At 37.2% G+C, this 72,089-nt stretch overlaps 1 protein-coding gene across 3 annotated transcripts; it reads left to right on the plus strand.

Annotated features, from left to right (window-relative positions):
• The first annotated feature begins 6,714 nt into the window (after positions 1-6,714).
• GABRA1 (gamma-aminobutyric acid type A receptor subunit alpha1) lies at positions 6,715-47,084 on the plus strand. Of its 3 annotated transcripts, none has more exons than XM_054842123.1 (10): positions 6,715-7,091; positions 9,317-9,404; positions 13,227-13,339; positions 23,319-23,386; positions 27,824-28,044; positions 29,701-29,783; positions 34,371-34,514; positions 40,124-40,276; positions 42,900-43,102; positions 46,611-47,084. In XM_054842123.1, exons 2-10 carry the CDS (start codon positions 9,331-9,333, stop codon positions 46,917-46,919), a joined length of 1,368 nt encoding a protein of 455 aa, XP_054698098.1. In that variant the 5' UTR covers positions 6,715-7,091; positions 9,317-9,330; the 3' UTR covers positions 46,920-47,084. The 3 variants fall into 3 exon arrangements, with proteins under 3 accessions (XP_054698098.1, XP_054698100.1, XP_054698099.1); XM_054842125.1 differs by having other exon boundaries at positions 9,323-9,404; XM_054842124.1 differs by lacking the exon at positions 6,715-7,091 and adding an exon at positions 7,115-7,228.
• The last annotated feature ends 25,005 nt before the right edge of the window (positions 47,085-72,089 follow it).

Genomic DNA, 72,089 nt, shown 5'->3' on the forward strand with positions numbered 1-72,089 from the left:
ATGTAAATCAGCCTTTAATCTACAGCAGTAAAACCAAACCACATAAACTGCAAAAGAAAACAGGAAGAACCTACCTTAGGAGCCAAATACATAGAAAGAAGGAGACTTGGGCCAGAGGAAAGCTTGTGTGTGTCCTGCCCTGCTCTTACATTGCCTGCAAATGCCTGCCACTGACACCTGGAGCTTCAATTGTCCCAGCACAGCAGGGCTGGGGAAATCACACAGGTTTTGTCTGTCTGTGTAATTTTCAGTAGAGATAAAACCAAACATAAATAATTTTAAAATGGAAGGAAAATGCAGAAGAGTTGTGTTAGTATCTTTTGGATAAAGACCTTAAAAGAGAGGAGTGCAAAAGCTAAGCGTAAAATCATACCATTACAGCATCACTCTGTCGATGACTGTCCCAGTGTATTCCTCATCTATATTTGCTATGCCTGACTACACTTGGGATTTTAGCACTAAGCAGGTCACGCAAAAATTAAATTTGAAAATCTGAGTATCACTTAAATGTTTACTCTGCTGTTTCTACAGCAGATTTCAAACTCTAGAAGAGGACGGTACATGCAAAAGTGCTTTGACAGTGTACTGCAGTCAGGCAAGTACATCCCCGTGCAATAACATCAGCAGTCGGGAAGCATACGGTGTGTCCAACTGGAGGATAAAATCATCTGAAAAGCCTCCTTGTCGCCATCTCTAAGAAGTGAGGAAGGCAGTGGAGTGGAGGAATGGGTGAATCAAACACTGGGTGCTTCTAAATGACGGTGGGAACCAGCACCGCACAAGCTAATGTGTGCGTTACCTTTGCGTTGCAAACTCTTCATTGGTTTCTAAACAGTATTTGCAAGAAAGTTCCAGCTTAGCACTGCACTCACAGAAATCTCCAGGAATTTTGGCTAATTGAACTTCACAGGTTGCAATGTACTCCTTCCATATAAAGGCACCAAGACAGGGAGAGAAATTAAATGTATCTAAGGACACCTAGGAAGTCAGCAGAGTATTTGGCTTGCAAAGCAGCAAAGCAGCAAAATTCAGCCTAGTATGACACGTTTAAGTTTCAGAATATTTATGACCCATGGCATTAGGTGGATTCTTAACTATTTGGTTGAACAGGGATGGATTTAAACACATTTTAAGCATCTCTCTGGATTCAGGCTGAGATATTCTGACTCTACATCTTTTAGTTCGATCAAAGGCAAATATTTATAGTAGGACAATGGTGAACTGAACTTTTCCCTACTGATTTCTTTTTCTTAATTGTTTAAAATGTATTTTATCATTTCTTATCTCTGTAAATATTTATTTTACTTTGCTCACTTCCTTTTCATAGTCACCTATTTTCTTTATCCACAAATAATAAGTAACAAGGGCTTAATAATGCACTAATGATGCACATGATATTGTCAGACAAATTTTTTAAAGGAAAAAAGTATAAATCTTCAGGAACTTGGAATATTCTAGAACTTCTGCTTACATTGATTTTTATCCTATCTGATTTTAGGAAAAAATCATCATTATGGATCAATACTATTGCTTAAGAAAATATGAAATTACAGGTTAGCTCATTGGTCCGTAGGAACATGAACTGTCATTAAGGATATCAAAGCACAAGTCATAATTCTAAGGTCTGAGTCCCAAACAAGTCTTTCCTTCCAAATGCAGAGCAGGAAGGACAGTGAGCCACAAAACTTACTTTCTTATTTCTGAAGGATAACTGAACGACACCCACACAAGGATGACAAGAGTGCACTCCCTTTTTGTGAGGAGAGCTTCCTAGTTGTAGGTGGTGTGCTGAATTTATACTAAAGGTGCTATGAAAGCTCCAGGAGGTTGTAGCTTTCTAGTCAAGGCTTTGCCTCAACAGCATGGGACATAAACACATATGGTGTTTGTATCGCACTATAGATAAATCCAGCTGTTGCAGGAAAAGCCTCCTGAAAAAGATCTCGTCAATGATCACCACTGGATTTACCAGGCTCTTGTAATCCCCAAAGCTCCTGATGGTGACCTTTGTTCTTTTTGGTGGCTTTCATTAATTCCACAGTGGTTTTTTGTTGTTTTTTTGGTTTTTTTAGAAAACGGATTATTTTCCCATTCTTCCTTTCTGACATCAGGCAAGAAATCCTATTATTATTATCTAGGAAAGAATTCTCCATTTCTGGCTTGGCTTTACAGATTGAATTTCATGGTGATGTTTGGCAACACCATGGCAAGGCATAATAAATTGTTGTCTCTGTGGATTAGAAAGTCTGAGAAACTTGTAAGTAATTGGATTTTCTGTTTTAAATATTGTATTTTGCGACTTTAAAATTCAAGAGACAATCATAATCTTTAAGTTTCTGGGCATCAGCTATCTTACATCTTTATTCCATTTTTAATATATAATGAGTTCAAAGAAATGCCACTTTCCGTTTTCAACACAGATCTAGAAAGAACATTCACATGTCTTTAATGGGCATTGTATCTCAGACTGATTCTTTGAAAATAGTGCAACTTGTTTTCATGAAGGTTCTCATTTGTATTTCTCTGGAAGTTCTCTTTCTACTAATTTTTGAAGAGGAAAGAGGCAATGGAAAATAAAAGAGGCATAATAAGAGTGAACTTTTTTTTACATGCCATCACTTGCGTTATATAAAAACACTAGCTGACAATTATATGTCCTGTTTTCTGAATGCGGCTCTAATTAAAGGGGAAAAAAAAAGTTAAGCAAATGGATTCCGTTATGTCTACCACAGGGTCAATAGCTATTCTTCAATATATTTTTGAAACACATTAACTTAGAAATCAAATTCGAATCATATATTTAACAAAATATTTCCACTTAGTCACACAAGCAGGACTTGTAAATAACAGAGTTCAAAGCTTTGGAGCAGATGGTCTTTCTGTTTTAATTCTTTATCTGATCTGCTGTATGCCAGTAAATCTCTGAGTTTCATTTGCCGTATTCAAATCCCTCGGCTATTCAGGACACATTGTGTCAAAGCATTCTGCTGTGGAATTTCAGTTGGTTTATATATGCTCCTAAACTAAAAGAAAACATTTGTATATTTTGTACACACAAAGAACAACATGATAAAAATAAACACTGAACAAAAAAATTCTTCCCTGGTGACTTGTATAAGTACTCTGTATGTATGTTATATATGTATATACAGAGAGAGGATGCAGGCACTTAAGGAGCCGGCCAGATTTCAAAAAGTGTTTACTAGAAATTCAAAAGCAAAAATAGTTCTAACTACTTTAAAAATCTTTATGTCAATTTTAATCCATCATTAAATAAATTTATTTTACCAAAATAGGATTCAATTGGTTTAACTTCACTGCTACTAATCACTTGCACTAACATCAAGGTTCAAAGCATTGCGTATAGTAGTTGTGCCAAGTTCATTTTGGCTGACTGTTTAGATTTAATAATATTCATTTTAAAGGATTTAGCTCTACGCTACCTTGTAACATGAATGACATTGCCTCTTTTTGAAAACTATGGAGTCATAGAGATGGCTTGAAAAAACCGTAGGTCCTCTTGACATCTTCATTTTCCAATGAAATGGAAACCATGCAGTGAGATGCACACCACCTAATATCAAGTTACTTGGAGATACGAAGTTCAAATGCATCTTCCTTTCCTCATTTAAACCATTCCTTCAAGAATGAAATCATATGACCCTAAGCCTCACTGGTAATATACACATTCCTATATATAGCTTGAGATTTTTGAAGAGATCCTCTTAAGTTAGGTGCCTGAAACCCACAGATGGACTTACTTGATAAACGCATTACCCTTAGCGGTGTTTGGATTAGGTCAGTGAAATTTGGACGAGAAAGGGAAAAAGTAAGAATTGCAAGACATGTATCTCCCACTTAGCACTTGTTCTTCAAAAGAGCAGTCCTATTGGTAACAACAAATCATATTTGTCTTTAAAAGACTAGATGTTTTCTTTTATAGTTGTGTTGGTGTTTTTTTTTTTCTTCAAAAGACAGTTATTTTCTACCACAATCCATCATAAACCAGCCTATTTGTTTGACTACATCCAAACATTTTTAGCGTTTACTATGGAAAGTTATGATAACTGTGATAACAGCCCTTGAAAAGAAAAGGGAAAATCTGGGTTACGTGTGAGCACTGATGGACAGGAATCTCAGCCATGGAGGAAAAATAGTTTTGTCCTACTTTCTGAGCAGATGAGAATTAGAGAGAGAATGAACAACTTCCAATTTTAGGTCAATATTTTCACCCAGGGAGAACTCAGAAAAACAGATCATCCCTTGGCACGCGGCAATTGTGTCCATGGAGGCAAAGACCATCCTGTGTAACCCTTGACACTTTACTAAAGTAGAAACAGTTGCCATTGTTTATATACTAATTAAAATAAGTCAAGAAGAAAAAAATAGGATGCAAGGTTATGTCTCATTGGCTCTGAAACTACTTCAGCTGCCCATTTGCTCGGATTTTAGTGCACGGAGGTACATGAACTTCTAGCCATTCAATCATTCACTTTTCAGCCCATCTGTCTGTCTAGCTACCTATCACAGACGCACACATACAAAACGTACTTATAATTTCTTTGTTCATGAGAAATTAAGGGGGAAAAATACTGGAGCTATGTTGAACATTGATTTATTTATGCAAACTTATATTATTCATCTAGAAAGAATAGTTTAAGGTCATTGTAGATAATATAATTAATTCCCTAGTGACAGGGCAAGGAATCTCAGTGGTTTTACAGCCACACGATGTCCATGTACTTTAATAAAAATCCCTTGTGCTGTTTTTGTAAACTCAGCTGAGAACTTCAGCATACTTGTTGCTTAACCAAAACTCTCTCATGCTTCCGTGCAAGAATAAAAACATAGCAAATTATGTTAGCTAAGAGTAAATGAAGGTGGAAACATTGCATATTTGGAAAATCCCTCTAGCTACTAAGAGTGTGTCTATGTGCTAGTGAGTTGACTTAGGAAGTCAGTAGGGTTTTTTTCCCCCCACTTTTCTGTGCACTGCTAACAACCTTGAATCAAAATGAGATGAACTACATTGGAAATGTCAGGAAACTAAGCAAAAAGTCCATTGCAAGTCTTTAAAATAACCTGTGGCTATTTAATGCCTATCATAATGACTGAGTGAACTTGATGCACTAGGGGACTCTGATAAACAAAATTTCTATTTTCCTTGTGCTTAGGGAAATCATTTCAGCGTTTAGACTGTTATAAGTCAGGCACTTATCCAAAATGACCGCCACCTTGGAAGATATTGCCAGCCTTAGCTATGAATGTCATTGGTTTGTTGGGTCACATTAAATCCTTCTCATGCTGTTACAAAGACAAACAAATCAGGTATATCGTGAGGATGTATAGAATGTACAATATTTCATTTAAAAATCTGGATAAAGCTTGCAACAGATAGTTTAATGTTAACATAGGATACGAATTCAGGTTATCTCTGGCAAAATATATGGATTTTGACCTCCCTTGGAACAGCATCATAGGAGGGAACAGAAATTGGATCGGCAGTGGCACTGAGAGGGGAAAAGGCAAAGTAGACACTATTTGAAATCCAGTAGGTGCATATGCTATAAGGATTTTTTCCACCCCATGGATGCTGGTAGTGCTTCATAAGTAACAGATACTGTTGACTGAGGAGTTCATTTTATCTTTGCACTAAACAGAGCTAAGACAGATGACCACGCTGTGTTTGTGGCAGTTAGCAGTGTCTGGCATTTCTGCAGAAGGCTTGGAGCTGATGAAAGGTGCCTTGAGCTAAAGCCACGATAACCTGTGGTGGGCAGGTGAGCGGCTGCGTGACGCTCTCCCGGCACACCCGACACCTCTCCGTACCTCAGGCACCCAACTTTCTCCTTGTTTCTCCGCAGAAGTACCGGCACCCGCAGAGCTCGCCCCGTTTGCTCACACCTGAGGAGAGGACGGTCGCTAGGGGTGGCTTTAAATTGACATTAACTTCAAGCAGAACTGTGCCCCTCGGTGACCACAGGTGGGCCAGAGCCGGGCCACCACGCGTGTCCCGGGGGGGGCGGGGGGGGGGCCACCGGGAGCGCCTCTCCCGCCGCGGGCACCGAGAGCCGGGCGCGGCCGCCGCGGGCTCCGGCGGGGCGTGGAGGCTGTCCCGGCTTTAGTCCCCTGCGGGGGCCCGGGGGGGGGCCGGGGGGCAGTGCCGCCCCGTGGGAGAGCGGCGCAGCGGGGACAGGGGGCTGCGAGCCCCCCAGCACAGCCCTCGGCAGAGCCCCGGGGCCGCTCGGGACAATCGTGGCGCCTACCGATAAAAGGCGTGTGAAAGTGTGGGAGAGCCACCAGGTCCCGGAGCTGATTTCCTACGGGTCTCGCCCAAAATGCATGTTACCTGGGTTTAATTAGGATTGCACAGCATCTCTGTCCCCGTCTGGCTACATCCATAGGCTACCGCCTGGTCTCTATAGGTATATACCGCCTATAGGCACACGCACGTAGCGCTGCATCCTCTACATTGCTAGCTAGCCTTCATTCATATTTATGCCGCGATTAAATATTTGATCAAAGGTTGAACGTTAACGCAGATCGGTTATATTTTTAATGTACGACCCTTAAAATAGCCTGTTTTGTAAACTGCAAGTGTCTAAAGATTCTCAGTGCAGCCTCCCCCGAGCCGTACAGCCTCCCCCCCAAATAATAATAATGCTGCAGATTGTAGAAGGATTTGAGTCTGCAGCCAGAGAGAAAGGGATTAGGGCGAGAGCACTGGAAGTTAAATTGTGCTGCATATAAAAAATGGGCGGATTGGTCTCTAGATGAGAGCTTGGTACCACCTTCCTTTCTAAAATAAAATCTCTCTGGCATGAAGTCACAGCCTATTTCACATCCGGTTTACCCTGGGACGTATTACTACTGTCTTGGTAAAGAGAAAGCTTTTGTTGTATAGCGGCGGTCGGAATATTGGGAAGAGAAATTTGGGTGCTAAACCCGGAGGAGCGGAGCAGCGGCGGCGATGGCCGAGGCGGAGTGAGCGGCGGAGCCGGAGCCGCGCAGCCTCCGCGCCGCGCGGGCGGGAGGGCATCCCCGGCAGAGCCGGGCAGCGGCGCCGCGGACCCGTGCCCGAGGGGCTGCCGGTAAGGGCGGCTGTTCGCTCGCACACACACCCGCGCACACGCACACACCCGCACGCACACCCGCACCCCTCCGGGCGCTCCCGGCTGCGGGCACCGCGTCCAGGCGCGCAGGCGGCTCCTCTGCCCTCCTTCCGCAGGTACCGCCGGGTCCGTGTGATTTTTTCCTATCCCTCCAGCTTGAAAATCCGCAGCGATCGATGGGCATTTTAATTTATCTTATTTATTTATTTTTTAGCGTGGACTGATTTCCACCGGGCACTTGGAAAAGGTTTTTTTGTTTTGGGGCTTTTTTTTTCTTCCGAGGGAGGCGGTGGGAGGGGTGGCTTTCTCAGGGTGAGGGGGAAATACAAAGTTGAAATGCCGGGAGGAAAACAAGTCCCGATTTGCTCCTCAGAGATGGGCAAATCTCTCACCGGGGGACAAAAATGCATCAAAATGCCCCCTTTCTCCCCCCCCCTTTTTTTTTCTAGTGGGAGCTGCTGAAATTCTCCCAGAAGCGTGGCTTTTCCTCCCATTTTGAATGGGAAAACCAGAGCTGGTTTCATAGGCGGTGCGGGCTGGGGGAGGCCAGGGTCTGGGGGCTGCTGGTGTTTAACGCTCCTTGAAAGTCTTTGTTAACATTTGCTTTTTCCAGCTGCGAGAAACTTTCCTTCTCCAGGATTTACAGTGCCCGTACGGGTTTATTGAAGCGGGGGGTGGTGTTGGGGGGGGGGGGGGGGGGCGGACGTGGAGCTCAACAGATCAAGATAGTTCAGAATAATTCACTTTCCGCTCTTTATCCCGAGGAACCTTTTGCAAAGGCAGAAGTTGGCTGGACTGGGAGAAGGCGATTTTTGAAGCCACAGATGCTGCCTTTCCCTTTGTAAGGGGGCCGATCACAGGGCAAGTTAAGATGCAGTCTCGTCCCTGAAGATCTTTATCCACGCTTTCCTGCCACATCCAGCTCCTTCCTATCCAGTTAGATTAGCTCAGCCCCACTCAATGCTTATCTGCCGATCATTTGCCTATAAACATATTAATTATATCTCATTGCTTACATACCACTTTGTAATGGTATTTTATTGATTTAAATTGTCCCTGAGAGTGTGCAGTGAATTGGGGTAGCTTTATTTAAAGGTACAACTACATTTCCATGTATAGTGCTTAATTTTCTCAGGCATTTAAACCCCCCCTCCAATTCACTATTGGGGGAAAATACAGGCTTCACATTTTGTTGCCCTTATTTAATGTAACGAATACTAAAAATCGACTGCATTCAAGCACACAGTGTATAGATATGTAAAGGGACCTGCAGTATCTCCTGGGCAATTCGTTGAATCTGGAATACTGATTCCACAAATATCAGCTAACTTTGTATTTTATGGTTTATTAGAAAGCAAAAAAACCCCTTCTGAGTTGTGTTACTTTTTACTGAAAGGTAAACTGAGAGTAACTCAGTGAAGTCTGGAGAGAGGACAGGAGACATTTGGAGAGGAGGAGAAGGCTGCTAATGCAAAAACATTTCCTAGCAGCAATCAGAGACTGGAGGAGATTTAGGAGATGGTGTGTAGGTTGTCAGCACATGGTTTGATTATGAATTGTGCCCTTTAGCCCAATAAAAACATTAGTGTGCATATGTAGCAGCAGATCACAGAGTCAGAATCTGATCATTTTACTCCTTCTCTGATGCTAATATTTCAGGGAAGAGAAGAATAGTAATATTCATAGAAGAAAGTTGCTTCCATCACATCAAAGCAAAGCAGTGGCTGTGGGGGAAGCACCGCTCTCTCCTCAAACTCAGTACCACACACTGACACCTTCCAAGAGGTTGGGAAGGACTCGGGCTGGTTCAAGTCAAACAAAAACGAGTTACACTTGCTTATCTGGAAATGTTATGGAGGAGCCTTGTCACATTTTCAACACAAGGATAAACTGAGTAAGAATTGCTACAGAGTTTGGGGACAGCAGCTTTAACTCATAATTGTTTTTGTTAAAGTTCAAGAACAATGCAAACAAGAATACACCCTTATGGTAAAATAAATTCCACCCTAAGCCTCTGTGATTAAAAGTAGAAGGTAAACAGGAGAACAGCCAAAGCCATGCTCCCTCGTTCCTAATGACAAGAGCTATGGTATTGCGAGGTCATTGCCTGACATCAAATTATTCTGCAAGTTTCCAAAATCAGACATTTTTTTCCACAGTACCTGTTTTAATGTAGAGGACGTTGTTGATTATTTTTCTTCTAGTTTCAGAGCCCACCATGAAGAGACTTCTGGTGCTTTGTGACTGCCTCTGGGCCTGGAGCCTCCTTCTGAATGCATTGACTGAAAGAAGGTGGGGAGATGTTTTTTTAATGCACCAACATGTTTTAGGATCCTTTAATTTAATATAGCAGCATAAAACAAATACTGCATGGGCTGCACTACTACTAAGTGTATTGGAGAAGTTAATCCCTGTTCAAATCCCAGCTAAATCTAACTAACGGAAGACTGAAAGAAAACTACAATTTGTTTGCATAACATTTTTTTTTTCCAATATTGTAAAGAAAAAAAAAAGCAAGCAAAAGCTTTCTGAAACAAATTGAAACTAAAGTACCTCTTAAACACCTGTGCAATCCTTTCTGCTCCTATATAATGATTGCTCAGAAATGTAAGTTTCTTTAGAGGGAAAAAAAAAGTGTAATTAAGTATTTTTAAATCTCATTTAAGTGCTATTTAGGAACTTTATTGTCTCTGCAAGCAGAGGTAAAACTTTCACTTCTTGGTTGGTCAGGATTGTGTCCTGATGTAGTAGCTGGTTTTGTAAATCCAAAGTAGACCTTCCTGGTGAAGGGAAACTGCTTGGGTGAAGGAGAATGTAAGCTCAAACCCCGTAACAGTTTATGTTTGAAAGACCATGCTGCGCTGAATGCTTATGGCATATATGTTCAAATCATAATCTAAAAATAGCATTAGTATTAAGAACAATTTGTAATTATGCAACACCTCATCTAACAACTAGGAGATTAACTAAAGACTATAAAGCTGTTTTGAGTATACTTGAAGTACTCCCTGCAATTCAAAATTCAGTAAAGGTGTTCAAGAAGACTCAAGGATATATTTCTGTATTTTAAAAATATTAATGCCCTGTCAATAATGCTACCTAATGACCAAAAAGCAGTAGAAATTTTGTGTTGTCAATAATGATCCCTAAAAGATGTATTTGTGCCTTGACCTCCATAGTGTCTCCTTATGCATTCGCAGCTCTAGATAAACTTATCTTTTGGCTACATTGAAGATTTTAAAGAGAGTGGAGTGGGCAAAGGGGCAAAGGTTCATCTGCACAAGTGTTTCCTCTAATAATAATAAGAAAAGAATAAAAGCAGGTGATTCATGTTACCACAGCTCTAGCGAATAAACATGACATTTTAGAAGAAATACCTTCATTTCGATAATATATTAAGAAGGGTGAGATTTGAAGTATTCGTGAAGTACTTCATCTGGCCTAGCTAGAGAATTTTATGAAAACATGTTTATTATATAGATATGTGTACATATATATGTGCACATATATTTATTATACCTATAACGTATGCATGTGCATTCTTAAAGTGAGAATTAAAAGGCATTGGACTAGTGTTTGAAAATTATATAGTGTGTCACTATTATAATGACCTGTAGATGGAGTTAGTGCACAGTTTTTTATTATACTGTGGTTTAATATGAAAACACAATCGCATACAGTCACTTTTTTCCTCAAAATGTACACACCTTACATGAAATATATCTGTTTCTAAAGCCATTTTGTCATAGTAACTTCCCTTGCCTTTTCTTCTGGAGTGCTGTTAATCCTTTATGATAAAAAACAGTTGATGAATTAGATAAAGCGTCTGTGACATAGAAAGGCACAGTCTTTCCATATCATTCTTCTTGTCATAAAAAAACAGCATTAGGACTATTTTAATATGTGTGTTTTGAATGAAAAATCACAGTCCCTCTGGAGTTACGGTATACTTTATATGTACACAAATGTTCGCATTCTTCCTGTTGTGACCATCTGTGAGTTAAAACAAGCCCTAACGGTGCTTTTTACCTCTGATAAAATGGTGGGAAGAACAGGTGAGGGTACTGACAGATGCGACACCCAGAATGGCAGCGGTATATCGTATCGCATCCTTTCTGACTGCGCTGCCACTAGTCCATCTTGCTGACGCTTCTTCTGCAAACGTACTCATTTATTTACCACTAAAATTTCTGAAGTGTTTTTATATCCTTCTGCCACCTTAATCCTGATGACCTTCTGCTATCCTTGAGATATGTATGTACAGCAGCTTGTTTACTGACAACGAGCGTTAATATAAAATTTCATCCAGTGAAAAGTCCTGGGTTGCAATTCTATGTAAGGCGTATGAGGACTGAGCCTTTGAAAGATAATGCTCACTGGAGACAGGAGGAGAACTTGTTATTTGGTAACATACAGGAAGCATAAAAGAAAAAAATATTAACATCTGTGGCTTAAAATGCAACTGTAGGTATGAAAAATAAATAGAAATCAACCTATTTTTTAGTAAGTGAAATTATACAATATGGCTAGATGAAATTCATAGTATTTTTTAAAACTGTTAGAGATTTTGTTTTCATCATTAGAAACAGTAATTTATATGCATTAAAAAACCCTGAAAATTGTTCACTACAAAGTCACATCTTATTGAAATAAAACAAAAGTTCATAAAACTTCTATGAGGGTCAGTTCTGAAACTCATTTAAATTTGTATTGTTACTTACTCAAACCTGTACTGCCAAATAACTTAGGAGCATTTCCTGAGTACCTATATTCAGGGTATCTTTCCTCTTTCTCTCTGTATTTGAAACAAGTGGAATATATGTGTGGGACACACAAAGGACATTTGCCTGATGCAGCTTACAGAAAACAGTTCCATAGGTATTTTCACAGAGGCAGATCATTTCCTGTAACAGTGTGTTCCTCAGAAGATGGTCTTGGACTGGTTAGAGCAGGGACGCTGGCAGAGCACTGAGACCCACATATCCCTGTAGCCGTTTGGATAACAAGCTGCCCAATGGACAAATCACTTTTGTGGCTAGACCTGATCCTAACAAAAGTTTTTGGCACTGTTTATCCAGTTTAGTGGCAATGTGTGCGACAAAAGGATGTTTCGAAAAGCAGTGTTTTTGCTTTTAGTCATGATGACTACACATGTTTATAATGGAAGTCTTCCCAGCAATGAATGAAAACACGGTACGGAGTTTGGCTTTAAGACAACTGTAATCTATGATTAAGGGAATCATCTGTGACAGGGTATTGGGTAAAGGTTTCCGATTTAAGAATAAGGTTGATTCTGATGTCACCTACAGCAGGCAGAAATCACTAAGCCCAAGGATTTCATTCTGATTTGTATTGATGGAAGTAAGATTTTGGTAGCCGAGGTCAAAGAGCTTAATTTTATCCTTGTTCAAGCAAAATTTCAGGACCTTTGGCTGAGTTAGAGATATACATTAGGGATCTATAAGTGAAGCTTTATAGACATGAGGGATTTCCATATCAACAGACGGTTTCGTTACACATTTGTAAGGAAAAGTTGAAGGTGTTCCTCCACATCTAATTGCTAAAGGAAAATGGGAAATAAAATCAAGCAAAATTATATATTGACGTATGAAAATGCACACTCACTTGATTTACTTCTATATTCATAAAGAAGACATCTCTATTTTTTTGATTTACCTTTCTTTTAGCATTTATTTTCTGTACTTAAGTGTCAGTGTTCTAAATTATTGTATTTTTTTTTGGTATGCAAACCCTTTATAACTATTATGAATTAAACACATTATCTTTTGCTGACAAATGAGCCTTTTACCAAGGAACACAAATTAGAATATTATAACCATTAATGAATAATGAGATAAACGTTAAGGAACTGATGTTCTATTTGCTCATCATTTATAGAGGCGCACTGGTTTTCTATGATTTAAAAAAAAAGTACAATTTAAGACAACAATGTTTAAGTTGAAAGAACCCTATAAAGCACTACAATCTTGTTTTATAGATGAGATTTTGTGACCCTAAACCAGTGTGAGGAAGATTAAACAGATTTTGGAGTTATTGTTTTGTAAGGTTATTAGTGGATTACTGTTTTTCAGTGTTAACTGTTCTGTATTTCAGCTATGGACAAACCTCATCGCAGGATGAACTTAAAGACAACACCACAGTATTTACCAGAATACTGGATCGTCTGCTGGACGGTTATGATAACCGCTTGAGACCAGGACTGGGAGGTGTGTTTTATTATAATTTTCAAGGTTACATATTAGATAAAAATTAGTTAAAACAATGTTATTTTTCCATTTTATACTTGTTTTAATTCTGTTCATATATACACAGAAAATAACGCTGATATGTAATATCCATTTTTTCAAAAATGCCATGCCTTCTCTGTCTTTCACATACTTGGTTTTCTCACACTTAAACCCAAAAGAAGAAGAAAATGGTTCACAATTCAAGAAGACCTCTGAATACGTAGTAGAACTTCAAATGTATGAAGAATAAAACGTAATAAAATATGACCTGTGACCTGACAAATGACAAGTTTATGAATCAGGCCTAAACAGCACATCTATCTATGACTATCTTCATAAGAGGATGTGGTTTTAAAAGTGAAAGCATCAATCAACCTTAGTCATAAAAGTCTCAGAGAAGTTTATAAGACTTTTTTCCTACTTAGGTATGTCAGGATTTGTTTCTGTAACATTTTGTCTTCACAGCTTGGTAAAATGTCTTTTTTCTTCTGCTCTTGGTGCTGAATCCATAAAAAGGAATAAAACCAAATAGCAATTACATCTTTATAAACATTTTTTTACAAAGCCTAGTCTTTATCAACATCCCTAAGTTCACTCTTTGATTTGCTATACTGTGACACGACCCCAAAATTGCATCTTAAAAGCTCGTTGTTCACAAATGTGAAAGTTCTAAACGTACAAGCAGAAATCTGCATGGAAAGGTTGGGTTTACTTCTTTCAGATTTTTTTTTTTTTTTTTAATCTTTTGGACTCTTCAGGTGAAATAAAACAAAGCAACCCACCCCACAAAGTATCGCTCAACCTGTTTTCATATAAAAGCTCTCAGAGGAACTGCATTATAGGAAGAACAGGTTATTACATTAAGAATTCTTATACTGTCTCCTGCAGATGAAATGGAAAGTAATTGAGTAAGCTCATTGTGTGGCTTGAGGCTACCATCTTGCAACAGTTCTTGAATTGTGAGCCAGCTTCTTCAATGGTTTGACTTCACTGACTTGAAGGAATGGCTAAAGATGAAATTCTATTTGTAAAGTATTAACTAACAGATTTAAAAATGGGTTGCTCTGTAAATTTTTGCGTGCAATTTCAGATAATACACAACAAAATATGAATCCCTTTTTACTTTTATCTACCAGTAGTTTTGCCTGCTAACTTGTAAACCAACCCTTGGACCAGTGTAGAAATAAACGGTCCTTAATCTTTGATTAATGCAACTGTACGATTCAGTCAGCTGCTAAAATAAACATAGCAGAGAAGGCAATAAATAAATGAAACTCTGTAAACGGTGTAGAGTCTGGCACATGTCTACAAGCAAAATCTGAGCACACGATGATTTCTTATATGAGTTTTTTAGCTATGACGATTTGTTTAACGGTTACTAGAAGAGCAAAGTGACACACAGGGAGAAGATTTTCTCTCATTCTCTGGATTGCAATTTAGAGAACTAAGCACATCAGCATCGAGTCTTATGTACGTGTGTGTATCCATATGCTTCTCAAACCAGACTTCAGGGGTGTACTGGGAGAACGGGTCTGTGTACCTCATGAAAGGATCATCCAGTCCAGTTCAAATTTACTCCTGACAGAAAGGTCGATTAATGCAACTGCTTCTGTAAGAGGAAATGAGTCTCTTCACAAACTTTAATAGCCATTTGCATCACTATCAGTTAAAAGCAAAAACGAGTGGAGAATGGGAACTATGGGGTGGAGGGAAGGCAGGATTGGAGTGGTTTCTCTAACCAAGGGCTAGACAAGTTTAAATAATCTTTGTATTCCTCTGTTTTTGAATTGTGTTGCTTGTTCCTGCCTGTAGCCAAGAACCTCGAATATCACAATTTCCCTGTTGCTCAGTACATTATAGTTTCACAGTGACATTTCAGCAGAGTAAATTTAATTTATCTGTTATATTTGTCACCTTTGAATACAAGAACTAAGAGTACCAGGACTTTTAAAAAATCCCACATCTAATGAAATTGTGAGCAGTAAATTAATGTTTAGAATCAAATGTAGTAAGAAGTAGCTTTACTCTTCTGACTGTTGAATAATGCTTTATTCAAAAGACATAAATTATACATTTCAAAAACTAGGGACAAACATCTAGGCCAATGTTTTCAATGGTTTCTAGTACCAATTTATAATAAAGAGTTTGCTCAGAAATTCTGAAATTCACCTCTGCAAAACCTTCTTGCTGAGGTATCTAAATATGAGCTAAGAACCTCAGGATGACTCAATTCTGACACATTTGATATAGACACTTTGTATAATGGGGAAATGTTTTCTGAAATGTTTCATACATCAAAATATCCAATGAGAAATCTAAATCAATGTGTCAAACATGGCACAGTTTTTGGAGTTGGAAGTTCAATAGCCTTCCATTATAGCATGATCTGTTGCTAGAAATTTTAAAATGCATATGGAAGAGCGGTTTAATTTTTCTTCCCAACATCAGCAATAGCTTATTAAATATTTCAATCAGAACATGATTTTTATATACTCTAAAGAGAAAGTTAAGAAAGCTACCAATATCACAGTATTTTTAGATATACAGAATTGGGTCTAAAACTCATTCATTCCACATTAGCTATCAGAGAATTTAGGAGGCCAAGACCCTCATACATATATGTTGTGTTGATAAACTTTATGCTCTTAGGCACCATGTAAATCTATGTACCACTGATTACACTATAGCACTTTTTCAATTGACTGTCCTGTCCTTTCTATGCCTTCTGAGAAACAGCGGATGAAGTAAAACACTGCGTGGTACAGTTACTTTCTTCTACAGAAAAGGGAATATTGCAGTAAACTCTGCTTATCCCTGAACGACCTCTCCTCCTGTAGTGCAGTTTTTCAAATATATACACCTACAGAAAAGAGAATTCTGTGCATGAACAGAAAGAGAAGAGAGAACCTTTTTCCCTCTTTCTCACCTATGGAAGAAAAGCTAGATGATAGAGTTTCTTCAGTCAGTGTATTTGTTTCTCCTTCCTTGTGTTTATGTGTATGCATAAAGAATGCAGTGACAAAAAGGTATGTTTACTGGAAAAATGCACTGAATTTTGAAAGGGGCTTTATCTTTGATCTTGCTCTACTCGTTTATAGGAGTAATTTCCTCCTTTTTGAACTAAACACCACGATATTTCTCTCTCCCAAGTTTGCAAACTTCCTATTAGTGTAGTTAGTTTGGTAGAAATATCCTGGTGAGGCAGATGAGGCACCATGAAGCCAGGAACAAGCTCCTGGAGAAACCTCAGTACAAAGATACATTGTGGGAGCTATACTATGTGTTAATTGGAAAGCCAGGTTAAAAGGTAGAGCATTAAAATAATGAAAAATTTAGAGGTGCTGAATTTGAAATCACTCTTTCAGCATGCATGGAGTCAGTGCTAGATTAGTATTAAGTCCTCCCTTTCCTTTTTTAAGATCCTCTTTTGAGGTATCACTTCAAAAAGAAAACTAAATGCTCCATAACAAGTATGGGAATGAAAATTATTATTCATCAGATAACCCAGTAAGGCCATATCTGAAATTAAGTGAGCAGCTCTGAGCATTCTGCTGTTAAACAAAGAAGGAATTATTTCTCATTAACAAGAATACAAAAAAAAAAAAAAAAAAAAAAAGGAGTAGGTGACCCACAGGGAAAAATTATAGTGATTGAATGTGCTCGGTATTTAAAAAATGGCATTGTGGCTAAAATTTATCTGATTTTTCCTTAAAACAAACGCACAGCACTATGTTATGCATTGGCGTATTTGCACCTCATCAATAATTATTGATATAAATTAAGTTATTTAGATGTTTGTCGCCTTCATATGTGGGCATAGTCACTTAGTCAGAAATTGCTAGGAAATAGCATCTGTTGTACCCATCCATAAACATGGACAAATAACTGCATTTACAGTTATTTATGCCTGGAAAATAGAACTTTCAAAATGAATGTAAAAACATTCTGAATCACACTAGAGGACACCTATTAACTCTATGAGAGGATAATAATTTACAAAAAGCAAGGAGGAGGAATTGCAGAGAGTAGTATATTGAAGCTGAAAAATAGGAAATGATGTTACACATTAAAGGAAAAAATAAACAGTGAAGTCATTTAGGTAATAGCATAATTTTCTGTGGGAACTATCTGGATCATAGAATGACAGATGATCAAAAATAGGCTAAATAATAAAGATGCTGTTCTCTCTTCAAATACACAATCCTGAACAAAATAAAGGATCAGATAGTGGTGGGAAGGAGCCAAATAAGGAGTAAAATTCACCTTAATGTTTGGTGACCTTTCATAGTAAACCACTGTATCTAGAGCAGGAGTTTAAAAGAATTGAAAAGCAACAAAAAATGATGGAAAAAATAAGTTCCTCAGATAAATGGATATGCCACTGTCTTTTGTTCTGGCTTGTCTTCATGTAGGGAATAGAGGTGAGCCCTGGGATGCCACCATGGCAGATCTGGAGTGCCACAGTGGAGAGAGGGCAGGCTTGCAAAGGGCAGGTTGGTTGTACCCGGTGCTGAGATTCATTAACATGAAGGCAGGTGCAGCTACAAATTTTTTAAGACTATCACCTTTGCAGTGCACACATCCCCTCTCTAAAACTAAAGGATGTCACGTGGTCAGTGACCTTTTAACTTAGAATAATTGTACATGTGGTTTATCCCTTTGAGAGGGGTTTTGTCGTAGAAAGGTTGTTTGATACAGAACTAAGAAGAACAAGAGTTGGTTTGATTAGGCAGACCAGAATCTTCCAAAATGAAATTTGCTTTTATAGTTGGGTCGAATGCCCATTAGATCATCTCAAGTAGATTATCAACATTACTTCAGTATTGAACAGAATTATACTTGTTTTATGCTATCAGTAAAAGCTATTTGTTGATCTCTCCTGTGTGATGTTTATCAAAATTGAGTGTGACTGTCCTTAAGTGGAACGTCGGTCCATCTCAGGCAATTCATTACTTCCACAGCGTGCTTATATTTAAAGTGATGGAAAATAAACCTGACAGTATTATGTTAATTAGGTTTTAAAATTCAGTTTTATGAGAACATTATCTATAAATATATGATAAACTTACCTCTTGGTGATTGAGGTCCCAGTGGAAATTGTTGGATTTGAACTCATATCCGAGCTAACTTAAAGTTTAGGGAAAATATGGTTTTGGTCCGTACGTGTAATAACAATTGAGTTAAATGTAAATGTTTCCACTCTAAATGAAAAGAGAGTCCTATACTGGACCCCCCCCTCATAATTCTGTAAGTGAAGAAGGACTAGATGCTATACCTAACTCTGTAAAAAATGAAAGGGCTGATTTTGGTCTTTTTTCCACTCTGTAGGCACCACATTGATGTAAAAGCAACTGCAAAAAGCCATAGAAGACCCTAGGAAAATTAATACAACAGTAGGGAGGATGTGAGCAGCTTTGAGCTGTTAATTGGCATGGGCAGAGCTGCCATGACACTGCGCAGCTCTCCGGGAACCCTTCACAGCAGCACGGACTATAGCTGGGTAATCACAGGACAGCTAGCTCACTGTTGTCCCTTTTGGTCTCTACTTTTACAAAAGCAGCAGCACAAAATTCTTAGGAATGTATTTGTTGTGGTTCTTCAATTAAAATACTTCATAGGATGTAGCCAGGGTCATTAGCCTACACGACTCTTTTTTTAGTAATAATAGTGTATGCTATACAGACATCTAAATTCCTTTCATTCAAAACCATAGGAAAAGTCTTCTCTATTTTAATAATTGTAGCACACACACAAGACATGCAGGAGGAACAAGTGCATTACCAAAAAAGGTGGAATTATTTTAAACCACCAAAATATGCAATTCAAATAAGCCTTGTGCTCAAATACCAGCAGGTCAGAAAGGGAAATAGTTAATATATAGCTTCCTATGATAAATAGGCTTATTTCCTGCTGTTTAAATAAATCCGTATTTCTTATTTTGTTCTCAATTTGTAATCCAATCACAATTCTAGCAATAATGAGCTCCCTGGGAGTTTAAATCAAAATATTTATTGTTATTAATTTTGAGAGTTTATGTTAGTCTAGCATCATTAGCAAAACGCAGTGGTTGTAAACAGTAAAATTACAGTAGTTCACATTGACTGGTGCTTTCACAGCTCTGTGTGGATCAATTGCCTGACGCTGTGTTCCAGGGTGTCTAGGCGTGGTACTCAGTTGCTATTTGGCTGATCAGTAATAACTTGGACCCTATGGTTGCCTTATAGTAAAACTAGTAAATCATTAATAATTTCTTTGGTTTTTTTTCTGTGTGTTTTGTTTTGTTTTTTAACTAGAATTGTTCCGTGTTCCTCAGATATCCCTATATTACTTAGCACTGGTTCATGAAATAGATGTTATAGTCGAGAGACATGGTTAACGTGTCTTTCAACTGATGGATTTATTCTCGGTAGTCCAATCAGCTCCTGACCTGAGCTTGTTTTGTTCAATGACTTTGAACTTTCTATGGTTCTTAGGAATATTGTGAAGGTTTTGAATATAGCTCAGGATTTTATGTCCCTGAAAAATGCATTCTGAGCATTTGAAACACAGTTTAAGCCTTCCCATGATAATCAAGCTGCAAACTGAACATGGTTAACCTTGATTCTAAATATGTATCCCAACAGTATGAGTAAACACATGCCCTGTGCAGGAGTGACTCACAACTTCTGAAGCTCTTAACAAAGCACAGTTGAATCATCTAATTAGTAAAACAGTAAACAAAAATTTCAAAACTTCCATATGGCTTTGGAAGTCACAGAGTCTTGTCCTTTGTGTTCATACACACTTTTTCATTGCTCTTGAAAATGAGGTAGGTATCAAAGAAAAAAGAAATCATTTGGTGGTGTGTACAGTGGTTTTATCTGGATTTGAAGAGACTTGGGATTAAATGCTCTGCGGAAGTGTAATCAGTATGAAGATAACACAATCTTTTGTGAGTTCGCAATCCAAATTTTCTATTCTTACTTATGACTTACATGCCACTTAAATGATCTGCAATGTTGTATAGAAATGAAAGGCATCGCTCATTTTTTCCACTGCCTTGGAAATCTTCCATCTTACTGCCAAAGCCTTTAGTTTCCATTTTGTGTCCTCAGAGTGATTTCCTCAAGCCTCAACCTCCCTACTATGACCATATATCTCCCAAAACTAGAATTCGGGATACCACTACATGATATGCCGCTGATTCAAAGAGCATATACTGCGTTTGTGCAAGGTGAATCAGCTAGCTATATTATATTAAATAGAGGCTCACTCAGAGCTGAGACTCGGAGTTTAGACCGCTAAGGGATGAACACATTGTGCCTGAAAAGCTTCTAGCATCTTCTGTCTCCTAATGACACCAAGTGGAAGTGCCTCAACGGAAAGGAGATGGAGAGATGGGGAGTCAGGATGAAGGATCTTTAAGAGTCAGTCATTTGAGTTGCCCTTTTCAATATGAAAAGGCTAATAGGTTTCATGATGATACTAGCTTTTCAGTCTTAAGAAAAGGTGATTCAGTAGCTGGAACTTAAAGAATCCATTCAGCAATGTTTTACTGCACCTTGTGAAATCTACACCATCTTTTTCGGCCAGCTGTTTCACACAAGGCCACAGCCTTTTGAACTTTTGTGAAGGAGAGAATGCTTTTTTCCAAGCCAAATGATTTCTGGATAACCATATGCTTCTCCCAGTAATGGAAAGTTTAATTCTCACTGTGAACTTCTTTAAGTCCAGAGCCAATTAGATGTCAAGAGAATACTTAAATTTCTTTAAGTGAGTTGAAAAGCTCATAAATGATGACAAGGTCACACATTAATTTCCCTGGATAGCCAAGGAGGAAATCTCACCTATCCAATGCTTTTGTCAATACTCACTCTAATTTGTACATGTCTCAGTCATAGACATAAAGAATGAAAAGAATATTATCAGGCAATTCAGCCACGTCATAATATTTTACTTTCTGTGCTTATAATACATTGGAAATTTCATCCTTTCACTTTTTTAATGAGTCCTGGAGATTGCTTTTGCTACCACCTAATTTTTGCATTAACTTCCTAACAGAATACAGGTGTCATTCAGTGCATTACTAAAACGACAGTAGAATCAGATCTAATATTACATCCTGATTGTTGCTGTCTCACAAAAGGAGCTATTTTATTGTATATATATTAAACATTTATATTAAAATGCTTACATTTATATATATTTAGAAGTTGTAGACTTTTTTGAATGAAAGTGAAGAACCTGTATGTGCATTGTAGAACACTGATTCTCATTAGAACTTTTGCATTAGATACAGAAATGTATACTGTTACTGGCCACTTAAACTTGATTCCTTATTTCTCTTCTGTCAGAACTTTCTTGACAAATGGAACAAATCATATTTAAACAGCTCAAAGTCTTTTGAAGTCAATGTTCTATTAAATTGGGGTTTTAATTTAATTTTTTTTTACAATATTTAAATAACATACAGATAACTACATATATATGTTTCTTAGTCTTATGAAAATTTTTGCCTGCTGCATGACTTTTGCTTACTATACATGTGCTTTTCTGTTAGCCTCTTTTCTTTAGGATTACTTTTAATATTCCAAATTTCTCAGTTTATTTCTTTTTTGACAGTTATTTGAGAAATGTATCACTCCTTCCACATTTGAAATTTCTACCAAAACCTCCACGCTGGCTTGTATAGCTCTGTAGTAAATGTCTTCAGACTTACATCACTGTGAATTCGGAAAGCTGATGGGGTCAGCCCCACTCAACACCGTTTGGGTTTATGCCTCCAGGTGGTGTTACTCCCTGCAGCTACATTTAAATCAACAGAGCTATTTTGATATATGCCATCCTGGGTGAATATTTGGTGATGTGTGGCCTAGAAAATACCAGTATGTTCAGAAGTGACTGATACTGGGGGTGTGTGTAGAGGAGGAGGAGGGGAAGGGAGGAGGTTAAGCTTGTGTGTTTCCCAAAGTGACTTTTATCAGGAGATATGCAGAAGCCAGATGTTTGGCTCTTTCGGGAGATCGGGCAATCACCATTTTAGGTGTCTCAGACTCAGCATTTGTGACCACTAAAATCAGTAGATTCTTCTGAAGTGGCCAAGGGTGCTGTGCCATGGAGCAAATGTACATCCTTGAAATCACAGAAAAGTCTAGCTTATGGTATAACATATACATATAATCTGTGTTAAGCACATGTTATAGATTTCAGCATTATTATATTTATTATTATTTATACTAATCTATCACTGAGGCCTATAAATCAAATTTGGTAGTTTAAGGGAAATCTGAAGTTAGTACCCATATCAATTTAAAAAGAAATCTAAAACATTTACAAACCATGACATTTATACATAAGTCCAAAATTGTAATAGAGAAGTTTAGCTGATACTTATTTGGAAAAGTTTTAACTCCTTTTTGTTTACTGCAGTTAAGGATAATGCAGCCATTTCTAACTCATGCCAATAAAATATCTTTATGGTTTTTTACACTGTAGCGTATTCTCTCTCTCTCTCTTTCTTCTATGTTCCTGTGTCTCAATACAAAATACATAATTCATAAGCCCAGGGTTAATTACTAGGGAGCTTCATTCAGCTTGCCCAGAAACACTGAGTGCCCAATGAGACTTCTGAGTACTGTGTAAAATATGTAGCACTGTTTACATTGTCAGACAAGAGGATTCATTAGTCAAAGAGTGAAAAGATTTACACAGCAGTGAAACTATGGCTGCTGTACTGTGGCATCACAAGCCATGTCTCAAAAAGTTCTGTGGAAACACCGTAATAAAAAAATTGTTGCTGACAATATTGACTGTGAAATTACGTCTAGAAGCAATAAATTATCAGGACTGTATTGTAGACCAATTTTAGAATGGCTAATCAAGGCCAATAATTTTTCTATTTATTGTGAGAATTGGTAGCGGTTAGATCTAATGAAGACTGTTGATAGACACTCACTGTCCTAATTTCCTGCTTCATCAGAGCGTGTAACTGAAGTGAAGACTGACATCTTCGTCACCAGTTTTGGGCCTGTTTCAGACCATGATATGGTAAGTGATGGGCTATACTTCTACAGCATTCATTTTCTCTTGTCTTTTAATTTGGAGGATGAAAGATCTATGCAATAACTTCAGCTTTTAAGGCTGGGCTTCTTTTAAACCCCTGGTTCCAAAATGCTGTCAGCTTTTATGTGCAACCATTCCCGCTAGCTGTGACTGCATTTAAGTGCCCTGAAATTAGCAGCTTAGTGACTTTAATAATGTGTTTTAACAGACCTTATATTTGCTACATGATATATTATGAAACGCATTAGGGTTTGGATACGTATTCTTCTGAGAATGATTGCTCAGGTCCTTGCTGGCACATCACTGATCCAATTTGCCAAGAAAGATCATAATCTTAAAACACAATTAACATTTATGCCTATGGTGTGACATCCATACAGTTTAACCTGTATTTTTATATTAAAAGCTACTGGTCAATGGGAAGTGACTTTCCTAGATCTTGGCTGCTGAAAGAAAAGAGAAGATTAATGAGAGAATTAGTGTCACCTCTTTATGGAATGAATATTAAAATCAAACTGCTAGATAACTGCAGAAAACTGAATGAAGAAGTGAGCACTGGTCTTAAGAGATATTAAAAATTGTGTAAAAATATGGTTAAGGTACTTTAAATTTTGCATATAAATGAGGTCTTCACAAGTAGGTTCTTATTGACAGGGAAAGCCTGGTCTGCAGCTACTAGTATCTGCTGGATCCTGTGTTAGGACGAATGCTGGAAGCATCCTCATTAATTTAAATGAAGAAAAGAAAACAGTTCAACCTTGTAGCTGGCTACATTTAGCTAAAGACATTCACCAAAAGAAATATGAAAAAAAAAAAAAGAGAAAAATGATCACAGGAAAGGAAACAAGTTCCATTTCTTACCACAAAGTTGTCAGCAGTTTAATTTGAACTAAAACTGTAGACATGCCTTAAATACCAGGTTATTACAAGGTTCTGACTACTCAAAAAATGTTAAAGGACAGAATAACAGAGAAAATAGCTTTTACAAGATATCCATACCACATTGGCTCCTGATTTTCACTTAAACAGGAGAACGAATTCATCAGTCTCTTAATTATGTGTGTGACGAAGAAACACACAGGCAGGTGTTCATATGTTTTGAAAACTAAGGAATTACAGAAAAGTATTCAGTGCAAAACTCCTACTCACCTCCCCTGAAAAGTAACGTGTGTGCAGCCTACTCATGCTAACTCTTTAGCTTAAGGAAGTAAGTGTGAAATCCGAAACAGAAAGATAAAATGAAGAGCTTACCAGAATATGAGGTTTATATTCATTTCAATGTATTTTAGTACAAAGTTCTCTATGCATACTAGGGTTGGTTGTAGACACCATCATTTGAGGGCTACCCCAGATTTGCTCCAGTGAGCAGATTTACAGTAAGTGAAGACTGGATTGTGGGATTTGGTCACAGGGAGGCCTCTCGAGCAGCTGTGCTGGCACTCTGAGGGAATGATGCACTGCTGTCTGCGCCCAGGACTGATGGCTGGGAACTGGCAATGAGCTGTTCCAGCTGACGCCATATGTTATGAAACTACAGCCACAGTGAGACATCAGCACACATAGACCATCTGTTTGCAGGAATCCAATGAGGCAGTTATATAGATAGCAGGTTGATATATCAGGGAGTACATGGTGTTCCTACCCACTCTCAATACACTCTTTTAAGAGTGGCATAGACATAACCTGTTATTCTATAAAGAGAATGTCTTGGTTTGTTCTGAAACTTGTGAATAAAGTTAAACAGGAGAAAAGCACTTTTTAAAATAAAAACATCTTTTCTTGGAAGAACTTTGCAGGTTTTCAGGCATGCTCTCTCAGATGGTGGATTGAACTAATCAACAGATAACTGGCTAGTCTCACATGACTCATTTTTGTGAAATTTTTGATGCATATTATCTGGAATAAGCATTTTAAAATTTACTTTTTTTCATAAAGACAGAATTATTTTTTTCTAGTAAACCTTCATTCCCAGTGCATCTGTATTGTAAGCTCTTCAGGAATGAACTTCTGTCTTAGTACCCTCTTGTACAGCACCTCGTCTGATGTAGACCTCGGTGTGGTCTACCCTGTGAATAAAGAATCTCTGGGGAGCGATATCAGATGAGTAAATTAGAGAACGTTTGAGCCAAAATGGTATAAATATTCAATACCGTACAACTTATTGCCAAGGTACAGATAGGAATCTTCTTTCTTTACCTACACACTAAGGAATGAAGAGTCTCCACCATGGAGAATTTATTCTGAATTTCAGCTCGTACGTTTGCACATATAGCACTGCTATAGTACATGGTTTGGAGGAAATAGTTGTTCCTTTGTTCTGCATGGCACCCTCCTGTAGAAGACAGCCCTAATAAGAGTATCTGATGACTTGGATCTTAAAGATCATCTGTCTGTCAGGATTCATTTGAGGAGAATTATTGTACATGTTAAAGTGGGTAGTAAAAGCTATGGAGTTAAGAAATCTCAGCCAAAATGAATTCATCCTATATGGTGCAATGGCCTGGGATAGAGAAAGATTAAGTCTGTGCCAGGCATGACTTTTTAATTGAGTTGTATCTTATGCTGTCAGGTCCCTTATCAAATCCCTCAGACTACTTCTCTTCCAGCATTAGAACCTTGTGTTCGTATAAAGTGAAGAACCAGACTCCCTTCTCTCAACCTGTACCACCTCCCACTCGCCTCCTTCTTTGCAGTTGAGAGAGATAAAAAGGGAATGGTTTACATGCACACTGAAATTATGTCACCTTCTGGGCACGTCTTTTACCTTTCCCATGTGTGCAGGAGGAAATTTTCTTTGGAGCCAGTAAAACATGAAGGAAATCCAATATTTTAATGCTATCTACTGCATTTTAAACCTCCTTCTCTCCTACATGCTGCACACCTGGGACAAGTCTTTTGCACACTGTTCAACCTAAGGCCCTGGCCTGGCAAAATTCTGAAGCAAGTAGTTGGCTATAATGCACAACTGCTGTCACCGGAGCTGAGCAAATCCAGGCTTCAGCAGCTCACAGAGCACATGATTAAGAAAATGGAAATACAATTAAGTATGTGCCAAAATTATTTACAGGTCTGGAATGTAAATTTTAAAAAAATCAACCACAAAAAACCCAAAAGAAAACCCCACCACACCAAACCAAACATAAACAAACCCAAAGAGTAAGACCACCCCATGGAACTACAACGTTTCCATGTCCACAGTAAATTTACTTAGGCATTTCATGCCCTAAAACAAGGAAAAACACATTACCAGTAAGAATCACCATTCTTACTTGCTGATAGTTGCACAAGGAATAAACAGCTCAGTTGTTGGATGGAGCGTTGCCACTTCTAAAAAGAAAAATCACAAGTCTAAGTGAGTCTGCCACAGGGAGATTTTGCATACTCGTTCCAGAGCGTTTCTCTTTACTAGCATATTACTTGGGGCAACTCTTTTCCTTATAGCTGTGTGTGCCTTCACACACAGGAATTTCCTTTATTTCAGGATTTACCATCACCATTGGCAGGAGATCGCAGCAAAGGTTCAGTTTCTCAGCCAAAAGATTATCAACAGTGTTTGGATAGCTACTTTTGATGTTTATCACAATATCATAGCCATGAATGATGGAAAGGGCAGGATAATCCCATACTGAACTTCCATGTCGGAATTGAATTTTTCCCTGGGAAAATATACTATACTGCATCCACAGGAGTTTTTCACATTTTCACGCCACATACATCGATATTTTATGTATAATACTTCAACATATTTTTCCTAATTTCACCCTCTCCCTCTTAGCTTTGCTCCTGTTGCTTTGTAACAAATAATCCTGAGTCAGCCGCTGCATCTCTTCCCCATTGGCCCAGTCCTTGCATAACCCAGTCCAAAGCTGTCCTCAGCTTGTGCTCTCCAAGCCCAATGATTTGGCCCAATGAGCCATTCCACATCTCATAAATCAGACCACATAATTTTAGTGAACTTTTCGCGGGTTGACTACATGTTTATGCTAATGAGACACTTGGAACAAAAGGCTCTAGTAAGACCCTGTCTCACCAGGCTTGCTTTCTTCTAAGAGGCGTATTCTTCTTGTGCTACGCATACTGGCTACATACCCACAGCTTCAAATTACTGTTTTATGGAAGGTGAAGGAAAAGTGAGAAAAGGGTGAATTATTTTGTTTCCACTATATTATATCTCAAATTCTTTTCTAACTTGATATACTATTTCCCCAATATTTATTCTGTTGAACACAGTAATGATATTGTAACTGTTTGATAACCAGCTTCAGGTACCTTGTAAGTAATATAGAGAATAAATGTTCTGCTAATTACTAATTTCATTAATTATCATCTTGCTTCTACGGAACGGTAAGAATATACTTTTCAGGTTCTCATATTGCAACATATAGCATCATAAGTGTTTCCCTTCTCTCTGAATTGATGTAGGAATACACTATTGATGTATTTTTCCGCCAAAGCTGGAAAGATGAGAGATTAAAATTCAAAGGACCTATGACTGTTCTCCGGTTAAATAATCTAATGGCCAGCAAAATTTGGACACCTGATACCTTTTTCCACAATGGAAAGAAGTCAGTGGCTCATAACATGACGATGCCAAATAAACTATTACGAATTACAGAGGATGGGACATTGCTATACACAATGAGGTGAGCCCTAAAATATTATATCCTTCATTTAGTTTGACCATTTATCTTGTTAAAGCATCATATTTTCCAAATAGGAAACAGGTTCCTTTTTGAGAATAATTTAATTCCTGCTTAGTAATTATTTTCACAATAGGCTGTGCAATGATTGACAAACTGAGGCATTTGCAGTGGCTTTTTTCCCCCCCTCCGGCTGTGCTACGTTTATACTCCCTGCATGTGCCTTAATGCTTGATTTTAAAAAGGTACCTATAGTGTTAGGAATCCATTAGTTTGCCGAGGACCTTAATTTGGAGTTGCTTTCAAGGATTCCATCAGCAAAGTATAATAAAGCCTGAAAGTTTAATATAATCTAGACTACTAGATCATGTACAAGGGTCTTTAATCTTTGGATTCTCTAGAAAGCAGATTCTAAGAACTAGCAGCTGCACACAGAATTCACTGCCCATTCTTCATATTTCTTGTGCTTAGGAGTACAGAGCATGACAGTCTAAAACCAGACATTTCTTATTCTATTCATAACAAGACAAACAATTCACTAAAGCATTTGGAAAGTTAGGAGAAAGAAATTTTTGTGCTAGCACCACTCTTACTGGAAACATGTTATTTTCTTCATGGATAACTGAACTTTAGCTATCCAGTTGTCAGCAGAGGAGTTAAATAAATCCTTTTGAAATAACGATGATACACAGTCATGGAAACATTCTGGATTAAAAACCTGCAAATTAAACAATGAAAAGAAAAAAAAGATACATTTTCTCTACAGAGCTACACATCCCTGTTTATGTCTCCCATGGAATCAAACAAGGTATAAAGTGATTCTGTTGACTCAAAGTCAAGATGGACAGCTTCGCACGTAGGTGAACACTGAGTTTTCTTTTAACAATTTTAAAGATTTTTTTGAAAGCAGTAAAGTTATTTGGAGAAAACAAAGTCTCCAGGCTTTTGGGAGTCTGTCAAATATGTTCAATATATACTGAAACATCTTTCAAGACTGCCTAGGCTAGGGTAGAATCTGCTTGGCTGGTAGTTACACAAGTCCAGGTCAATTTTTCTTGTCTTCCTAAATGCTTGGCTGTTAGGGATTTAATCCCCAAGAACACTATCTTGGCAGCACATTGTTCACATATGTCTCTTTTTTTGACCATAACCATTTCTATTTGCTCACCTTTGCAAGTGCCTTAATGCAATCTTCTGCCTTCTATTCAAGTATTATTGTTCATTCCTTGCTGATGTGTGGTATGTGACTGTTTCTAGTTTATTTAATGTCTTTTAGTGAGAAACATGTTTGCACCCAAGCTGATAGCAACAAAATGATTTCAGCAAATTGTCTGAGCATTCAGAGTGGGCCAATTTAATGATGACAGCAAGGAAGCAATTTCAGTTCCTAATAGATTTTAATCCTCACACCAAGTTCAAAGTCTGAGCATGTCTCTGCTGTACACTGAAACATGGCAGAGGGGCAGAGCCAGTCGCACTGCTGCATCTGCACATGCCTGTCAGCACCCCCGGCCAGACAATTCCGGTCCCATTCTAGCTGCTAATTAATCACATAACAGATATTATGCTATACTTATTCTATGTGTCTTAACAGAAGTCTATTTGCTATTTCTATGAAACTAGAATAAATGTATGCTTTTGCTCATTAATCCATTATAGATTGACTGTGAGAGCAGAATGTCCAATGCATTTAGAAGACTTTCCTATGGATGCACATGCTTGCCCCTTGAAATTTGGAAGCTGTAAGTTTATTTTAAATTGAGGTTTCTCCCTTTTTAGACCACTTTACAAAAATATTTTGTAACTGAGAAAACCTCAAGGTTTTAATCTTGTGTATTTTTCACTTTTTTTGCAGGGTTGTATATTTATTCTTATATATGTTTATATTTAATATAATGAAGCTCTTCCATGTGTCTTAAATATCCTCCAATGTCATGCCTGGACATTCACAAAAGAGAAAAAAGACTGTGCTCTAAACATCTAGAAAAGTAGTTTGTCACATAGAAAATGTTGTTAATATTATAGTTGCTTTATTTTATTAAGACCCAAATTCATTGTTAGAGAAAAGAAATACAGATCATGAATAACTGAACTGGTTTAGGTGAAAACAAGTCCTCTACCATAGTCTTGGCATGTTTAAAACAAATTTTTCCCTAAGACTATAAAATATTCATATTATAATTATGCAACATTTCTGGAAGTGGAAAATCTCACAAATCTCCAACACTCGCATTTGTAATCTTAGAGAACATACTGGACAAAAGGTAATGTAATTGAAATCAGTGTAATAACTGACAAAGCTGTCTGTAAGTTGAGAATTTCCCCAAAAATTTTAATTTGAAGAACAACCACCCTGACACTGATACTTTCAAACTTAGCTAAACATAATTTATTTTTAGAAAATAAATATAGCCCTCTTTCAACTCTTTCAGTAAAAAAAAATAAAAAAATAAAAAAAGAGATATTTTACTCGGGTTGGTTCAACACAAACAAGGAAGACAAAATGTGTGGAAGATGTAATAGTGTACAAATTGTTTCCTCAATGGGTATTTTTTTCTAGTAGAAATGGGTTGTTTCACTGATAATGGGTACTTAGTGGCTTGATCTATTTTAGAAGTCAACAAACAGAACACCCAAATCATTCTTCACGTGTTACCAGACAGGGTGATAATTTACTTTGGACTGAATAGCTCTATGTTTACCATGAGAAAGGACTGATGTTTTGTCTTTAAAGAGCTACTATCCTCCTAGATAAGATTTAGAGAACAAAAATCTCATATGAACCTCATATAAACTTGGAGTATAACTGACAAGAATAGTTTACTCCTTGAATGTTAAGTTTTCTTACAGCACTTCCAATAAATCTTTCCAAATCTCTTGTGACACTGAAGGGGTGGGTGGGAAACCTTACTCCAGCTAATAATAGGGCAAATAGTTGCAGTGGGTTCTTGATTAATAACAGGAGATCCGTGCACCTGAGATCCCAGTTAGATCAAGAGTGGGTGCAAGATTGAATTTCTTTTGAAATGCACATTAAAGAGTTTATGCGGACAGCATACTGGATCTGGGAGGGGGGAAGATTGTGCATAAAACCTACTAATGCAAAGTTAAACCATCAACAGTTTTTGAACAAATGTGAACTACTACATTGAATTTTTATAAACTTGATAAAAGACCCGTCACCACATCTGTATCCACAGCCTAAACACCAGACACTCCCTAGTCTGAACAATAGTTCCCATTTTTTTCCTACATTGAGTTCTTTCTGGCCCACTCTGTCCCAGATTAGCATACTCTTGGTTCACAAAGTGCATGACTGTCCAGATTGCTAAGGATCTTGCCTCGATTAAATGATTAAGAGATGCAGAAATTATGAATGAAAAGGGATAGATAATATGGATTTGAATACAACTCCAGAACCACACCACAAGGTAAAAACAAGATAGCAAAAAACCATGCAAGTGTGTCTGCATATCTTTTGTATCTACATTGTTTTCCTTTTTACCCTACAAAAAAAATTTATCATAATATACGTAATTTTCTTAGATTAAAAAAAAAAGTCAGTGATATTTTTGATTGAAAGACTATTTCTTTCACTAAAGTCAGAGGTGATAACTGGAGTTCTAAACTTGGAGTGCAGGCGTGGTCTGTCATGTTTTACAGGCTATTTTCATTATTTTGTTTTAAACACTAACTGGCTATCATGCCAGCTGTCCTAAAAAGGACCTAGCAAAACAAGTAACTCCAAATGCTGGGAATTGCCATGAGACAAAATCAAGGAGTTTTTAGGGAAATTTTGCATTCCCCTACTAAATTCAGGTGAGTTTCTAATCTGGGATCCTCATGGGGAGGAGTTCCTTCTGTAACATGGTTTTACTACAAACACTGCATGGGGAATTCACTGTCCAGAACAGGGTCTTAAAGCTGGACCTCTCCCCTCCTTCTCATCAGATTATGTCAGCATTATCAGGTTATAGAATATTTGTCTCAATATTAGTTATTGATATAAATACAAATATCTCCCATGGGACAAATGGCTGAACCCAAGCAAGATAAGAAAATAGAACTCGCCATTAAACATAGAAAAAGACCGGTTCTTAAAATTAATTGCTACTTTTTCAGTGGGAATCATATTTAAATACATTTGGGACATTTCTGTCAACAACTAAAACAATTTATTATAATCATCTTAATGGACTGAAAAATTTACTGAAAAAGATATTTAATTGTCATGAAAGCCATGCTTTAAGTGCAGACAACAATATTACATTTAGTAGCTCCCCAAGGCAGTGTTTGCCCAGCTCTGTTTGCTTTGAATTAAATTGGATAAGAGTTTTTCTGTGTCCTCCACTGTTACTCATCACTTGTTGGAGCTGGATATTGAAGGAGTTTTACATCTCCTACAGACTCTGCCCGTACCGTAGAGGCCGAGAAACGTTTGACCCAGCTCCAAAGCTAAAGTGATTTGCCAGAACAGCAGCTTAAGCTAGTGGTTATTCCAATGTAAATTCAATGCGACAAATGCTAAAGAGATTCTGGAACAACAGAAAGCTGTGTGTTGGCAAAACAAAATCAGAAGGCAGATGCTCTCCTCAACTCTTACCACAAAAATCTTACTGTCAGTTTAAAACTAAGGCCACTCTGGAAAGCAGCAGTGATAGGAGCAAAAGGATGTGTTGCTGCTTATGCAATATCTGAATTGGAAGCTGAGGATGGAAGCTAAACAGAACACCGAATCTGGCAGTTAGGGGCAGGGCGAGCTTATTTCCAGTACTGAGGAGCGTGCTCCCTTCCCTCTAACCCAACACAGTCGCGCTCAGCAGCTCAGAAATCAATCCTCTCTTCCAAACTACTCTCATGCTCCAGAACAAGTAAAAATGCTTGAAAATTAATATTATTATTGCCACTCTTTCTTTATGTGACTAGATTAGTAAGCCAATTCTTGTACTTACTGTGGCCATTATTTTTAAGGTCAGTTATTAAGACGAAGATTTGCATTTACTGTTGATTCCAAAAAGCTATGTATATGTTAAAGGCTTGGGGAATATGAAGTCTGATGGTAAAAGCACTCTTCCGCTTCAATAATGCGGGATCAAATGCCATGCAATTGATTTACCAGCAGACTACATCCAACACCACCTCTTTAATTACTGTTATCTCTTACATTGATAAGATAAAATCACTAACTCACAAATGAGGTCCAGTGAATAAGATTCCTCCTTTCCCTTTCCTGCTTGCCAGTCCTGAGAAAAGGGAAAATCTCATCCTGTAGGTAGGAGTCTAGTGTCATTTTAGATGCCCTAAGATGTCCGATCTGGCTTCCAGCCGTCTTTGGTGGGTGCAAGCTTTATATAGGTTCTGATCACACATTCAGTCCCATACATGTCTTGGATACTCTTATGTGTGAAGAATGACACTAGATGCCTCTAGGTAGACAACTAACTCCCACCCTAACTGCTCAGAGCGAGAGCTGTCAGACTCCAGACTACGCAAAATGACAGAAGAATTTCACAATGGGACTAAGATTAAAAATATTTATATATAGTTTTGTTCCTGAAAGAACATGAATAACATACTAATAACAGCACAAAACACTTGGATAGCGTATGTAGTATACTACTGAATTATCTATGTAACATACTAGACTGCTCAGGTTTGGAGAGACAACAGTGGTTTTCTTTTGCTTTGTTCAAATAAATGTGAACTTGAGTGTGAACATGTCCCAGAAATATACAAAGCCAAAACCCAGATTATTTGTGATTTAAACTCACTCGAGCCTAGGCAGCCTCAGAAATGCCTGCTATGCCTGTTACACAGCAAGGACAGTGGTGTGGGGGCAGCAGGGGATAACCAAAAAGAGAGCTCTCGCCAGGCCCATGGTAAGATCACTGAAGCCACTCTGAGAAGGACTTGCTTTCTTACAGCAGCCCAGACAACATCATGCTATGACAAATTGAAAAGCCTGGGGCTCATCTTTCTTGATATCAGTTTAAAAGTTAGAAAAAGAGTTGGAGTCCTCACATGCCCATGAAATTCCACATCTGTACTCTACCCAGATTTTACGTAGGTAAGAACGATGTAAGGGAGAGAAAGATTTTCAGGCCATTGAGGACCAGCCTTAATCCAGCCCTACAGCAGACATTTAGCTAATCATCATATGGATAGACCTGTAAAATCAGTTATATGTCCCACAGCAAAAAAGTTGTGGGTTTCTACAGATAATTAAAGAGAATTTAATATTCAAGCTACTGCTCAAAACATTGTTCTGATAAAGACATACAGCAATAGAAGGCACAAAGCTGAAATGCAATGTATTTCTTTTAAATTAGATGCTTATACCAGAGCAGAGGTTGTGTACGAATGGACACGGGAACCAGCAAGGTCCGTGGTCGTGGCTGAAGACGGCTCTCGATTGAACCAATATGATCTGCTTGGACAAACTGTGGACTCTGGAATTGTTCAGTCCAGTACAGGTCTGTGAAAAAGGTGTTTTGGGAAGGGTCATATTTAACTGCCAAAACATAATTTAGAACAGGAGAAAAAATGCAAAGACTAAAGAGTTAGAGATGTAAATTGCAATATACAAGCTTCAGATTAGGAAAACATGACTCTGAAAAGACAACCTATCCTGGGATTATTTTCCTACTTCAGCTGGTGGTTAAAATATTTGAACAATTAAAAAGCTTCCTATAGTGACAGATCTAGCTAGAAAAAATAGTAATTTGCATTATAAAGAAGCACTCCTCATATCCTTATCGTATTATCTGATTATTATATAAGCTTAAAAAAATAGTACAAGAATATGAATCGTTAGAGATCATATTCCTGGAGGCAGTGAAGTTGCTAAAAGCAAGCATATAGTTTCTCAAGGAGGCATTTAGGAAGTGAAGAAAATATGTCATCACATTAAAAACCATCTAGGTTTTCCATCTAGGTAAATCCAAACAGGATTTAGGTGTCTTAAAGTTAGCAGCAGCTTTAACTCCAAAGCTATTAATAAGGTACAGAAGTATAGCTGACATTTATAGTATTATATACCTGTAACTGTGAAGCTGGCTAAAAACCTTCACTTTTTCACTTTGCAGTGTTTGTTTCAGGATTTTTTTTTTGTTGTTTTTTTTAAATTTGGAAGGGGCACAAAGTCCTAAATACAGTAATAAACTGAACATTGGGCATGAACAAGAACTCAAAGTGTTGTCTAGTTTGACTGTTCAATGGACCAAAAGAAGCACTGCATTAGGAGTAGTTATATTGCTTTGAATGTACCCGACGTTGTGACTGAACTGGACTACACTTATGCCTGCATAAACCAAACTTTCTAAAGTGTCATTCACAAAGTCAATGAACATTTAAATGAGTCAATTTAAGGTGAACCCTAATTCGTGTCTGAATTTTTTATTTAGCTTGCCAAAATATATTCATATGCTCTATTAAGCCAACAAAATTTCTCACAGACAAAAGTTTCCAGTGGGCCAATATTCGGATTACTGCTTGGAAGCTTCTGTTTAGCTGATATAATCATAAAAGAAGTGGGATGGCAGTAATAAGGACTTTGAATAAGAACATCAACACAACTGCCTCCATAGATTCACTGCTTCCATTATTGAGCACAGAGGCATGCATTGGACGAGTAAAAAGAAACGGGGAGAACTCTTGGCCTGACCACAGCTGGAAATGTTGCCATTGCCTTTTGTGGAGCCAGTAATTCATTCCAGCTGCCCTTTGCTGAAAAGTCAATAGGATTTGTGAGGAACTGCAAGGATCTCGAGCCCTTTGCTCTTTCTGTTCTGAAGCTACTCACTCAGAAAGACCTCAGCAACCTGTGTGCCTGCCCTTTTGCACTCATTGCCAATTCTCTGCTTGCTGGATGCATTATAAGGGCACCAGGGTAATCGGAAGAGATTCTTAAGCTTGGGAACATATCTAAACCAAATAGATAATACCAGATATAGTCCAGGGTAATTAGATAGTAACATGAGAAGCACCCTATAAATTGTTAAGAAAGGCAGATAATAATCTTTTTAACAGAACTGAAGGTAAACATAAGTGTAAAAATTTTTCATACATTTCCATGAAGAAACAAAAAAAATATTTGTTTTGCCCATGATATTTCATAGGTTTGAATGCTGTCTCCTTTTTCTACCCGAAGAAACTCCTTACCGTGCCTAAGAAGTTAAATACAGTATAATTAATATTTGCTGAAATAAAGATGCTATTGTCTAGATGCAGAAAAACATTACAAAGAACTAAATACAAAGGTTACCAAACTAAAAAAACTTTCTAGTACCAAACTTACAATCCTCTTTAGTTACTACCTAATAAGAATATACAGTGGTGGAAGAAAACACATCTATTGCTTGCAAGCTCAATGGCTCAAGGAAAAATTGATTTGCTTTGGAAAGAAAAATGCTTTGTCTTCCCCAAAATAATGGTGGGGATCAGAAGTGGTTAATAATCACTTTTCTCCCCGTTCGGGTGGGTGGGCAGCTAGTCTCAACAGAATCCTCCAGCACATCTTTGTCCTCTGATCATCTCTGGTTTAAGATATGACATATACAATGAAAATTATGAAATCCTTCCCTACTTTCAGAGTTGTGGGCAATGACTCACCAGACAAAAAGACAAAAGGAATTGAAGACAATCTTCGCTTAAGAGTTCTCAGCACCTTTATTAGGCAAGAAAATGAAGCTCTTGTGCAGCTGATTCTGTGGATCATTAGAGGAATCTACAACATCTTGGGCAGTTTTAAGATGATATTTATAGTTGTCTGGAATTCCAGACATGTATTTTCCAAGAATTTGGGTGTAACCGGGTTACTCTAAACATACTCAAAACCTTTTTTTTTTCCCCTTTATTTTCTTTCTTTGCTAGTAGGCCATCTGCTATCCTTATTTCTGGATCTAGAACAAGATAACTAGAAATACTGATTCTTTTATGACAAGAGAATCTTGAAAGACTAAAACTTTTTTATAGCATAGTTAGTAATCTATGCTGGCAATGGAATGTGCAGGTACTACAGGCTTAAAAAGAGTATTCAGTAAACAAAATAATTATTGTTGCTGCTGTTTTGCTTAAGCAGAGTGTCATACATTTTTTACTTCATGTAAAATTCCTGTCACTCTCCAACTACTGACTCATATTGACTCAGAGTTTAAAATGATCCTTTTTTTAAGCATCTTTTAATGCTTAAAGGTTTCATGCAAGTTTCTATTTGCATAGAATTATTTTTCTACCTTAAAAACATTACTTTGAGAATCATCAGGATTTATACTCACAATGATATATTTTTTCTGATGTTCTGTAAATCTGCTAAGAGGATTCTGTTAAGAGTTTTTCTACTGGGTTACATGGCATCAGTAGTAAATGAGGAATACTTTGTTTTAAACTAATGGCAAAGAAAGCCTTACTTCCCATCTACAGTGACAGAAAAAGTATTACGATAGCTAAAACTCAGTCCCCACCTCAAACCTTATGTCTGATGTGACGTGCATTAATTTTAGGTGCTCACTGGATAAACTGGGTTTATTACAAATAGTTTACAGAACACTGAGTAATAAGTTTGATGTAAATTACTGAATTATCAACTATTTTCTTCTAAGGACACAGGTTAGTCTGCACCACCTGAGCATTTGATGCAATGATTGTGATCTACTGTAGAATTAAGGACCGGTTAAAAACTGCAGCTACAGAAGTCTTGAGCACAGGCACAAACTCCTCCAGAGCAGTGGAAGTATTCAAATGGGGACAAACATTCAAAACATTAAGTTAATATAGATGAAGGAGTTGTGTTACCACTTTCAAATGCTTCATATTGTGTAATACATGTAAATTAAACTTCATGGAATAAATAAAATGAAAAACAAATTTATCTGCTCAACACAGTTATTTGTAGAAGATGAGGAATTCCAAGGAAGCTAAAAAGAAATACCTTTTATCTTCTTTGGATAAGAGAATTAGAGATAAGAAAATCTAAGATGCATAAGCTACATCTTGTGCTACAACTTGTGAAAGCCCAGTAATCAGACACTATGAATATAGCAAATATTTTGCTTAAGAGCTGCTTGAAATTTTAGCTTGTATGGAATTTTATGGCTGGATTACAAACCTTTGAAAACAGAATTACAGAGGAATTGCTGGGAAGTTAGACAGCGGTCAGCAGCTCTCATGAATGTGGCTATGCTTTTCAAGTAAAGAAAGCCATAAAACGTGGGAAGCTAAAGATTCACTAAATAACTGGAGCACTTTCATGTCCTGCAGTTATTTAAATAAATCTCACCAAAGATCTACTATCGTCTAATAAATGACTGCAGTCCATTGGTACTCTGGAGACTTAAAAACATGTCTTTGCCTTGTAACTGAACTGCAGGCGTTATTCTAGGCCTATGCTTTGCCTGATTCACTCCTCGTGGCGTTACCTTTAGCTGACTTCTAGCTCAGACCTGCTGCAATGCTTAACAGATGAGAGTAATCCCTGTCTTTTTAATTGCCTTTATGCTTTGAATCTTGTTCTCATTTTCCAGAGGTTAAAAATACTTTGATAATTTAAGCAGCTAAATAAAGCTTCAGAGTACAGTGGTGTGTTCACTCTGTATTCTTAGCTTTCCATCTACAATCACTGAATTAATTCTGACATACCGTTGTGAGCATTCTATATCTGATTGCATTAAAATAGCTTCCCACGTCATATTTTAGTAGATAAAATTAAATTATTGGCTCTTCTAGCCAAGGCTGGCACCCTTCATAAGATCATAATCTCAGGTACAGAGGAAAAGAAGGTGGTTTCAGTGAAAGTTAAAGAAAGATGTGCAAAATTCAAGTAATAATGCCTGCTATTTTACTTCTGCCGGTCCTATTTTTGAAAGAAAGTTTTCCTTGTATGTCCTTTTCTTTACCTCTCAATTTAGAATTGATTCTCTTTTCCCCTTTGCTACTGTCTTTTATATTGAAACATACCAGGAGTATTGTCACATCTTATTTATAAGCTTTCCTCAGGGTTATACATCGAGCAAGATTGTTCAAATGAATGTTCTTCTAGAGTCTGAATTAAAGAAAAGGGCATTTGACATGCTCGGTGCATAAGCAGTCAATGTCTAGACATAGTTTTTCAATCCAATTTAAGCTTTTCCTGTAGAAGAGCAACTTTCTCTTTCCAACTGCCTACATTTTAAAATAGAATAACAGTCATTTCACATGTCATCTCTAATCTAGACAGAGGTTTCCATTCAGTTACATGTTCACCTGTTTCTTTCCTAAGATAATGTTTATTGTATAATAATAAGAATCAATCTTCCCAAAAAAAGGTTACAACAATAGGTTTTCCAATCTTTTGAAAACATACTGTTTTTCAAAATCCATTTTCAATTATGTAAATAATGATTTGAAAATAAGGCATTATTTGCTGTGCTCTGGCAGGCAAGATTTATAGTATTATATAAATACTTACAATTCCTTTCAATTGCAATTAGAATGCCCAGCTCATATGTTTTTGTAGCACCCAAAAAGTTAGTGCTAATGAAAATATTCTGTGTTATTCTTGCATTGTCCATTTACTTCAGGAGGGAATAATCATTTAGTGAAGTACTGAATTAGCAGAACAGGGACACTTAATCTTCAGAGTACATAAAGCACAGACAGCGGTAATGCAGACACAATCACATCAACAATTACATCTTAAGCCTGGCTCGACTGAAACACTTCTGAGTGCCTGTCTTGATTTAGTCTTTATATGATGTTGACATGTGTATATTATGGTGGGTTTCCATCTTCTAATGGAATAAGACCTTTCACAAGAGGCCTAACCAGTCACTAGTTAATGCAGACTTTCATTCACTACTCAGCAGAGATTAGAAGATGTAAATTTAATTAGCATTTCCTAGAACTGCCTAGTTTTGTATTATTAGTGGAACTTCGGAACCTGCTTTATTAGATGTTTTCTTCAGAGCTGACCCAATCTAATCTGAGGACTTTTTTTTTTTTTTTTTTTTTACGATAGGGGTGAATATAATGAAAAAATACTTCCTGTAAAGCCCTCTAATTTGTATATTTATAAAAGCTTTAATGTTCCTGTTTTTCTTGGTTTTAGGGGAATATGTTGTTATGACTACACATTTTCATTTGAAGAGAAAGATTGGTTACTTTGTCATCCAGACTTACCTGCCATGCATCATGACAGTGATACTGTCACAGGTGTCCTTCTGGCTTAACAGAGAATCCGTTCCAGCAAGAACTGTATTTGGTAAGCAAGACCTATAAACTGCTTGGCAATCATAAGCCAAATAGGTTTAAGAAATTTTATGGTAAAACTAGTTATGCATAACCCGATATTGGAGAACAGCACGAGCCTGGCCATAGCGCAGTACACAACAGTTAACACATTTCATTGTGAAGGGGTCGCAGAAGCTGATTTAAGATCCAGAGCTTTTAAACTGATTGTAAAAAGAGACCTGAAAATATCTTAAGCAATCTATTACAGTTCTACTTTCCCAAAACAATAAGTGCATGAATAAAGCATTTCTGACAACGGCAATGACATTCATGGTGAGGACTGTCAAAAAGGCTTTAATCGACGGGTGTTGGCCATTTGACATCCTTAGGCCCTTTGAAAAATCTTATTGTAAAAATCTTTTTCATCAATCCCTTTTGCAGGCTGCTGCTAAAGGTGTCCTGTTGACATCAGTGACAATTTATTGTGCTTTCACTGGTGGGTGGATGCACTCAGTGAATGCAGTAAGAAGGCAATCTAAAGGACTCCATACAGTTGGTCCCTAGTGTTTTAACCACTGCTTACAAATGCTAATCTTAAAACGAGAAGCAAACAACTAGTATATTCTTTGGAGATATTAACCAAGCCAATGTACATAGTTTAAAAAAGAATAAAAAATATCTTCAGTTAAGGAAAATGGAACTGAGATTTCTGCTATGTGACCTGGTCTTTTTTGTGATGTTCAGATGTCCCATCTGAACACCTTGGGCAGAAGGAGGTGGAAGAACACACAGCTGAGCTGGCTTTTATACTAGTTTCCCTGCCTCAGAGCACTGCAGGAGGCCATGGGCCCTCCTGCTTCGCCAAAGAGAATTTACTCATTTACACTGGACGTATCAAAGCCAGAGAGTCACAAGGCCTGATGTTGAGAAACACAGACTCTGAAACTCTTGCTGAACAAGAGCTATTTTTATTGACCTTTTCTGGCACTCTTCACAGCTGTGCTTTAGTTTCCCAGTGCCTCTGGAAATCAATCACAACTTGCATAGCCTTAGACCTCATGAATCAAGTAGCAGCTTTCTGTTGATATACAGATGTGTGTTCACAGAAGAATGGTTTAGACCACAGTATAATTAAATTTGATTTACATAATATTGTTTAAATTAACATCTAAAATTAGTTCTGAATTTTTATCATCAACTTCACTGAGAATTAACTTGGGACTTTTATGGGCCTCTGTAGTCAAAGCTATTGAGATTGTAACTATTTTACCTCTTTTTGCACATGCCATTTAAAAAAGAAATGTCAGATGATCAGTTTGAAATGCTATACTTCATCATTCCTAGATGGAGAACAAAATTTCCTAGTCTCACAATGAATACTATATAATACTGCACAATGTTCAAGCTGCTATTTTCACAGGCTCAAGAACTGACACATTTCTGAAAGTTTTCCTTTTAGAAGACTATTTACTTACTACTTATTTGGTAAATAGTCCTGTGTTTACTCCCTCAGTTGGTTTTTTTCATTTCTTAATGGCAGTGAAACAGTGTTTCAGAAAGTTTTGCATGAATGTGTATACGTACAGAAGCACAACTTACAACGTACATCTTTTAGTCCATTTAGTACCACAGATAATAAAAATTATCAATCTTGTTTTGCTACTATGCCAGAGAAACATAAGCTCCCTAAGTAATGAGTTGAAGACAAGATTAGGTTGTCTCTCAGGGAAGAGAAATTGCTTCCTCATTAGGCACTAATAATTCAAGCTCTTTACACCAGCACGTAAATACATTGTTCATTATTTGGCCTATTTTAGAGCAGTGCACATTTTCACTGACAGTGCAGCGAAGATGAACTCTCGAGACACATTCAATACATGACACTGCAGTTGTCAAGGTAACCTGTGGACGTGTGATGTGATGTAAATGTCTAGCCTGCACTGGCAGATGTTTTGTTCAAGCAGCTGCAAGCAGAGGGAGTTCAGTACAGTCCTGCTTCCTCTCTGTGCCCACTTAAGGGAAAAGGTGCATCAGCAGCGAGAAGCTCTGCTATCAGAAACGCAAATTACATTGCCTTTGTTCTTACATAAATTCTTTGCTATTTTCAGGGCATCAGTGAATAAAGGGACAGAAATCTGTAAATCCATCAACTCAAATAAATGTCATATCACATAAAGCTTAGTGCATTTGAGTATACATTCAAAGGCGCATATACCAAATAAGCTGAATGAAAACAAGTTTGTTAGTTTTCTATGCAAATATCTTAGAACCGTTGCAAGAAAGAACTAAAAATGTTAAATTGTTATATCTGTATGACAGTTCACAGTGCACGAATAAGGAACAGCAACAATGATTCTCCAAATACCAGGAAACATAAAGTAGTATCCAGTCCACATCTAATATTATTTCCATTCCAACTTTAAAAATATTATTGTATTACAACAAAGTCAAAGAATAAAGGTATAAAAGATGATTTGAAGATCCTGCAGCTTCCACAGAACTAGAAATCTGATATCCTCAGTTAGCAACTGAAGTGGGGACGTTTATGAGAATTAGCGGTGAAGACAAGGCTTTCCCATCTATTGTAACACTTGAGAAATGAAGCACAAGATATAGCCACTGATCTAAAGCCACTAAAACCGTTTGCTTTGCAGGAGTGACAACTGTCCTGACAATGACTACTCTGAGCATCAGCGCAAGGAATTCGCTCCCCAAGGTGGCCTATGCCACCGCTATGGATTGGTTTATTGCGGTGTGCTATGCCTTTGTGTTTTCTGCACTCATTGAATTTGCAACAGTGAACTACTTCACAAAGAGAGGCTACGCATGGGATGGCAAAAGCGTCGTTCCTGAAAAGGTAACGCCACTTAATATCTATCCCAGCAGATCGTACTGTGTCATGCTTGGTCACTATATGGAGGTTTTTTAGCTCATTAGAAATTCTTATTGTTTAGAACAGTAGTAATTATTCCAAAAGATTTCCTCATGTATTTGCACAGAGCATTTCTACACCTAAACAACAATTACTTAGACACTGAGTACCTGAATACTACTTCTGATATACAGGATGATATTTAATATTATTAATAATTAAAAATTTTGCTGAGATTTTGACTTGTGCAACTGAGCAGAAAGAAGAAAAATTTGTATTTTTTAAGGGAAAGCAATTAATTTTCTAGTGTTCGAGCAAGAGAAAATGCAGATGCCTCAGTATAACTGAAGGGAAAAAAAATATCTTGTGACTACTCTATTTGACAGTTTCTGATGTATATTGCTCTCTGACATGAACTTCAGGAGGACTGCTTTGTGATCATGACCAAATAAATCACTGCAGGACTTTTTCTTTCCTTTCTTTTGCCTTCTATCATTTCCCTGTTTTTTAAAAACCAGAAATATTATTTTTACTTCTTAGTCTACAGGAGAAATTGATTTGTTTTGGGGGAAGCATTGAAAGTAGCATTGGGAGTGTGCAATCCTGATCCATACCTCCCTGAACGCAATAGAGACATCGCACTCGCTCCCTCTGGTCTGGGATCAGATCCAGCCTGTAAATCACAGGTGCATCAAGAAATTGTTGAGGACATTTAAGGGATGAAAGAAAAAGTTTCCCATTTCCTATGAGTTATGTCAGCTGCTTCTGTGAGGAAGCTCATTTGGTTGGGTTTTTTTTCTGAGAGATCTTGAAAGAGAGTTTTAACTTGCCTCATTGGTTATTATGAATATTCACAGACTAGAGATTCAGCAGAATAAATATAATAAATATTTGGAGGAGTAGATGGTACTCATTGGTACACAAATATGTGGGTTTAATTCAGGAGTGTATGCCTATATATAATGTTTTTGTTGTTATTTTAGTTGCATAAGTCAGTGAGAAAACAGAAATAAAATTAGGACACTTAGACAATGACAACTAATACAAAAGTATTGTAGAACAAACGAGTGAAGTAATAAACTTACAGTAATGAGCTGCATGACTGCAGGTGAATATTGAGTTTTCAGTCACTGATGATACTTTCATTGAAAATCATTTGTTCGAATCTTTGTTGTGCTCCTATCTTCATGATATCTGTTGTAAAAAATGAGCTGTATTAATAGAACAAAATCCTTAAATGTTAATTATTGCCTTGTTAATATAACTTATCTTGTAACACAGTTGTTATGATCAGCCATTCCATTAGTTTCAAAGAAAACCACATTTTCAGAAAAAAACACACCAATATAAGCAAAATATTCAAACACTATTTAAAACATTGGAAGTTTTATGGCTTTGCATTCCTCAACAGGTAAGGGTCTTCACATGTCATTTGATGTAAGTCAGCAAAGACATACCAGTACCTGGTAGAGTGCATTATCTGCAGACATAAGGAGAGGCAAGCAAGGCAAACTAATGGTGAACAGAGCATCGCAGCTTAATAAAATTTAGAACTCTAATTAGCTGTCATATTACTTTTTCATGAAGTTGAATTTGACATGAAATATTAAGACCCTGACTGCTGTCAGGACTTTCTGTGGGTCAGATTGCTCGTAACATTTAAATCTATAGAAAGGGTCTCCTCTGAGACTTCTGTGAAGTGGTTCTTTGCCTGGTGGATTTATTGCTGCTCACTAGACTACCTGGCCGAGAAGGAAACAGGACTGGCTTCATACTCGGCAAGCATGCTAGCAGCCGTCCTGCTCAGGAGGAAAAGAATGGGCAGACAACTAAAAAAACATCTGACATCACCTTTTTTTCTTTTCCAAGTATTTTTTTTTTAACTTGTTTGTTCCACCTACTCAGCAGAAATATTCTAAGACAATTTGAAGCTCTTTCTGAGCCTCAAGCTAAGCTGAATATTATTGTCATGAAATAAAGAGTATCTACATCAGAGTCATCATGTGAATCCCCTTTTTACTAAGTAGCAGAAATACAACATTTCAGCCTTCATTTCCTTCCTGCGTGAGGCTCCAAGCCATCCTTCCACAAGCCTCTCCAGTTGCCCTGATGCTTTTGTGGCTTTCCTCACACTCCCAAGCGCCTGCAGGAGCCTGTCTGCTCCCTGAAACGTTCACCTCTTGAACAAGAACTTTTTACCAAAGCCCTCGTGCTGGGTGGTCTATACAGCTATTAATCTATACCTGATCTGTCATAAAAGTACTCTGACTACTTTAAAAAATATTGCCTCTGTGGAACAGCTGCTTCTTGAAAACAGAATTATATTTGCTCTTGTGAAATGACATAATAGATCACATTCTGCTGATATTTTTTCTTTAGCCATATCCTTTTTTTCTTTTTCCTTCTAAGGATAAAGCAGATAACATTTGCCTGTTCTTTTTGTGGCAAATACTGCCTAAAGATTTTCTACGCTCTTGGGATTCTTTTGTTATGTGTGTTTTTCTCATGATCAGAGGAACTTGGAGCAAATTGATGCTTTTCTTTACACCTCCTTAACAACTCACTATGTCTCTCTTCTATGTTTATCCTTGTGCAGTAGCTGGAGGAAGGGTTTGGACTGTCTGCGACAAGGACAGTTGAATTCTACCTAGTAACCCCAGATGTCAAAATTTAAGTTTTTTCCAACAAGTAGATCCCATAAGTAGAATACTAGAAAACATAAGGACCCAGGGGAAAAAAATCTAGATATTCTTTCTGATCAATAAGTTCTTCTCCACTGAACAATTTTCAATACATTCTTGCTTTAGCAATATAGGTAGGTGGATGCAAAAATCATACACCTATTTAAGTCCCTGTATGTGGAATGACATTTCAGCCATTATGATCCAATTGTAACATGCAGACAAAACCATTAAGTTTCTATTCCATAATACAAATGCTTTTGGTGTAAATCGCTAGCAAATAGAATACTGGCAGCTTTGCATTTTATTAAATGGTCTACTCTTTTAGTGCACGGTCACATGATATTTTATTGTATACTTCTATGTATGAACTGCATTAGAATGCATCATATAACATTATTTGCCTTAATATTGGAAAGCTACATTAAGATATTCAGTGTCTCAAACTCTTTGTCCTGGTCGAGGAGCACAGTTGATTAAGGCAATATTGAATTATGAGTGGTTTGTCACTGTCGATTTCCATTAAAGGTAATTTTGTCGGTCAGTGAACCTAGCTATCAGTATAAGTCCTCGTTAGAGTTTATCCATCATCTAGTTTGGTTTAACTAATACAAGTAACACAGATGGGTGATTTTTTCTTTGTCTTCACCTAAATATTTTGCATGAGTCATGTATCCAGACACTAACTTCTTTCTCACAGCTTATTACAATTTGTGGTATAAATTTGATTAATTGCAAAATTTTATGGTGCTTTTTCATGATCTTATCTGTTGAGAAGATAGTGAGAATAAAACATCTTCTTCTTTCTTCAGCCAAAGAAAGTGAAGGATCCTCTCATTAAGAAAAATAACACGTACACAGCTGCAGCTACGAGCTACACCCCTAACATTGCAAGGGACCCTGGGCTGGCAACCATTGCTAAAAGTGCAACGATTGAGCCCAAAGAAGTTAAGCCAGAAACAAAACCGGCAGAACCCAAGAAAACTTTTAACAGCGTCAGTAAAATTGATCGACTATCAAGAATAGCCTTCCCGTTGCTTTTTGGAATCTTTAACTTAGTCTATTGGGCTACATATTTAAACCGGGAGCCCCAGTTAAAAGCTCCAACCCCACATCAATAACCTCATTTATTCGTATAGTTCTGTTTTGTCTTTTGCTCTGGGAATTGCTTCCCGTTTTCACATACAGTAATTCCCATTTGCTTCATTGCCTCTGTCTTAAAGAAAATAAAGATTTCTTTATTTAACAAAAGGTAAATTATATCTGTATATTTAAAAAAAAACAAACAACTGTGTGCGAGGGAGAGAACATTACAAGTTAAATACTTTGGAAAAGTGATTCTGAAAATGGGAAAGAAAGAATTGTGGAGTAATAAAAAAAAGGAAACCATTTATAGATAGCTTAGTACTCAATGTCCCCCAAAGGTATTGTATATGTACATGAAAAAGATATTTTTATTCAAAGGATTGTGGGGAGTGGGAAAATATTCTTTATGACGTTCCTGATTCACATACTATACCGTACCATTTAGTCAGCCACTGTTTGTAATCTTTGCAAGAATATAAAGCTTTCAATTTGCTGAATTCCATAAAATATGCTATTTTCCTGATCCCTCTTCTCTTCTATACTCCAAACCACCTGACTTATAATGTTAAATGGTCTTTAAAGAAAAAGGAAATCTACTCACTCTAGGTACAATTTGTCACTGTATAGCACATAAGATCTAATGGTAACAAATGCTTTAATCTGCTGTCTTACTGCAGTCGTATTCTAAGCATTAAGTTGTCACTAGACTAGATTTAAAACAAGGTGCACAATCAAGTGCAGATCCCCAAGTTCCCTCTATCACATGTGTAATCCAAACAATTCCTGGATGCTTTTACAGATAGCTTTTACTCATCACTATGTTTTAGAGAGTTAAAAGAAATAACAAAAAACCAACAATTTTTGCAAGCTCTAGATATGTTGAATGTATTCTTTTATAAAATGATACATTAAAAAGAAGCTTTAGACTGAGATTTATGGATAGCAGAAAGACAAAATATAGTATTTAAATAATATATGTAAATATGCAGCATGAGATTGTACATTTTTTTACTTTTTTAAAGTTGTGTTCTTAAAACATTGTGTAGGATTCACCTCTTAGCTCTTAATATGTTGTTAAATGCTCAGTAAAACATATTTAGAGCCTGAATAAAAACACAAAAATCAGTGGTACTGGAAAGCCTAAAAAATTAATACGCAGAAAGTGCTTGGAATTAATTCCATTTGTAAAGTGGTTAAGTGTACAGTAGCTTGCAATTTGACAATGTCATCCAATGTATACTATTAGATTAATGACTGGTCTGCTCAGGTCATGCATAAATACTAAAGTATGGGATTATATTTGGTAGGTAAAATGGTGAAATATTTGTTAAGACAGAAGTTCATCTGTATATTACTGCTATATTTGCTGATACATAACTGTTACAATAAGTGATGTAATATATGTAGCATTAAATACAAAAAAGTCATACATAAAAGAATGTACAGGAAAATAGATTTTATTGAGTAAACTTACTACATTTCATTTTTACTGTAGCAATATATTTGTAGGAACAATATGTAAGGGCTTTAAATACAAGACGTCCATTTTGCAGGTATTGTGCTCCCTTTAAAAAAAAATCTAGTCAGTAGCAGTACTGCTGATTCTTAGAAATAAAATTTTAGATGAAGATTTTTCAAAGAGATGGGAAGAATGGTGCATATTTGGAAGCATCAATTAAAAAACCCATAATATATGGTATTGAATGAATTCTAAAACAATGCTACATGAGCCTCTGGAGAAACAGATACTGAGAGTCAAATTTCATAGGCAATGTTTTCTAAACTCTTTATCAATAAATCAAAAAGTTGACATTCTCTACAAAAGGAAATAGTTAATGTTTTATTTAGAGAAGGTTTTTTTTTTTTTTTTTAAATAATGCTTCATTGTCTAACATTTAGTCCTGTCTAAACTTGATAAGTTATTTGATTGGAGCTTATTAAAAGGGGATGTTTCATCTTCTGGTATCATGTGTAGATATATGTATAGAAAAAAAATAAACTATGGCTCTTTAACTTCTGTGTACTTGTTTATCTTGTTATTTTTGGCGTTAATCTAGTGTGTTCATTTAGGGCATTTTATCTTTCTAGCAATTCATAGCTACCTTTTGGTCTGCATTTTGCACATTAGATGTGAATATTACTTAACTAGTCTGCTTTTTGCTATGCAATGATTGCATTATATCACCTCTTAGTTAGTCTATGCCAATAGTATTATACTGTATAAACTTGATTGCACAGTTTATCAAAGACAAGGTATTCTCTATGTAGCTTTTTTACAATGCTTTGCTAAACCATGTAATAATAGTAAGTCTTCCTTGAAAATAACGATACACTCTTATAGAGGACAGTTTCTGTTTACTCCTGGGATAATTTTAAAAAGATGACATTGAATGTTTATTGCACCTCAGTGCAGTGATGTGGCAATAAAACCTAAATCTAATAGAGGTTGTTTATGGCAGAAGCATGTATTGCTTTACAGAGTTTAGCAAAAGCTCTTTATTTTATGTCAGACTGTAATTCTATTATAATAATAAAGCTAAAAATGTTCAATAATGAAAGTGAATGTTTTACTTTGGTTTTCTTTAGTTACTGCCTTTTATGACACATTGCTTGATAAACTGCTATTCATTCAAAAACTTAGTTTCTGTGGCTATAGTAACGAACACAGTTTTAATAGATGTAATTTTCTGTCCAGTGTTTTCCAGGGACAAATATAATGACAGGAGTGTTTCTGAATCTGATTTGACATTCAAAAAAAGATAGTTCAGTCTGTACAATGTATATTCAGTAAAGCAATTAATTGAATCAGACGAACAATTGTTAAGGTTTAGTACCACAACAATGAACATGATATAGGGTAGGAACAGAATAAAATGCATTGTCTCCCAGATAAAATGGCAGATAAACCAGAGAGAGAGTAAAAATGTGGGTATTTATGTTATAGATTTCACTGTTTAAATTAAATGCAGAGATCTAAGAAAGACTGTTAGAAAAAAACCTCAGGCTAAAATAATATTTCTTCACTTATTTAATAAGCTGTAGGGATAGCATTCAAACAAGCATATGCATAGGTTGAAAATTTTAATTCTCAGCTCTTCATTCTTTCCCACATAGAAAAATAGAGAGAGAGGAAAAGTCATTCCAGTGCATACAGCCCTCAGATTTTCTTGGAAAAGTTCCTGGAAAGCAAGGCTCATGCTCTTATGTAGGGGGAGACAACCAATTGCAGGTATATAGTTTTAGAGGATCGAAAGCAGGAGAGGCTGATATAAGTGTATATGTATAATAATATTCATAGTGTTCTTAAGCACGAGTCCTCCAGAAAGATTCTTCAAAATGGAAGGAAAGATTGTGTCAATACAGACTCAGATTCCATTAACTCATTACGCTTTCCTCCACTTTGAATAAGAATAATGCAGTCTGAATCCCTGTTCCTTGCCTTCTACTACTAACTCCACGGAGACGAATCCCTGTGGAAACCCACACAGGATCTTCTGGAGGAGCATGGTAAAGAAAGTGGCAAGTGACACTGTTTGAACACCCACCTCCTGTGTTCACATGCCAGATGCAGAGCATACACAGGGATTCTCACATATCCTTTGTAACTGCTCAGACGTTTTTAGGCAGAATTTTACTCGAGTAAAATGAGTGAAAATGTCTAGATGCAACTAGACATTTGACTCAGAGAAAAATATATAGCACTATTCAGCTTCACGGAGTGGAAGAACAGCCTCGTCAGATGACAGATTCACAGCCACCAGACAGTCCAGCATGATACCCTGACATGGCATTGCTGTGTTTGCTCTGATACGACATCAGGAAGGCAAACTCCACCAGTTTTTCTTGGATCTTCCCTAGAAGCTACTGCAGGACTTTCTTAATGACCAAGAACTTCTTTTACAACACTAACAACTTTCTTAATGATACTCTTTCTCTGGACTGACTGCGTGAGACCTGAAAAAAACAATTTTCTATCTCCTATTTTTCACCACTATGGTAAATAATAAAAGCTTATGAAACATCCTAATGGCTAAAAAATGGGGCACACATGCTTCAGGGAGCAAACGATAAGAGAATCTCTTTCAGCCTGTGCTTTGTATCTGAATGACTGTCCAAATAAATACATGTGACTGGAGAAAGTCAAACTTTTTCTTAGAGGCTGTAAAAATATCAGTCATACTTGAGAAGATAAAAACTGAAGATCTCTCCAGACTTTCTATAGCAGATCCACAGAAAAAAAAAATTAATCCTCCTGCTATGCATAAACATGGCATAGCTTAAGTAAAAATGTGTTTGCAGTCTTAGCTCATGAATTTTTCAAGTCAAGTGTATTATCAGTTTGTCAAGCTGTCGCTGTCATGTTACATCTGATTACAAACTATGTCAAATACAACGAGAGAGGTAAAAGCCTTGAAACGACAAGTTTCTATAGGCTCGTTCATTCTGGCTATAGGCACATCCAAACAGGCAGGATGACTTCACAGCTGCTGATAAACTCATTTGATTAAACTGCTTCATGGCATTTGAAGATGCACTTGCAGCACAGCCGTTACACATATTTCACCCAAAGACTAGAGACGTTTCCCCTCAAAAACCTGCAGACAGACAAATCGACCAACAAAGGGCACTGTTTTTCTGAACATGCTGTCAATGGAGGAAAGATGTAGTTGCTGAACTCTTTTTCCAATCAAGGACATTTGAATGCAAACAGATATGATGAATTTCTTTCCAAATGTCCTCATATATGAAGTATTTAATTAACCTCAAGTCGTACAAGCCTAAGGATCTGAACGAGGCCTGTGATGCTAAATTTGTTTAGAAGTGGTTTCCTAATGGCTGCTCAAAATGCACTCTCTTGCTACATGATAATTTTACATGTATGCATCATCTGCTTAATACCAGGGACTAAAGTGCTGCATAGGAAAAAAATAATTTAGCTGCTATGGGATTAATGCAAATTTCTTTTAAAAAACCTACATACTTAGAGCTCCTATTCCATTACTGCCCATAGCAGGAGAACCACACTTCTAAACAAGCAGTATGTAAGCTTCTAGGATTACTCTCCATTGTAGTGATATTTATTAATGCAACAAATTTACTGCGAGGATATGAAAAATTCCAGAAAAAATTAAACAGCAGAAAAATTTTTATGGTCATCTAAAACCAAAAATAAAACCTAGTGAAGCTACAATAAAAAGGTCTTTCTCTTAAATTGAATTACTTTTTAATGAAATACCTTATAAAAACAGAAAAGTGGATTTAAGCCAAGAATCTTTTAAATGAATACACCTTTTGAATAAGATAAAAAGCCAATAGGGGCCACAGTAAAAATCTCTGCCAATTGTTAGGACCTGCTGTAGGGACATAAATTTAAGAAAGAAAAATAAAATTTATCAATTAAACATAATCAACTAAATTAAGAGGCCATCTCCTTTTTGGACAAAATTGTTAATTTCAATAGCTCCAGAAGGCATTTTAGACAGCGGTTTTGCTTTGATTTTGTTTTTCTTCAAAACCCCATGAAATTCAACTTTACATCTTTTTCCTGTCTGAGGGGCTACGGCAGGCATGAAGACGTGAGGAACACAGTTCTCAAAGGTTATGGTGCATATCAGGAAATAACAGCATGGGAGTCTTAGATCAAACATTAGTTTACATATGGCAATATAAAATATTTTTGTAACTACACATGATGCTCAGCTAAGCCTCATGGACAAGACAAAATAATATGCAGATTAATGTAAAACTTCGTGGGCTTGATAAGATTTTATTTCTTCATTTATGTGAAACAGCTAAATCAAATTTTAAAGAAAACTGCTACATACAGCTATTCAGAAGACAATACCTAATGTCAATCAATCTGCTGATTTCTGCACATTTCTATCATCTCCTCCCTAGATTGCCTCATCAGCGCTTGATCTGTAAGGAACTGGGCTAATTTAGACCAAGGAAAATGGGGCCTTGGGTCATTAGGGCCTTCACCAGCTTGTTTGTGACTACCCTCTCTCCTATCTTGTCTGTGGGGAGGTTAAGAAAACATAAAGGAAGTAACTAGAGCAACACATCCCATTCCAATGGTTTAAAAGGACACAGGGTGTATTATTAGAGTAATATATGTCCTGATATAATGTTTAGGTGGCCGCAAACCCAGAATTTTCACACCTGAGTAGATATCGATATGTAATCTCCTCCCCCAAAAGATTAGCCAGATTCCCAGAGAAGGCAAATATTTTTGCAGTTCCATGTGATACTTCCAGAAGATCCCAGCCATGATTAGGAGCTTTTTAAGAATGGATAGTAGTGTTCTGGTCATTGAGTTACTGAATCTCAATGGCTGTGTTCATTTGTAAGTGACTCTAACCTAGGCCGCCTTTTCCAGCAAAGGCGGCAGGGCTGACAATGTCCACTTACATTTAATAGTTTTTGAAGAGAAAGAGATTTTGTTTGCAACTCCCCAAAAGTATAAAAATTGAGAAAATTAATTTTAAGAACAGTGAGAAAGAAGAAAAAGATCATTATGGATAATATAGAGAACTAGTAAACCAGAAAGTTCACTTTCAGATATATATCACAGCTTTGGTCCTGACAATTAACTATCCATCAGCCACCACCCACCCCCAGACAGCATTGGCTTTCTCCTAGCAAATAACTTAATAAAACAACAAAAACCCTTTCAAGTGGATACAAGCAGAATTAACCAAGCGCTTGATGCTTTTGAAAACCTCACCCAATATGTCTAGCCATGCATAGAATGACTTTTAAAAGCATACTGGTGATGGTAAAAAAATAATTATAATGGAAAGCGAGAAAAAGATCATTAGATTTTGCAGCAAGTTCTGCTAACAAAATTTTCTGAGTCTGGATTTTGCCAGAGCATGAGTCTAGAAATCTTATTCTTGCAGACACATGAGCAGTGCCACAAATACTTAAGTGGTAACCCACATGAACATGGATTTCACGTCTTTGAAAGACAAAAAGAAGTCCTGGTTATATTCACACTGCTGCAAAGGTTTTTCTTAATTATATAATAGATCTTGAAATTTTTATTGAGGGTTGTCATAGATCTGCATGGAGCCATTGATCAGACAAATTAGAGACACAAATTAATTATTATCTTCCCGTATTAGGCCTTAGTAATGGCAGTAAAAATAACACTTCAAGTAACTCAATTCTGTGAAGTATTTCTGTCCAATTATTCTAGAACTGACATCATTTATCTTTCATTACAACTTTTTTTTTCTAAATATCATCCTTGGTTAATTGCAAAGTAATAGATATAAAAAGCCAGAATACTAATTTTGTTACAGCCTTAGGTTCAAAGGGAATAAGCAAGCTTCAAGAAATATGACCATATATCTAAAGAAAAGCAGTTTTATCTGGCTACCGCAAGAAGTAAATGGAAAGAAGTCTATAAATAAACATGATTCATTTATTTATAAATGTCTAAAGATAAGAAATAATAATTCTCTGGTGTAGCACAAGCTGACATATTTATTACTAAACATAGTGTACTTAACAACAAGAGTTGTAAGACAACAGGCTGTTTTACTACTGCCTCTTAATGGGAATTACATGAATAATGAGTCTCAGGAGGCACTTACCAGTGATAAAGGTAAATATTGGCTCTAAAAAACGTCAGACAAGCTATTATACCTCTGTATTGCAAGCAAGCTATACAGATTATTAGCTATTATTTTGTTTTATTATATCTAGTATTTAATAGCTGGGAATGCATGTTTAAAAGATAAAAAGACTAAAGATATTGGAAGATATGGTCAGTACAAATGGCAAGTAATCATCCATTTCTCTTCACATCCTTACTGTGGCTGGATGGTGTGCATCAGTAAAGTAAAGAAAACTGGCTTCAAGGTCAGTGCAGTGAAGGACCTTGAACAGAAACCTACACAGCAGAATGTGAATTGTAATGCATCACGTCCCCTATCCCAGATCAAAAATATATCTTGCTTCTACTATTACTAGTTTCTATATAGTGACAGGGAAGACCTTGCCTGAGATTTCAGCTCTGCTACTTAAGGCATTAGGCAAAGAGTGCCAGAACTTGCATAGTCAGAAAGGACACACTGTTCTCATCAGCGTACATGTAGAAAGATAAGGACAGAAGGAAACTTTGCCTGCATAACACCAGAAGGAATTGAAGGCACAAAGGCTGTAAAGTCGGAGGTGAAGCAGCTTAACGCAGGCTAGAGGAGGTTGGCAAGCAGTGAACGTGTGCATCTGTATGACAGGGGAGGAGGTAATGCCACAGCTGCCAATTCACGACTCCTGGTCAGGCCAGGGCTTTGGCGGGAGCCAGGACCTGCGTGCCCAAGCAGCCTGGGCAACGTTCCTCTGCCCGCTGCACCAAACGGCTTCCCCTGACAGGTCCTTGCCAAGGCCCAAACAGGGGTCCCTGCAGGAGTGGCCTGCCACAGGTTGCTGGGGAAAATCCTAAGCCCTAGTGTGGGGCTGTGTCTGTGGTCCCCTCAGAAGGGACGCTGTGGCACCATCAAACAAGAAAGTTGAAGAGGGCTGCAGAAGGTTGTCCCTTGTTCACTCTTTGCTCCAAAGGGGGACCAACGGTCCTCACAGAAATCATTCCCTAAGATGGAAATTTTCTTATTAAATGCATACGGTATTAATTTGATAATTTCCACAGTTAATGTGTTTCAGAAAGGCAAAGAAACCTTTAACATTGGATGTACGCTGAGATCACTTCACTTTCAAAGAAACTCAGACTCCCACAGGTGAAAAAAAGGGCAGACCAGACCGCAACTGGTTGGTAACAATAACTCATGATGTCTGGGATTTATGAAACCGCTCATCTAAACATAGCTTTCTGTCCCCTTTTGCACAACCAAAAGAAAAATATTCACCATGGTCACAGCACCGTAACTCAGGTGACATAATCCAATGGCTTAGCTGTAGTTTAACTCTCCAAGTACCTAAACTACTGAGTCTTTTTCTGGGTGAATATAAGTCACTTTTGCCATAAATGCATTGCTTCATTGGTGAAATGGTGATAATGATGCTGATCTGCTTACAAATGCTCTGAATTCATATTTTCCTCTTTAAATGAATGAAGGTTAAGAGGAAGAATTATCTTGCTGTTCACTGGGTTTGAAGAAATCAGGCAAGGGTCCACTCTGCTGTCTCAGACTTCTCATACGACCTTTAGATTCTGGTGATAAAAAATGTCACGTATCCGCTAGGTATTGCTACTAGCTATAACAGCAGCTAGAATCTGTGGTGAGTGATTAGGACTTCTCAGCAATGACTGTTGTACAAAGAGGTGAGAGGCAGATGATTAGAAAAAAGGAGGAAAAGATGAAAATCTCACCACAGTAATGGTTATGTTTATGTATATTAGAAGTCTCAGCAGTGGAATGTGCTATTGATAGCCAAAATTCTAGCCTGTACTAGACAATAGCGTACAAGAATATTGTGGCTAAGGCAGTTTTAAAAAAGAATTTTAAATAAAACAAGAATAAATTTCATGGAGAATTTTTTTTATCCCAGCATGTTTCTAATAAAAATCTTAGTTTTTTTTTTTTTTTTTTGAGATAAATGGTTCTCACAGTCTATGAAATTCTTAGCAGAAGTCTAAAAGATGTTCAAAACAACTTTGGGTTCTGTACTTACAGACTAGATGTATTCCCTCTCTTGCAGGGGATTTCTTCATAAAGAAGAAAGTTTCCTAAGTTTGAACAGCCTCTGTGGTGACTGATTCCCAGCTGTAATACATTTCTAAAGAACCGTCTCAACTCTCTCCCAACTCATGAAGCTGTCACTTCTGATGTCCCAGAAATCACCAGTCTGACTTACATTTCTTCTGCCACTCATGCCACTGCTAGCCGGTGCAGTGCAATAGGTCAAGGGGCATAGTTGTAAAGATATGCCAAGAAGAGGAAAATCAATTTTGAAGCCCAAAAGGCAGAACTACTGATGCAGAAGATTACTAAATCCAACCAGTTGTCTTATGGCACTTGCATCTTCCAAGGAGGACACTATGAGGCTGCTATTCAGTAAATATGAAGTAAGGTCTTATGGCGAGTCAGAAAGAATAAGATTTTTTTCCCAATTGCTCCTAATTGCTATTTGCTTGGTGGAAAAAAGGTAGAGTGTACATCTGTGTAAAATACATTAAAAATAATTCTATGTCTAACATTACAGAAGGAGTGCAAACCTGCTGACCCTTAGACAAATTTGCATCAGCTCTGGGACTCTGCCAAGGGCAGAATGTCCTTGGGGAAAAATAACTATGTCTTAAATACATATATTTAAAGGTTAAATTATGGGATAATGAGGGGGATCTCTCAACCCTAATGAAACATTCCTAAACCTCTAATCAAATTAGTAAAATGCTAATAATAATTTTTAAAAAATGTAGATATATTTATACACACACATGAGTTTTCTCCCCAACTTCAAGCAGTTGTTCTTTCTGCCACAGCTGCAGTGTTAATTTGCACTTAAACTTTGTTGTCTAGTCATCTAATACAATAGGCTTCATGTAGAGGATGACATATTACGTAATTTCCTGAGAAGTGCGAACAGTGCCACAAATCCTCCTAAACTTTGTGGAAATCAATGGAAAGTTTTGGATTCGGCATCCACTTGAATTTTACCTTCCTTTTTTCTAAAAGCAGTGAAGTGTATTAGAAGCTCAGGTACAACATCCCACTCAGTGCCTGCACCATCTGCCAAGATGGTGAGTTTTGACTTATTAAATTCAGTGTAAGTCTATTTATTAAGTTCCTTTCATAGACTTCAATGGTGAACCAGATCACATAATCTGAAAACTACCTTTATTTGCCTCACTGTAATTATTAGCATTTTGATAACAAAGTACAAGATCCTCTAAAAGTAATTTTTCTGACATGGTGTTTATTCTTGTTTAGTACATTTAAATATCTTCAGTGCCTGAAAACCACTTGCTTGAGTATGACTGCTCAGTGCCACTGAGACACAGGCATGACAACCCCTGTCACCAGCGTGCCTTCCAACCCCATTTCACCTTCCCAGCTGGAGTACACCTCTGATCTGCTGTGAATGCATTTGGCTGAAAATAAGCTGTGAGCTTCAGCACAGCTGGGGTGAATCAATCTCTATATTGTGTCCTGAGCTGTAACCACAATTTCAAATGAGCCAGAGTGAGCACCCCATGAGTGATGCACATCTCAGTAACCCCCAAAACTTTGTTCCAATTTCCCATGGAGAAAAATGGTGAGCTATTCAAATGTATGAATCACAATGATGTACCTAACCTGGAAGTCTGATTCTAAATGGATATTTCAACTTGTGATGGATGCAGAGCTCTTCATTCTGCTCTGCTACACTCATTTGACATCTTTTCTTCCCCCTTTCTCCACAAAGTAACTGTCTTATTATATGGATGTACTTGGTTTGATGGTCTTGGGGTTTTCTACAAACCTGGTTTTTGAGCTGTGTTTACCTAGACAGAGTCATCACTTGAACTAGGAAAATTAAGGTGGCTAAACGTGATGACCGGGCACATGACGGCCAGATGTCTCTTCCTTAACTGTGGTTAGCCACTGAAGTGTGGGTGCCTAAACAAGTTTGGGTCTTGGACCATGTAGGCTGAAATATATCGACTTTTCACTCTCAACATATCTTGTTAAAATAATAAATCATGGGAACACATTTCTGTGTGATATTAACAGAACATTTGAGCTAGAATTTCCTTGCAGATTCCCTCTATTTTGCTAAACAATCAATTACCTGCTTTTGTTTTACTCTTGCTTTTGCCAAGACTTGTTAGGGCTAGATATAGGGAATAGACTCGGGACAAAAGTGAGATGACAGATTGTTTTGTGCCACAAGGGACTGTAGAATAGAAAAACACAAATATCTTGTGGAAAGATTCAATGGCTGCAGGCAACCTATGTCAGGATTAGAGACCAGTAGTCCTGGGACAGCAGTGCCCCAGAGCTGTGACTTCTAACAACTGTATATAGCCTAAATGCCCCCCTCCCCCTGTTTAGTCATCTCTGATCTAATCAAAGTAGACAGTAAAACATGTAGGAATAACCAAGTAGGTGCTGCTCTTCTGCTCATTCTGAGCACCTTATCCCAAACTAACACTGTGCCTTTGGACTTGACAAAAAATTAGATTTTTAGATGTTATGTTACTCTCTGTAAGATGATGTGACACATCACCAAACTGGATCTTTGGCATGAGTACTACCCCTCTCTTTTTTTTTTATATATATATATATATAGTTTTCCTCCATATGGTAAATTTTACTTGTACTCAAGAAATGGAAGACAAGGGAGGGGAAGATCATGGCTTTTGCTTTGATTATACTGGGAAATTACCCCAGGTTTAACAGTTTATAGTCACCCCTGTAAGTATCATTCCTTCTACAAGCATCCAGCAAGAGAAGCAGTAACTTGCAAAAATAAGGAGTGGGAAGGGAGATAAGGGTGCTTTCAGTTTCACTGAGTGAAATATCTCAGAAAAACAATGTTTATATTTGTCTCTTTTGAGATCTAGCAATGCTAACATCACTCGCTGTAAAGAAAGCGGTAATTGGATACCTCTCATTGATCATGATTTACAGTTGTTGGTGCTGTTTAAGGTCTGGAAATGGTAAGCTATTTAGTATTATAACAAAGGATAAGAAAAAAGAGATTTCTGACTAGATCTTTTAGACTGGTTTCTTTTTCCTAGTGCATTAAATGAGTTTGCCCTTAATGAGCATTGAACAAATACTGGAATTTACCTTTATTAGATAATACTTAATGAACAGGTACTTTGAGCATCAAGCTTCTTGGAGTCCAAGTCTTTACATGTCAATAACGTACCGTTTGAGAAACCTGAATTAGGAATATCTATGTACCATTGCTCTAGTCTAAATCAAGTACAATATAAGACTGTGAGCTATCAGTATAAAAATAGCCTGTTAAATACTGAAATATAAAATTTCACTGGCTGTGCTCATAAGTTTTTTTCTGAAGATTTTAAAAGATACAGATGTACTTTATTTTGAGCAATATATTCTCAAGAATTGTGATGAGAAATTGTAGGAATTTTATTTCAAAGTGAATAAAGGATATAAGATGCTATGAAAAGAAGTGTGGAAGTCTAAATATGATGACTAAAATGCAAGGTTGATAATGTAGTAATATTATTAACGTGGTATCAAGTGATTCACAGGAAATAAATAGCTGACTTAAAAAATCCTGCTCAACTTCCATGAGTTAATACAATTTATTATGACTGTTAGGTATATTCTGCTATATAAAAAATTCTCACATCTGCAGTCTGTCTGGTGTTTTATACTGAATAGTATAAAAAGTGTATTATGTACAAAAGACAAAGATAAGCAGCGAGGCCTGCCAAGGGAAAAAAAAAAGCAGCACAGTACTGGATTTCAGAGATTTGGCGGGAAAGGAGAAACGTACTAAGTGAAAAAAGCCCCCCTGCCATGTGCAAGAAAAGGAAGACTCAAAGAGGCTGCAGCAGAAAGAGGGAACAAACTCCCATCCCTCAATAAAAAGATTTGAGGATGTTCATGGGACATTCCAGGACTTTACTATTTAGCTGTTATTTGTATGCCTTCATTTTTGGTTCATGTTGAGAAACCAAGATCTAAGTATTGATTTCATCTAAGTCATCAGGCCCCTCTCCAGCTTCACCATAAAACTTTTGTTATTGTAGTAATTAAGCCAACATACATGTAATTCAAAATTGATTTAATTCCTGATTTATTTGGAGGAAAGACATCTGGAAAAAAGAAAAACATTCCTGCACCTTAAGGTAATTGCCACTATCATCTCCTACCTGGCCAAAAGATCTGATGAGAAACTGCAGTCCTAACTAGGAAAATCAGTTTGAACCATCCAACTTTAGACCTGCATTCAGAGTTGGAAATTATGTGGGTTATAGCTATGGGCTTTTGGCACTTCAGCATCGCACAGAGATTTGTATAATTTGATACAGTTTGCAGGTTGTGAGTATGATGCTGAGTCATGTGTGAAAAAAGTGCATGCTGGAATCAGGCTGGGATACAAGTGAAAGGTTTTTAGCGAAGTAACATTTTCAAGCGTAGAGAAAATAGAGGATTTCAGGGGGATTCAGTGGCCCTATTCATAATTTGAGCGGCAGTTTTTAGGCAAAAATCTATCTTCATAATCTTATGAGGTGATTAAAGATAAAGCCTCAATTAATGAGGATTGTTATAATATGATTTGAAGTGGATTATAGTATCATTTTACTTCCTGGGCTTAGATGATGGAAATAGCAGATGAGTGCAGATACAAGTAGGATCCTTTTATTTAGCAATAAAAGGAAACCCTACAAGCCAAAACTGGGAAGATAAAACAGACAAGCAAGCAAGAAAATTACTGACAAGCGGTCTAGCCTTATGCTGCTGCATACTGACCAGGGTAGGGATTTGGGATTTACTGCTGAAAATTTACAAACTTCACTCCAGTGCACTGCTGTCATGAAGGAGAAAAATGAAAATCAGAATCAAAGCTCCAAAGAGACAGAAGTAGAATATAAATAAGAAAAATAATTGGTGATGTTGTCTATTCTCACCTACAGCACTGGGATGTAAATACAAAAAATCATGTTCATTGCTGATTGAGAAAATTGAGACAAGGAATGAGAAGTTACCCAGTAGTGACTGAGTAGTGTAATGAAATGTACATCACATTACTTAATACTAATCAGAATTAATTCTTAACATATAGTAAGTTAAAAAATGAAAAAGTATCTCTGACAGAAAAGGAAAGATTCAAATGTGTAGCAAGAACAAGGAAATAGTTCAGACAACTAAACATACAATGATAAGTTACCTGTTTCATTATGAAGCGGTAATCAAGAAAGTTAACTAGACCAATTAATATTATGCAGCAAATTCAAATTAATTGGCCTACTGGGATACTTTTGTAAAGGTAGAAACATTATTCATCAGAAAAGCCACATTACTAACCCAAAGTGAGGGAAATTAATCTGCTTCATCACCAAATCCTGCTGACATGCAAAGTGTAAACCTCTAAGGGCTAATTCTTGTTCATTTTGCAGACTGCTGAGAAGCTACAAGCAAACCGGACTGGGAATCCTCATTGTACGTCATCTTGATGGATGACCAGTTAATTCCAGTTAAAAAAGTGATATTTGTAAATGCTTATTTAGATATGAACGCTTATTTGGACTGCCTGGGGTGAAACATGAGTTTCAGTTGGCACACTAGATAGTCCAGAGCCCCTGACAATACTGTGGCTTAGTTGAAACAGGCACTATACAAACGAGAGGTCTTCAGGAAACTACCATTAGCAAAGCAAGAGAAAGAAAGGTTGAAAAGATAATCAGACACACAGATAAGAAGAGAGCAGATCAATGTCAGAAAAAGAAAGCAGGCTTGCCCAGTGTCTCCTCTATACAATGCTATATCTCCATCATGCTCAGAATATAAAATCTATCTCTTAAAAAATTAAAAACAGGAGAACCCATCCCAAACGTTACTTTTTTCCTTATCCTTTCAGACACTGGAAGATGGCTAGACAACAGCTTGGAGGCTCACTTTCTAGCTTTGCTGGAACAATCATCCAAATATTTGAAAAGGATTGCATATAACCTCTCTGTAAAATTAATCTCCCTGCCCCCAATAGAGCCTTGCCACTCTGAAATACAAAATAAATCTCTCCTGAATCCCCATAATAATGTTGTTAGCCCTTGTTATAAATAGATTTAAGTGATCTCAGCTCACTTGTTCATCACTCTACCAGATAATCTTGCTATCACAAAGGGATTATCATAAATGGCCTGGAAAATTATGTTAACCCACAATGGCTCCAGCATTAAGGCACCTTAAAGTAGTTATTTCTATTCTTAACACTTATTCATGAAAGGAAAATCTGTACTTGGGGGAGTTCCGTTTTCTAACTTTCTTTTTCCAGATCTTATTTATCTTACAGAACAGGGACATTCCTAAAAAACAGATACTGTATTAAAAAATAATTTAAAAATCATTAAACACTTCTTTCCTAATCTTGACTTTAAGATACCAGAAGTCAAGGTTAGTTCTAAGGCATTTTCTTCAACATATAACAGAATCCAAATTCTTTGCACAGTCACACTCCAATTAGCTTGTGATTGACAGCTGTCAGACTGGTTCATAATCAGGATTCTGTATAACATATTTAAAGAGACTAAAGAAGAAAAAAACCATAGAAAACTGAATTTTGGTAAGTAATCAGGCCACTGTTAGTCCATTGAGACATTTTTGTTGTTGCATATGCTTCGTTATTGATTTCAAAGACAGGCATGCAAAGAAGTAGTCAGCTTTTCCATACAAGAGACATCTAATGAAGTTTTTAGATAAATGACATCATCCAGGAATGAAAAATTAAATGAGTTCACCCAACAGAATTACGTATTTCAGAAGGAATCTGTGAAATAGCTTAAAATATTGAACACAGCATATGCAAAGAAAGCAAATATACGCAAATATGTAAAAGACATTATTTACAAACAACAGAAAAGGATCTCAATACTGAAAATGAACATTTCTAAAATTAAGAGTGCCTTGCTCTGCCAGACTTCTGACAATATAATATTTTATTTGTTTACTGAAACAAAGGGGAGTTAGCAGGAACTGCCGCCTGTTCTTCCTAAATGCTTCACAATTAATCCCTGAGATTATTCATTCTTCCTGCCTCTATTATTACTCACACCATAACCAGAGCCCATGCTACCTTGTGCCAGGTACTGTACAAACATAGGCTGAAGAAATGAGTGTGGTCTTACTGAGTTTTCAAGCCAAAGTTCAAAACTAGTGCCAGCTGTTTTGACACCAAAACAAAGCACTATACATCTGATGATCAGTGTAGCTGAAAATCACCAAATGCATTTTCCCACCTCTAATCCCCTGCCTGCAACAACTGGTTCACTAGAGCACATGGTAGTGTTTCAAGTGCTGTGTTTTAGAAACTCCGTGCTCTGAATTTGGCCACCAAGGACTAGTCTACAAGAACCAGCTCAGTCCTCGTAGGAAACAGCAAAGCTGTCATGGAGTAACAATTACAGTTAAGATCATCTCATTCTGGACTGAGAACAATGGCCCTAACTATCACTTTCTCTGCTTAAAAATTACCCCCCTCTTCCATGTGTTCTCATGTGGAGAGAAAGAAAAAATGAAGCATTCTGGAAGATGACAACTAGACACAGTTTGGGAATGGCTTTGTCTTACTGTGCTGATTTCACTGTGCTAATTGTAGCATCAATAGTCATAATTAAAGTGTCACAAAGAAATTAAAAATGTTCCTACTCAGCAGCACAAATAAAGCTCTGTTTATTCAACCAGGAGAAGGATTTTTGACACAAAATACCCTTCTCACATATATTTAATGAGCTCATTTTCTAGGGAGGATTAACTGATAGGATGTTTGGATGGAAGTTAATTATTCTTAGTGAGATAAAGTAACAAATTAGGGTAGACTGTGTGAATTAGTAAATAAGTAATTTATTTTTCTATAATTAAGACCTAACCTGGAGCACCAAGTAAGATGGGTTGTGTTATCAAGTGACTGTAAGGTACATTTTTCCCAGCATTCCTGAATTCCAGCATGTTAGTTTATAATCCAGAATTTAAGGGCTTTTAAGAGGAGAAGATACAGTTAGAAAATGAGTGGGTAAAAGTTGCTATGCTTTCATGATAAATATTTACATATGAAGCAGGTTTTCTATTCAGATTTCAGAAGTGTTGGAGCTGAGGAGGCCCAACTATTTTCAGAATCCTGAGAAGACAAAACGATAGTCTTTTATATCTGTTCCATTGTTTATGTTAGGGTTTTTTCAATGATAAAAGAGGTAAGTATAAATTAGCTGTATCTAATCACAGATAATTAATACAGATTGCATAATTGTTCAAAGACACTAGTAATATTCCAATATCATTATGCCTGATCATTCAGTATCCCATCACAAAGCTAGAAGCCATAGGCACAAATTTTGATTTTTTCTGTGTTTTTCTTGCTGAGATTTTTAACTCTGAACTTTCATTAAATGCTTCAGATCAATGAAAGCTTTTTTTTTAGCTAGATCACCCACATTGAGCTTGTTTTTAAGCTGCATATCTATGGCTGGAATACATAAAAAGCATAGCACCATGGGACAAAACCCAAAGCATGTTAATGAAAATTGGCAATTTGTCAGTTCAGTTTCATGTGAACTGAAACAGGCCCATAGTTTAAAGCCTACTCCATAACATCATTAGTAGTTCTACACTTGGAGCAATTGAGTAATACTCCAGCCATTCTTTGGTTCATTCAGGACTTAAAGCAAACAGGAAAGGCACCAACATCCAAAGCAGCTACCATTTTGCTCCTGCCAGGGAGCCGGAAGAACCATGCAGAGCAGGCACGCCTGTAGCCAGTCAATAACACAAGTTCATATCCTTCTAAAATGCACTTTGTGCTACTGCGTTAGCATTTATATTTGTAATCAAGCTGTTAGCTGTCATTTCTGAAAACAAGTACATAAATAATGATTGATCATGTAAATTAGAATATCTCAATTTGCATACACTCTCTAAATATATCATAGGTTTCAGCCTACCCATGGCAGTACGGTGGGGAAGGTCATACTGTTCCCAGTGTCTTGTACCATTAGAATTTGAGGAGCTGCAATACTGCTCTCCCCCTCACCTTTAATATCCAACAGTAACCATTGCAGAAAGGATGTACCTACTGCCTTCCGACACTGAGGAAAACTACAATTTTACTCCAAGCGTTTTCTTTAATTCTCAGCTTTTTAACTTCAGATTATTTCCATTCCGGTATTTTTCTCAATAAACTCTACATTGCTGGCAACTAATCAACCAACTGTGTGCGATGATTAACCTACTGTGACACACAAATGGTCAAAGAACATTAGCCATAAATGGTACAAAGACAGAAGATGTATTTGACTTTCACCTTTTCCGCTGAAGCCTCAATACCTAAATGACCACAATAGCTAGATGCTGCTTCTCTCTGATATTTTCACAACTTTTCTCTAGTGCTTCTCTGAGCTTAATCATCCTTGTTTGTTTTCATCCCTACAAGCGGATGTAGTGTCCTGAAAACAATTACTCAAGTTTCCAGTCTGTTTGATTCTTTCAGGAGATGGCACAAAACTGGATGTCAGACATGTCATGTCTGTTTTAGACAAACTACCGGGCAATCAGTCAATAGCACAGTGGCAGAGAGGGAGGCAAATTATTGACTCCAACCTGGTTTCACATTGCTACCTTCCTTTCCACAGGAAAACATAAATCAACCTAGTTGTCACTAGTTATTTATCTTAAATCAATTAGCATAATCTAGTCATAGTTGGCTGTATCCAATTGCAACAATATTTTTTCTATAAATTTATTATTAATTTTCTGCAACACAAAAACATTTATCTTATGGTAAGCCACTGCTCCCCTACTGCAAAATTTCATTTCAACACCATTATTTTATAGTTGTCTGCTGCTTCTTTGCCCTAAAGCTTCAATACTCTTTTCTGAGTTAACTGCAGCCTCTCAAAGCCTGATGTTTATACCCATACACCTTGTTTTGTTACTAAGGCTTCATGCTTGCCAACACCAATGACAAATAAAGAAGTAGAGTACCATCTAGTCACCACAGGGACAATACGTTAAGGGACCATACTGCTTTTTGGCTACCATGTTACCCTATTCAGTTCAGAATCTGCCATGACCCTTAAGTCACCACTTCTCAGAGACACTACACCATTCTTCGAGAATGTGACACACGTCGTATTACTAGGTATCTAAACTAACCATAATAAAATGCTTATTGCTCTTTTGTAACCTTCATTTAAAGAATTCAGATAATTCTGTATTGGTGAACTTTCCTATAATTTCTTTACTACCTTCTTTTTTTCTCATATGCAAGCCCTGCTAGGTAATTATTATGCATTTCTGTGATCCAAGAAGAGAATATATAAGTCTGTAAGAAATTGCTGTGGGAACTCATTGGGAACACATCCTTTCCATGATCTATATTCTACTTCCCACTTTTGCTGTGGAATTATTAGTTTGTAATTTTTTAAAATAATTTTCAAGTGTCCCATCTTGATTTTCCATTATAACAACTTGCAATTAAAAATACAGTATGCTACCAAGCTAAATACCTTATACAAGCCAAGAGAGACATCGGAGTTCTATGTGAATTTATTTACATTTCCTGTAGCTCTTTAGAAAATTGTATTAAATTCTTTATCTATTTGAAAGTCTTATTTTTGTTCTGATGAAAATCTCCTTAAACTGGAATATATCCTGAAAATTCTTCCTTTGAAGTGTGTTCTTTTGACAGGTATATCTTTCTGGGCATCATAGACTATTTTGCTCTTTTGGTGGGCAAAACCAAACAGTTCATCCAACTGATTTTAATTAGGAACTCCTCCAAACAGTTAAAATATGCTACCTCATTTCAGAGAATCTCTGTCTGCAAGACCTAGACTGCAGGTCTAGGTTTTTCCCATGGTACAGTTTACTTTGTATATATGGTGTATTCTTTCATTAAAGAACTTTTTCATAAAAACCAAAGCTGCATATTACTAGGTGCATAACGATGACCTGCTTGCATTATAGAATTGCTTAGCAGGTAACTATATAATGTCTTACTCTCTAGAGAAGTAAACCAGCAGAGTAAGCTGCAATGCAGTTATTTAGATTGTACATGCCTATGAAACCCTTCCTGATTGTTTATATTAACTCCTTACTATAGGTACAAAATACCATCTCGAGCATAGAAAAGCAAAATAAGCAAGTACGAAAGACAGAGGGATAAAGGACAATTGATTAACTGTGGTCCGTTTGTTAACACAAAATACTCTAACTGAATATTGGGCATAGCTACAGAATCAAACTGATGTGTCATTATACAGTCAGTGACCTAAACCTGATTAATCTGATTTCTCTGACATTTTCAGTGTATATATGGGGGCATCTATTGACTTAGTATAGAAATCATAATTTAGCAATTATTCCTTAGGCTGATCATGTGTTCAAATCTTTCTTTTGAGATTCACGACCAGCATTGGTGCAAAATACACTAAATTCCTAAGTTGCATTTTCTCCCTCTATAATGTAACGACAACCTTTTTGTTTTACTGGAACTAGGCGATGCAGGTTCTAGATTAAGATAAAATGCATTAGCCCTATGATATGAAAAGAGGTTATCTGACAGATTTGCAAACATATTGACTCATTTTCAGTTTCCTTGGATGTTTGATTACAAACATGGCATTCAGTACCCCATTTGACTTGTCTTCCCCCCCCCACACTATTAGAATATACAAATAAATTAACATCCAACAAATTAAACAAAAGCAGTTTATATTCTCCTCAAACTTTTTTTTTTCAACTGTTTTCATCCCTGCCTACCTTTTGCATTAACTTGAGTCCTATCATTTTTAAAAAACTTGTTAGTTTGGTTTACAAGAAAACACAATATGCAAAAGATACTGGTCAAAAATAATTTAATTCAAATGATTTAAACAGGACTGGGGAAAAAAAAAAAGCTCAGACTACTGTAATAGTTGGTGAGAAAAAGGCTTCCAGCATATTGCATAGCCAGAAAGACAAGAAATTGGAGACTTAGCAATGCATTAAAGTGACTATTTTTTGTAGACATTGAGTCTGATTTATAGTTCAATTTCACTCTACAATTGTTGTTCACACCAATAAAAGCTGAATGTAAAGTTATTGTAAAAGACTATAAAATCAAAATTGATAGTGTTTATGTTTACTTGCACCTGGTAAAAAGATTACAGAAAATATCGGGCAAGAATGATCCAGACCATGTGCCTCCTCTACAGTCAACTTCTGAACAGCGTAACTCATTTAAAAATGTAATTTTCCCTGTAGAAAAAAATTTGAGTTTTTAGCTCTTGTCTCTCACTAAAAGATTCACACAAGATAGATGCTCAGGTAATTCAGTCAGTGAAGCTAAAGAGGTCTTTATACAAAATATGTAAGGAACATTCCAAAACAAAATTATGGAAAAATTATCCAGAATCTGCAATATCATTAATAAAATATGTTTTGGAATAAATCTGTTATTAATCCAATAAATAATGTGTGCAATTTGCATTGCAATGTAAAAAAAGATTGTAAACTTTTTTCTTTTCCCCCCTCCTGACTCATGATTTTATTTGAGACAGCGAGATCCGCACAGGAAATTACTTTAATTCCTCCTGGTATTATCATAATTCAAAGGGATAAAGAACATCTAGTTGCCCATCCTACCAAACAACTGAGGTGAAAATCTTTAGAAAAGCTTCAGGTTGGAAACCTGGTATCTCGAGAGTCAATAACATCAGCAGAAGGAACCTGTCTGTGAGGTGGAGAGCAGCTGCCTTGCAGGAGCACAGACCTGGGGAGAGCCTGGGGGGACGGAGGGCCAAAGAGCTGCAATTCCTGCTGCCCTTGTGCAGGTTCAGACTACACCTTCCTGCTAATTCCCAGGAATTCCATACACTCCTACGTATTTAACTTGAATTTCCCATGCTTATTTAAAACAAAATTGAGGTAAAATACTAGGGAATTTGAGGTGGCTGAAACAGAAGGAAAAAAAGAAAATAAAAAAACTCCAAGGAAAGATTCTTCTTTCCAAAGAGATTAACTCCTCTAGGAAGAAATGCTTCAGGGAAAGACCAGTGTGGAAGAACTCATGAAAAGTTGGGGAAGGTAATGTGAGAGTCTGTTTGCATGCAGCATTTTTTTAAAGTTTTGGTGAATTTGAACTTCTTTGTACCTGTATAAACTTGAACATGAGGGTCTTTTCAGGGATTGTAGCTGAGATTTCATTAAGAATGGGTTTAGCAAAAAAAAAAAAAAAAAAATTCATAATGATACAGTCCTAACTTACCTTAGTCTGAGGTAACAGTAGTAGGATCTCAAAATATGTTTATGGTTACATTAACAACAAAACAAACTTAGAATCACAGAATGGTTTGGGTTGGAAGGGACCTCAAAGATCATCTAGTTCCAACCCCCCTGCCACGGGCAGGGACACCCTCCACTAGACCACGTTGCCCAAAGCCCCATCCAACCTGGCCTTGAACACTGCCAGGGATGGGGCATCCACAGCTTCTCTGGGCAACCTGTGCCAGTGCCTCACCACCCCCATAGAGAAGAATGAGGTAATGAATGGTATAACAGTGTCAGTGCAATGACATCATACTTTTTAAAAATTTATACAGCTTCCCTCAGATAAAACGGAATGAAGAGATGTCCTGGTTTTGGCTGGGATAGAACTAATTTTCTTCCTAGTAGCTGGTATAGCACTGTGTTTTGGATTTAGGATGAGAATAACGTTGATAACACACTGATCTTTTGTTTGTTGCTACGCAATGTTTACATCACGTCAAAGACTCTTCAGCTTCTCATAGTGCCCCACCAGCAAGGAGGCTGGGGGTGCACAAGAAGCTGGGAGGGGACACAGACGGGACAGGTGACCCGCACTGGCAAAGGGATTTTCCATACATATGACATCATGCTCAGTATATAACTTGGGGGAAGCCGGCCAGGGGCACAACTGCAGCTTGGAAACTAACTAGGTATCGGTCAGCAGGGGGTGAGCAATTGTGCTGTGCAGCACTTGTTTTGTACAGTCTTTTATCATTATTATTCTCTTCCTTTTCTGTCCTATTAAACTGTCTTTATCTCAACCCACAAATTTTATCTATTTTTCCCCAATTCTCTCCCCCATCCTACTGGTGAGGGAGGAGCGAGTGAATGGCTGTGTGGCTGTTTTAGCTGCCTGCCAGGTTAAACCACAACAAGAGATTTAAAAATCTAGGGACCATTGAAAAAACATTCGGTTTCCTTCCTAAAACAACAATTGCGGCATGCCTAGGTATGATTTGTTTTCTGAATTTCTTCTCTTTCCAAAATTTGTTGCATCAACTTTTAAAGAACACAATCTTTTCAGAACAAGTCGCATCACAGTAGTGGTCATAAGAACTACTTACAAAAATCTATCATTTGCTCCATTGGAAAAGAGGATACAGATGAGGGAAAGGAGACTTTTCAATCCAATTCATAAATAATCTATCACCATCTATTCTGCTCAAGCCTAAATAGTGTCACCATGCCCGTCTCTATTTTGAACTTGTCACTTAGGGCAACCAGATAGATTATTGATCTCTTCATCAAGCATCTCAGTCTCAACTTTGATTAATTGCTTATGTCTCTTTCTGGGAGCGAGGATATCCCTGAACTGCAGTGACGGATGAGAGGAAGCTGTGAGACACTGCTCCCAAACTCATGAGTGTTCACCCGAATGCCTGAGCAGGCCCTCAGAGGGTCTGAACATCATGCTTTGGCACGCTTGCAAAGTGCCAAAAAACGTACCTCATTTGAAACATGAGCAACTATTAAAGCATTCAGCTCAATGTCGACAATGTCATAAAAGACTTAAGCTCCAAGAATCCTTATGAATTTCAAAAGAAAATACAACTGAGGCAAGACTTCCCACACTTCACTAATCACTCACTGAATTAAGACCAGGGTGATGAAAAAGCTTTCACCAAAACAAAATTTTGCTCAGAAAAAAATTCAGAAAGCATGCATAGAATTTTGTTCTTGCTGCTGCTGGTTTTAGAAAAGTTCTGGCTAATATACACAGGAATTTTCAGTGAGACTTTTGTCCAATAGAAATAATTATCAGCCCTTTGGATGACTTACAAGACCAGGACCTGTAAGGAAAAAGTGAGAAACTCAACCTGATGGAAGAGGACACAAAGCACCAGCCTTCTCTTGGGAACACTGGATCTTTGTGCAAAGGTAAGGATTTGGAAGTGTCATCAAGGAATATCCTCAGTTTTCCTTTTCCTACAATAGAAAGACCTCCTGTTCTGTGGGAGATGTTATTAGATATTCTTTCTGGTCTTTTTCCTTTTTTTAATCTATTTTTGTTCTAGCCAGTTTGTTTTCTCTGGGGAAGGAATTGTTTTCCCTCCACTTTTACTTAGCTGCATGTCATGAAACAAAGTTATTGCTGATAAGCAAATCAAAATTAATGCAGTGCTTCAGTTTGCACTTCACTAAGGCTTGTATGCCCAGGAGCCAACATTGTACCCACTGATCATTAAGCAGCTCAAAAGGTTCACAAAACCATGGCAGGCTCAGAAATGGGCGACTAAAAGGTCTGAGGCTGAGGGGATGGAGGTCACAGGGACC

This window comes from Grus americana, chromosome 14 (assembly GCF_028858705.1).
Source record: "Grus americana isolate bGruAme1 chromosome 14, bGruAme1.mat, whole genome shotgun sequence".
In the NCBI taxonomy this organism is placed as follows: domain Eukaryota; kingdom Metazoa; phylum Chordata; class Aves; order Gruiformes; family Gruidae; genus Grus; species Grus americana.

Excerpts from the sequence above, each read along its gene's own strand:
- GABRA1 (XM_054842123.1), top strand. The coding sequence starts at position 9,331 with ATGAAGAGACTTCTGGTGCTTTGTGACTGCCTCTGGGCCTGGAGCCTC. Across the intron at positions 28,045-29,700 it reads ACATTGCTATACACAATGAG|ATTGACTGTGAGAGCAGAAT; the intron begins GTGAGCCCTAAA and ends AATCCATTATAG. Across the intron at positions 40,277-42,899 it reads TCCAGCAAGAACTGTATTTG|GAGTGACAACTGTCCTGACA; the intron begins GTAAGCAAGACC and ends TTTGCTTTGCAG.